The sequence below is a fragment of the Carassius gibelio genome, chromosome A13 (genome assembly GCF_023724105.1).
Source record: "Carassius gibelio isolate Cgi1373 ecotype wild population from Czech Republic chromosome A13, carGib1.2-hapl.c, whole genome shotgun sequence".
NCBI classification, from domain to species: domain Eukaryota; kingdom Metazoa; phylum Chordata; class Actinopteri; order Cypriniformes; family Cyprinidae; genus Carassius; species Carassius gibelio.
In genome coordinates this window covers 2,196,570-2,268,658 of record NC_068383.1, presented here as the reverse complement: position 1 = coordinate 2,268,658, position 72,089 = coordinate 2,196,570, and the positions used below count along the sequence as shown (strand labels likewise).

Sequence of the window (72,089 nt, the reverse complement as noted above, 5' to 3'; positions counted from 1 at the left end):
TCTGCATATTTCCCTGAAACTGTGGAAAAGTCCTGATTTTGTCTAAATCCAGTGCACACAACGGTCAAACGTGAGGCTCTTAGCACTCCAAGCACGTGCACGAAAGATAAAAACATTTCTAATGACGACTTTAAAGTGTGCAAGCATTTAAAGATAGGTGCCTTAACAACAGCATGCGCTTCTAATAACTAGAATGCTAACATAACATTATCGTTCGAGGTGTCCTTTGGAGCATATGTTCTACTAGTGATTTGTTCTCCGTTATATCGTCTGTCTAGCGTGTTGGGTGTACGCCTCATCATGGCCGCCACAGCGCTGTCTTCAGTTCCCCTGATACATTATTTACACGTTCTCTCAGAGAAGCAGGGTACGAGGAAACAGGAGCTCAGCTTGGGCCTCAGTCCCTCCGCTGGGATAAAAATACAGAACGTCTGGGCCGTGACAATGGGATAACGGGGAGTCCCTCCCTCTCCATTAACCCCTCCTGACGTCTCTTGAGGGCAAGGATTTGTTCCAAATCAATGCAGCACCTACAGTGTGCAAAACAACACGACCCGTCTCGGGATTTCAAACGACTGGAAGATGGTTCAAATGAAAACCAGTTTTATTTAACCTGTTGTTCATCTCGAAACGTAACGACAGAAAGGAAGGGAAAAGAAAAGAAGGGTTTCTCTGGGAGTTCCTGCCAAGATGCGTCAGATAAAACTGACAAGTGTTGATAGAGAGCCGAGCTTGAGTTTTATATAATCTTTACGGAGGAGGAAAAACATCTACTCCTTCAGTGTTTTTGCTCAAGGCCTCGTCCCCGTGTGGAGCAGTGGTTTAATCTTTCAGACACAGCTGGGTAATGATCTGTCGGGGGGGATGAGCATCAACAATGCAGCGAGGTGATTTTAGGAGCCCCTACAGTCCGATTTAAAGTGGTGAATGGCATTCCTGTAGCGCCAATCCAGGCAGGAGATGTTGCATGTTTACCTCAGATACTCTTTCAACCAATCAGCATGTCATGAAGGTTTCCGAAACACGACTCTGCGTTTACCCTGACCTTTAAAGCATGTGGCACCAAGCTGACCTGAACCGAGTAGTGCTCTTTAAACCGAAGTCCATGCTTGCTGGATCTTTGGATAACAGTGTCTGCTAAAAACATAAATGTAAAATGCATAAATGAAAAGGAAGGTAAACATAACCACAAGTTAAACATTTGGGTGAACTGTTCCTTTAAATATTTTGAACAAGAATGCAATAACCATTTAACATCTATTATATGGAATTCTGCATATTTCCCTGAAACTGTGGGAAAGTCCTGATTTTGTCTAAATTCACAGCACACAACGGTCAAACGTGAGGTGATTTGATCCTTACATTGAACTGTCGTGTTGGATCAGGGGGCACAGCTCTCAGCACTCCAAGCACGTACACCTCTCTTTATTTTTAGGAAGTGCCAAGGATTTTTCTCCTCCCCCCTCTGTATTTTTCTCAACACATGACACAGGGCTTAAGACTGGTCTGGTAATTAAAATCCCCCAGCGCTGCCCCTGCGACACACCACCATTATTTTCAGCACAACTGCGACACGGTTTACATTTCCTCAGCTCCTGCTGGCATAACAGTGCTCGGCTTTCTCCTCGCTTGCACCACGATCCATTTCAGGCTGAATGTGCTCTCTCTCTCTCTCTCTCTCTCTGGGATGTAGACACAGTTGGCATTGAGGGCTGAACGACAGCATAAAGCAATGCATTTCTGATTGTCTGTGGATATCTGGTGGACTGTTTTGAAATGCATGCATTGCCATCAATGCATATGCATATAGGTATAAGCTATAATGCATGCATGCATGCAAAATAAAATTAATAATAATAATTATTCACATGCAGAAAATAAAATCTTCAATTATTCAATGCATGCTACTGCAATGCACACGCAAAGTACATTTCTCGAGTTGCTTAACAAACTAATAAAATAATGACACAGTCATTTGTCAGAGAGCTCCTTTAATCATGTCAGTCTACGGGTTCTGGTGGTAAACACTAGTCAACACCACGAGGACTAGAGAGCCAAAGAGAGCCTCTATCAAAGAAGCTGGAGCAACAGTGCCCCCTGTTGAAACTATTACACACTCACATTCGTACACGACCAGCTGTTTTTCTTTGGTCTAAAGTCATGCACTCAAACCACAAACTGTCTTATTTAGTTACTTATTAGAAAAATAGGTTTCAAAAATAAACTTGGGTGGTTCAAAATTCATGTTTTTCAGTAAGGGTGTGTGCAGTTAACCACCAGCCTGATCATAAACTGAAAACCAAATAGGCGAATTCGTTTTCTAGGTTCTGATGTCATACATGCACCACTTCATACCAAAAGCAACCAGCAAATGCATTTTAACGATTCTGACATTGCATTATTATCCGGCTTCAGTAGCTTTGTACAAGAACAAAGCCTTCTCCATTGAATGCAAACCAGCTTCACGCTCTTTAATTGACTTATTAACTTACTGTTGAGGTCAATAAAGTTTTTTTTTTTTTTTTTGTCTAAAGAAATTAATACAGTACTTTGTTTACCAAATATATTTAATAAGGAATTGTATAATTTTAATTAATTTATAAAATGCAATTAAATTTGTAATTTGGGAACTAAAAAACAATTATAAAAAATAATAGTAATTTCATAGGGCTGTAAAAATGTTATTTGTTTTGCAATTAAACTTTTCATAAACTGCGGTTAATTGTATAATTTTAATGATTGCAATTAAGACATGCATGTTGATTACTAAAATGTATGTTAACTGAATGGTATCGAGAAATAATTAAGTTGAAAACTAACTAAAACAGAAAATGGGACAAAAATTAATAAGGGAATTAAAAAAAAAATATGAATAAACATTTTACATGACTTTTTAAGTAAACTTCTAATAAACTGTTAAAAAAATAAACTGGCAATTATTTTGTGGAAAAAATTAAATAATTTCAATAGGCCCTATCACAGAAAAAAATAAACTTAAATAGAACAGAAAAAGAAACATTATTTTAAAATGTAAAAAATTAATAATTATGACTGTTTTACTGTATTTCTAATTAAATGCAGCCTTGGTACAGAAGACAACCTTTTTCAAAATTTAAAAATAAAGACAAATAAAAACAACAAATGTTGTAAAACTATACAAATTTCACATCGTAATATTTGTTACACCGCTTTTAATTTATGCTAGCTTTTTAATTTACTGTATATAAAAAACTGAGGGTAAATCAATGACAATTTTTTATTTTGTGTGCACTATCCCTTTAAATCCCAGATGAAACCTCAGCCGCTTCCCTCACGCTTTCCCCATCTTAGAAAAGTTCACAAGAGAGCAGTTTTGGTATGAGTGCATGAGTTCATGGAAAACACACCGTCTGTCATTATGGTTTTATTCGACGGTTCTTGGCTCTGGTTGCACATTCATATTTTATTTTCTCTTTTATAGAGAAGTATTTTCCAGTTCCTCTCTCTTGGCAGCACCGAGTGCCAGACTACACCTTTCAAACACAGAAACACGAAAGAAAGAAACCAGCTGCAAACTTGGATAAAAATAATTAGGTCTGTACTTGATTTCCAGCAGGGAAGCTTCCAAAGCGACTAAAGGCTTTCCTGAGCATCTCTCTGCTGCTTCAGTGCTGTGTGAATGAAGCTTTGAGCAGCTGAACATGTTCCTTCAAAACAACACAACAAATAATAAGAGATCGAGTAAGAATGGATAAAATATTCAGGCCAGACAGACACTCCCAAACTCCTCCCATGCAATAACCGCAGAGTTTTGTGCTTTCTTTCTTCAGATATGAAACAAAGTCTAAGCTTGAATGCTATTATGATGCTTTTAAATGTAACGTGACAGATCACACTTCAAGCAGCACATAAACCGATCATCTCGTCATGTTTAATATTATTTATAGCACGGAATAAACATGAATGACCATCAGAAGCTATGCTGTTTAAACCCGAGTAAAGATGTCAATACACCGTTCAAGTTCACCGATGGTAATCTAGTGTCGATACTCCTGTGTTGTGATTGGTCAGATCACCTGTCAATCAAACTCCCAGCAAGAGTGACATTACCATTTGTGCGTGTGTTTTAAATCACTGTGGGAAAAATACTTTAAGGCTCCAACTTCAAACGCCACTGACGCAATAGTTGACATCAAAGTCATTATTCAAAGTCAAATTCATAACCGTCATTTACATAGAGCGAAAACTTCAGCAATAAAACAATTACACATATGGTCAATTAAACACATTTAATAGAAATAAAGGGAAGAGTTCGTTTCTCTAGACTGGCGGAAAATAGTTTGCATTTGATAAACTATTTACAAATAAAAGCATATAACAAAACTACTGATATTGAAAAAAAAAAAAAAAAAAATTATATATATATATATATATATATATATATATATATATATTAGATGGAAAACAACCTTAACGAATAGAAACTGGAATCCAATATTTTAAAGCAAAATTATAATATTATATATAAAAAAAAATAATAAAAAAAAATACATAAAATGATTAAAACCTAAACTAAATTTAACTGAAAAGTGTTCAATACTACTTAAAAATAAAGCATATAACCTATAGCCTACTGAAATTTAAAATTAAATAAAATATATAGATGGAAAACAAATAGGAACTTTTTTTTTTCGAATTAAAATTACAAAAACTAAAAAACATTTTCCTGAAAGGTAAACTAACAATAACATTTGGCAATTCTATAACTATTAATCAATGACAAAATAATTACTTGCATTTAAAAATTCAAATTTCAGTTTCAGACTTTGCAAGTTTGTGACATTATTAACGAACTACTGTAATGCATTTTTCACTTTAATTAAAACTTTATGAATAACAAAAGTGCATAACAAGAGTAGAAAACTTGAAAAAGAAAAGAGAAAATAGTTTTTGTTGAAATAAAAACTAAGTATTAGATGAAAATTGAAACTAATTATAAATGCTGCAACTAACTTAAAATAAGTTTTAAATGATGTACTAAAATTGCTAAAACTATAAAATCTAAGTATTTTAAAAAATACAACAAAAACATAAAATGAACACAAAAATAAATGCGAATTATATCAATAAATACCATAAAAGTATTAATTGCAACTATTAACAATTTCCTAAATAATTGTTTGCATTAAAAATTATTATTTTCATTTTAAAGAAAATTGTGTTAAAAACTGAATTATTTATGGATTTTTATCTTATTTTAACTTAAAATTAAAATGAAGAAAAATTGTGAATTGAAAAAAAACTGAAATAAAAATAAATATTGGATGGAATTTTAAATGAAAATTAGAAATGTTTAAACAGAAGTTCTAAAATTTCTAAAACTGAAATATAAACACACACACACAGTATACAATAAGCGCATGACAAGATGACCAAACAAATTAAAAGATAAAAATGAAAGCTAATTAAAAATAAGCCCTATAATAGTATTTATTGTAGTTATTAATCATTTTCAAAATAATTGCTTGCATTTTAAAACTAAAACTGAATTTATTGGCTTTGCAACTGTTTCCTCATTTGTGACTCTCGGTAAAACAACAGTCTACTTGTATTGCTTCTGGTTCATTTGTCATTTATACCACTCATTTTGGCTAATGTAGTAGTTTATGTGCAAATGTGCAACCATATGCACGTGATAATGTAGTGAGCTATATTTAGTAATATGACATTATAAACATTTTTGAAAATGCTCTGAATGCCTGTTAGGACCAATGGCTTTGGATATTAAACCCGTGTCTCTTTAACTCAGATGACTGTAAACTCAAGTTTATAGTTTATAATATTCAGTGTTTGCACTGCCTCCTAGTGGAGGAGCACTGCAATCATGAGCTTCAGAAGCACATCTACAAATCTAGAAAGCAAGATGACATTCTTGATTAAAGTATTTAATGATACAAAAAAGGAAATTATTATTCAAAGTTCAGTGCATACAAATTACAAATGTGCCCAAAACACTTTCATACTCATAAACAAAATCATTGGATTACGCTGCAGATAACATGACATAATGATTAACCACCAAACGTGATGAAAATATCCAAAACTGCTTTGTGTTAGTGTCTGTAACCTATGAACCGATGACCTTTATAATCAACTTAATCAATAAAATATTAAACTGTTAAGTTGATGTTTTGGTTTGTATTCAAAGATCTGTGATTGTTACAAGAAATCATGTTTGGAATAAAAAAAACGACTCTTTTTAATGAACTATGACAGAGTGCAGTGATCACTGTGCAACCCAACACAGGAATGAACACGGAGAATAAAAGACCTGAAGATCGGCAGGAGGATCAAACTAACGTCCCGCTTCACTCCACGTCATCTTCCTCCAGACTCTGAGAGCTCACGATCCGCTGTGAACAGAGATAATGATCAGTTAAACGAGCAGTTCACCCAAAAATAAACATTTATCACAATCTGAGCTCCCCCTCAGGTCAACAGAGATCAGGAGGAGTTTGTTTCTTCATCAGATTTGGAGAAATGTAGCATTGCATCACTGTCTCACCAATGAAAGTGAATGGGTGCCGTCAGAATGAGAGTCCAAACAGCTGATTAAAACATCACAATAATTCACAAGTAAAGTCTATAATCCATAATAACACTTCCTTCTGCATTTTCTGTTGTCTCTCATGTTAAAATCCAGCCACGTATTTGTTCAGAGCTGGTGCTTGATCTGTGCAGATTTCTCTCCTGATTCAAACAAATGCACTTTTTCTCCACTGGAGAAAGTGTTATTATGGATTATGGACATGGATTACTCTGATGTTTTAATCAGCTGTTTGGACTCTCATTCTGACGGCACCCATTCACATCCATTGGTGAGCAAGTGATGTAATTCTCCAGATGGACTGGACTGCTGTGGATTATTGTGATGTTTTAATCAGCTGTTTGGCCTCTCATTCTGACGGCACCCATTCACATCCATTGGTGAGCAAGTGATGTAATTCTCCAGATGTTAATTGATGGACTGGAGTGCTGTGGATTATTGTGATGTTTAAATCAGCTGTTTGGACTCTCAGTCTGACGGCACCCATGCACATCCATTGGTGAGACAGTGATGCAATTCTAAATTTCAGTAAATATTTTCAGGTTTGAGTGAACTGCTCCTTTAAGACATGTTCTCTACTAACACCCAGTTGTCAATGACACGCATTTCAATGTTCAAGAGGTGAAATAGCTGAGTGTCACTGTGAAGACATGCAGCTTTGGAAAGTTCTTGGCTTTCTCTTGCATTCCTTCTTGTCCCAGGAGCTAGATAGACGCAGCTCACGGGGGGTTTAAAGGAGTGCGGTGACGGATGTGAGATGTGTGTTGAGCTCACCTGACTGATGGTTGGTAGTTTGGTGAGTAGCATCTGGAAGACGTGAGGAGGAAGAGTCTGCTGGAGTACCTGAAGGAGCTGCTGTGGTTGGCCGCAGACGGCGATGGCATTGGTCAGGTGATCGACACCCTTCTCATAGTCTCCTGAGGAACACATTTGGGCATTTATCACTTCACGGCAGGCAGAGTAGATCTAGAGACCCATGCAGAAAAGACAAACTTCTCACCCTGCGCCAGCAGCTCCTCGCCCAGCTGGATCTCATCCAGGAAAAACTTCTGCACGGCTGCTGCATCTTTAAGATCTGGCAGCTGAAAGATAAAGACTGACAATCTCACTTCATCATCTTTATAAAGAGAAGAGACTGAAATGCAGTTCAAGGGAGTTTGTGGGATAGTTTACAGAAAAACTGAGTAAAAGAAATGTAAATAAATGTAAAAAAAAAATAATAATAATAATTTTTGAACGATTTGATTAAAATAAGAGGGAAAAAATTTTAAAACCAGAAAATGAATGAAAACTGATTAGAACAAGTAAATAAAAAATAAGATCTAGCTAATATATATATAATTTAATTTCATTTAATTTACTTGTTCTAATATATATATATATATATATATATATATATATAAAAATGGATAATTATTGAAATAAAAATTCTTACTATGTGATAAAATTTAATAAAAATTAATGAGAAAATTAATACAATAAAACTGCTTAAATAATAAACATTAAGACCTAAAAATAAATTTGATTCAAATAAATTAAAATTGATTAAAATCTGAAAACGAATTCAAACTGATAAGAATAAATTATTAACAATAATATTTAACCTTATTCTTAAAATAAAATTTAAATGAAAAATTATCGAAACAAAAAAAACTAAATTTGATTAAAATATTTTAGAAAATGTTTAAAGGAAAATGAATACAATAAAACTGACCAAGTTTAATAACACCTAACTAAATTTGATTAAAAATGAAAAAAAAATTTTTATAATGATAAACAAGATCTAACAATCACTTACAGTAAAGTACGAAAAATAAAACTGTAATAAATATTTTCTAAAGAATAGTTCACACACATTATTTTTTTTAGAATGTAAAGTGGGCCTTTATACATGAAAATATATAGCTTTCTTTTTACATTAAATTTATTTTAAAAAATTTGCATCATATTTTGGGTCGGTAGGGTCTAAAAAATTCCTGCTCTAGAGGAACATCTCCTATAATAATGACAAAATTCATAATAATAATAAAAAAGATTCATAAACATCTAAAAGGGGATAAGATGTTTGACCTACTTGAGCAAGTCCAGATTTATTATGAGCAGCTCTCTGTTTCTTCCTCCCTAAGAGAAGAAGAGAAGATAAACAAGACACCAAATTACAGATTTCTGTATTCGTTTCTGTTATATGTATATATTTAATGCACATATACATCCCCAAGTCAGACAATATGATTCTCCATCATCTACAACACTCAAAATCAGGTTATATTTATTTTAAACACTCATACTGACTGATCAGACAGCTTTGTGATCATTAAAGTATGATTATGACGCACAGGTGAATCGTTCAAACGAACCGATTCAGTGAAGCATTCATTCGCGGAAAACATCGGCGGTCAAAATAGAGTTAGAGTTTATTATCTGCACGTGCCTGACCTGCTAGTTATTATCAAGACACGGTGTTATAAACTAAACACCAGCTGACTGTAATAATCTAGTTCTGGTAATACCCAGTGACCTAGTCTCGACGGTCACATGACTCACGTTCACGCAGCCTGGTTTTGAAGTTCGGATCGCTGCGTCGTTTTCTGTCGAAATAGATACAGTACCCGATGAAGAGCGCGCCGCAGACGCCCGCGGCGATCGCGCTCGGTTTGCCGCCCATCATCACGGCGCTGTTAACGGAGACGTGCTGCCGCTCCCGCTCCCGGAGAACACGTGTTTACCAAGCGACGGAAGGACCCCTCTGATGACGTGCGAGAGTGTTCGCAGCAGACGCCTGAAAGAATTACAAATAAATAATACATAACACGGAATATTCTAAATTGGGGTGAATAATTATTTTTTAATTTTTTGTAGCTGCTTTTATTTTCCCTTTTATTTTTTATTTTGCATGCACACTTTTATAATAAATATTTTATATTTCCATTGAACGCAAGTGCACGTGTAATGTTAACTTAGTAAAAAAAATAATTATTTTATCATTTAAAGAACTCGCTTGACTGAAATGGACTTGAACTGCATATGAAAGCATTTTATCACTAAGTTTCACTACAAACACTTCTAATGCTTCATTCACAGTTATTAGTGTTATTATTAATATTAATAATATTAATTTGAACAGTTTGAATTTCCATGAAATTTCCAGTGTTCATGATTGCTTAGTTTTACAGTGATACATGAAAATATTTCTATTTGTTAGAATTCTATTTAGTTTGATAGGAACCAAAGTGGACATTCGAGGTCACAAACTATGGCATTTATTTCAAAGGCTTTTCTGCTTACATTTGTACAATAAATTACACACGGTCCATCTTCTGATGAGCTTAATAAATATTATAGAACTTCCCGTTCAGCTTTAACTCTCTCTCTCTCTCGCTCTCTCGCTCATGTTTACAAACATCTCTGAACATTTGTGTAAAGATCCATAAAACTTTACAGTTCATGGAAAATACCACATTATAAACAATAGAAGAAGTACAAGCACAGTTTAACGGAAATACACAAAGTATGAAAAACTGAATCAAAGCTAACTTCTATGCAAGAACGAAACAAAAGAGCGGATAAGAAAATGACCATGCTTCTACCTTCCGGATGTACACAGAACACTACAGTAAAACTGTACAGAAACGTACATGGTATTAACAGTGCAAGATATTAAATAGCTTTACTCAAAACACACGTCTTAATATACAAATGTATAACAAAGGCATACACAAGTGCCCAACTCTACAGACCTTCAGGTTATGATACAAGAGGGAGTCTGTACAAAGGAAACTCTTTCCCTGGTCAGATCACGCAGGATGAAACCACCGAGGTTTAGAGATGAGAGCGCTGGCGTGTTTAAAGGAAAGGAGGATGTTCTTCATAGCTTCTCTTGGTTTTATGGCAATAATTCACCCCATAATGAACGTGTCATTCCAAACCTAGTGATAGATATGGAAACTTGTTTCTGCCGTTGAGTAAAACTATAAAAAAGGTGACAGAGAAATCTGAGATTAAAGCTCACAACTTACATCTCCTGCCGTTTTGTCTTTTTCCTCAGAATTGAGTTTGCAACTTGCGTTTCTGCCGATTTTCTTAGAATTATGAGTTTAAATTGTGCAGTTCTCACATTTCTTAGAATTCTACATTTACATCTCGCAGTTTTGTGATTCCCCCCCCCCCCCCTCAAAATTGAGTTCAAATCCGGAATTTTGACTTTAATCACACAAATTCTGACATTTTTTCCTCAGAATTCTGAGTTTAAAACTTGCAACTCTTCAATTTTTCCCCCTCAGAATTCTAAATTTACATCTCCTTGGAATTTTGAGTCTACATCTCACATTTTTGACTTTCTTTCCTCAGAATTCTCTCTTTAAATCTTGCAATTTTGACTTTATTTTTGGGAATTGTATGTTTACATATACACACAAAAAAAGTATATATATATATATATATATATATATATATATATATATATATATATATATATATATAGTGCAGACCAAAAGTTTGGAAACATTACTATTTTTTATGTTTTTGAAAGAAGTTTCTTCTGCTCATCAAGCCTGCATTTATTTGATCAAAAATACAGAAAAAAAACTGTAATATTGTGAAATATTATTACAACTTAAAATAATAGTTTTCTATTTGAATATACTTTAAAGTAATAATTTATTCCTGTGATGCAAAGCTGAATTTCCAGCATCATTCCTCCAGCCTTCAGTGTCACATGTAACATCAGTCGATCACATGATCATTTAGAAATCATTCTAATATTCTGATTTATTATGAGTGTTGGAAACAGTTCTGCTGTCTAATATATTTGATCAATAAAAGGTTCAAAAGAACTGCATTTATTCAAAATAAAAAAAAAATTCTAATAATATATTTTCTTTATTTAAAAAAAAAAGAAAGAAAAAAGATTACTGACCCCAAATTACTGACCAGTAGTGTATATTGTTATTACAAAGTATTTATATTTTAAAAACATAGCTTCTTTTTTTCTTTACTTTTTATTCATGAAAGTATCCTAAAAAAGTGTCACATGTTCTGAAAAAATATTAAGCAGCAGAACTGTTTCCATCTTTGATAATGAATCATCATATTAGAATGATTTCTAAAGGATCATGTGATAATGATCCTAAAAATTAAGTTTTGCATCACAGAAATAAATGATCATTTAAAGTATAATACATTTTTTAAAAATTATTTTAAATTGTATTAATATTTCACAATATTAATTTTTTTTCTGTGTTTTTGATCAAATAAATGCAGGCTTGATGAAAGAAACTTCTTTCAAAAACATTAAAAATAGTAATGTTTCCAAACTTTTGGTCTGTACTGTATATAGGAGTTTTTTTTTTTTTAATTGTGAGAGCGAAAAAAAAAAGAGACAATAGCATTTATTTTTATCTTGTGGTGGAAACAAGCTTCCACAGGTAGATTTGTAAAAACATGGTCATGTTTTGTTTGTAGATATTGACAGTTCTGGTCACCATCAAATGTTGTTGTAGGGAAAACAAACATCTGCTTTCGTGTTTGACAGGAAAATATGATCAAATGGTTTTGGAACAACATAAATGCATGTTCATTTTTAGGTGAACTATTGCTTTAACCCACAGTCCACCCGTCACCCGTGGCATCCTACACTTACGGCATTGGAAAAAAGAGGAGGGAAATGGAAATAAGGAAGATATAAACACACAAAGCTAACGTACAGAACAGACCGGCATCTGTCATTGCACTTCAGGAATACTGCCACATTAACCATTAAAACCCCACAGGGTCTGGATAGATTTCAGTAGTAAAATACACTTAGAATCCTGGCTGCCAGAAAAAGTCTTCAATTCTCAAATTGTCAACAATCATAATACATTTCACCTCCAGAGATACTGAACGCAAACGCTCTCCATCTCAATAGCCCTTATCCCGACTCGCTCTCACCTCCGTCGATGAGACAAACTCATGAACAAACGCAGAGGATCGAACGCCGAAGATGACAGACTGATCTTTCATAAGGCTTTCTGAAATCATAGAAAACTGGGGTTTAACATTCACATTAACATGTCCAGGTCAGATTTAACCCTAAAACTAAAACTATCTTGCATAACGAAAGCTATCAGACTTTTTTTTTCCAATAGTGAAATTAATTTAAATGTATAATATACGGTTCTCATAACTCTCAATGATGATTCTCATTACTGTAATACGATTTGTTTATTATATATTTAATAAATGAAACATTTCACAATGAAACCTATTTTTTGGGCCACTGAGATTTTCATTTAGAAATTATTTATACATAATTATCAAAGGCGATTCTTGTTACTGTAACAGTGTTTCTGAAAACTGCATATTTAATAAATGATATATAAAAATGCCAATGTATAGGAACTGCACAATGAAACTCGTTTCAAAAGGCCATTAAGGTTGATTTTCTTTGTGAAATTATTTACATACAATTCTAATTCTTCAAAATGTTTTTGTAAAATTACTCTTATGCAATTTAACAAGTATATATGAAATATTTCATAATTTAAAAAAAAATAAATTTATTTTTAAGATCATTAAGATTTTTTTTTGTTTGTTTCATTGTGAAAGTTATAATTATTTATTAAACGTATAATTATTATAGACAGTGATTTTCATGACTTTAATAAGTATTTTTAAAAATCATATATTTAACAAGTTATATATACAAATTTTACAATAAAAAAAAACAATGAAATCTGTCAAATCATCTCCATTCTCAGTGATGATCATAAATCACATTAATGTAATAGTATATATATATATATATATATATATATATATATATATATATACATATATACATGTGTGTGTGTGTGAAGTACATTCACTGTGAAATTATTTGCATATAATCATCTATTCAATTAATAATTCTCATTCTCATGAGAATACAGTAATTTAAAAAAAATCAATAAATTACAATTATATTTGTAAAAAAAAAAAAAAAAAAAAAAAAAAAAAAAATCACAATTAAAAAATACAGTAATTACTTTAAAAATTACTATAAAATCAATTATTGTTATGGCTTTGTTTTCTTTGAAAAAAAAAATAATTTTTTTAATTAATTAATTTTAGTGTGAAATATGACCTGGACAGACTCTTAATTCCTATAATGATTAAAAAGAAAACCAGACATTCTCTTTTAATGGTATTTTGGGCTTTGAGTTATGAAACACACATCTACCCCTCGATCACAGATTACCCAGCATTCCTCACGAGTGCCCGAAGCGTAAGGCTGACCCTCAGTGAATCCCACGTCTCTAAACTCCCGCGCCTCTGACCTGGGACTGACTCTACACCGGTGGACCTGAAGGTGAATTACAGGGTTCAGACACTGCAGATGAACTCTTATTCAAACACAGGATCAAATATTCATAACACTCAAAAAAAAAAAAAAAAAAAAAGAAGGGGTTGGTTTGGTTTTGGTCTTTGTCCTGTTGTCAAACCCGACCCACCAGAAAAAAAGTGCACTTGAGTGCAATTAGTTTGCGAAGGAAACAGTTGTCGATATAAAATAGTGCTTGTTGCTGTCTGGTGGCTGTGGTTTCGTCAGGTCAGCGCCCCGTGGCTGTGTCTGTCAGTGTCTGTGGGGCAGGCCGAGGCGGGCCGGTGCTGGTTAAGTGCTCTGTGCTGATCTCCGCCGGCGTCCTGCTGCTGTCACCTGCACTCCACCGACAGCCCCGAGGTCTGAGACGCGCTGGACACCGTGGGCTCGGCTAGCGTTAGCATGACCGCCGCCGTCAGAGAGCTGGAGGACGGTGAGGATGAGGACGAGCACGAGGCTGCCGCCGCACCTGCGGGACACAAGAGGATTCTGGGTGAGCTGTTCTCCAGGAACGTAATCATCAGTCGTTAGGAAATGTGTTTAAAGTTCAAACTAGTCTCATACCTGCAGACTACAGAGCAGCGTGATTTTAGTATCTCTGAGACACTTTTATATATATATAATAATATAAATATATAAATATTATAATATATAAATATATAAATAACTTTTTATGTTTCCCATTTCAGGATTTTTCCCCTTATTTTTTAGTTTTTGGAAATTTTAGTTTTTTTTTTTTTACATTATTTAATATTTTAACTCTTTCCCCACCAGCATTTTTTTAAAAAGTTGCCAGCCACTGCCAGCGATTTTGATGATTTTTGATACAATTTATTGGACTCCAGTATATTTTGCTGTATGTATATCTGAATATGCAATACAACAAAACAAAAAAAGATCAAAGCCTCTACTTTTCAAAAAAAAATAAAAAATAAAAATTTAATAACACTTGAATATAGGTAGGTTTAATAACAAATCTATAATTTTGAGCAAAAAGGTGAGAAAATTAACATCTGGATAATATTCAGAACGATTATCAAAGCATAAATCGTGTGAATCAACACCTCCAGAGCTTTCACAGATATACACCACTTCCTGAATCAACATTTCACTCTTTATCATCATGCAGTTTTCATTTATATTGCTGATGAATCACATTATTTATCATGTGCATGTTAACACAGGAGATCACCGTTTCTCCGTTTTTTGTTCAGAAGATGTGTAAATAGAGCCCCCAAGTGTATAACAGTGAAAACATGAAAAGCTTTAAAAACTTATCAATGGCAGGGAAAGAGTTAAGTTTTTTCTATTTATAATATTTGTTGATTAAAAGTGCATTACTTTCCATACAAATACTTTATGTAACAAATAATGCACTATTGTAAAGTGTTATTTCCCTATAAAAGTGTTGTAATGTTTAAATAAGATGATTAAAAATAGTTTTCAGCATCTTAAAGAGTGAAATATAAAAACTAGATGACCATGGCAACTAACTAAAATAAGTTTAAGTAGTAAAATTACTAAAACTGAAATGGAAATAAATGATAATATATCAATTTTTTTTTACATTTCAAAAGCAAAAAAACAAAAACAAAGTAATAATAATTATATATATAAAAAAATGCAACTAACAAATAAGATGAAGTTGGAGTTCTGAAATTAACAATTCCAACAATGAAATGGAAATAAATGAAAGCTAAATAATAATAAATAATAATAATAAAAAAAAAAAACACCAAACCTGAAATAGAAATAAATGCAAGCTAAACAGAAATAATAATTAAAAAAGACACTCAAAATAAATAAATAGTTAATTCAAAACATGAATAAATCGTATATAATAGTAGATAAATAATACTATAATAAGTCTGCGCAGACTCACTCTCTCTCTCTTTCTTCTTCATGCGCTTGCGTCTCCTGTCGATGGAGGCCACCTCAGATTTGAGCAGGAGGTAGTGATTCCTGATGTCCTGCAGTTTCTCCTGAAGGAACGCTATCCGCTCGAGACTGCTCATCTTTTCCAGGTCCGCTGGAGAGACAGGAGAAAAACACAATCAATGCCAAACATTCAGTTCTTATTAAAAGGGTCATACGATGCAGTTTAAATTGTTCCTTTCTCTCTGGAGTGTTACAAGCTCTTCTGTGTTCAAAGGCTGTTTCTATAAAGTGAAACTTTACAAGGACACACAGTCTGTAAGTACGTTTTCATATTTAAAGGATTTGCCATTAATGATTCAAACGTGAGTTTTGAGCAGTGTAGAGTAGCGCTTGTTGTCACAAATGCAGACATTGTTAAACACAGTATAAATCATTATTATCAGTAATTGTGTCGCCACTGGATGCAATAAATGCGTCGTTTATAATGGGTTTTATTGGTTTTGTCTTGTTGTGCCGGGACACACAGCATCACAGTATAGTAAAGGGCATAACATTTCCGTCACACGCTTGAGGTATTCAACCAATCACAATGCACTGGAGAGCTGGCCAATCACAGCACACCTCGCTTTTCAGAAAGATGAGTTTTGTAAAATCGACACGTTTAAGAAAGGCAGGGCATAGAGGATAAACAATAATGGACAGTATGTAGAAAATAATAATAACCTAAACACATTGCATTACTTTAAATAACGTTCTTTTTTGCAGCATCACATGACCCCTTTAAAAAGATAAGCTGCTGAGAATCTGAGGCACTTACACATCTGGAAGCTCCACTTGGTCGGGCCGTGGGAATGATCCGGGTCAGCGTGTTTGTGGTACTTGTGTCCGGAGGGGGGCGTCCGGCCGGAGCACTTGTGCGGGAGGGCTGTCTTCAGCTCGCTGCTGCTCTTAGATGTGGGGGATTTGGCAGTGCTCTCGCTCATACACTGGTCCTCACTGTCACTGCTGTGGGCTGCAGCGCCACCCGGAGGAGAGGAGAGGCAAACACTGATCAACACCAGCACCAAACCTCTTCATGAGGAAACATGTCTGTAAGCTTACATGGTGCATTAAACATCTAACATTTGCCTTTATAATCACATCAATTCTATTAAATGATAAAAAACAATTATGCCCGAGTCTGATGTAAATAAGTCTTCAGTTTTAGTCTGTGTGAAAGCAAGGAACTGATGCTGGGTTTCCCAAACTGGTGTTTGTGCTAATAATAATTAATAATTAAAGTTGAGAAAAAAATAAATAAAATTAAAATGTTTACTTATAATTAATTTTACATTTTATGTTGAGCTTAATTAGTAATAACATTTTAAATAATATATTTAATAATAATTAAATAATAATAATTCACATTTTATAAATAAAACAATATATATATATATATATATATATATATATATATATATATATATATATATATATATTTTTTTTTTTAATTATTCAAATAATACATTAAAACTTTAGGTGCTATTTAAAATAAATATTTTAGGTCAAACTCAAAGGACTTCCTCCAGTTTTCAGAAACCAGACTTTCTACTAATGCAGTAAAGTTGAAAAACTGCAGATTATATTATTATTGTATTTTTTATTTTAATAGAGCACTGTAATAATAATAACAACAATACCAACAATAATAAATAATTGCTACTACTACTGAATAAAAGGTACAAACTAGAAAGTGTTAATTATTATTAAAATTATTACTTATTATTAATATTATCTTAATATTATTAAAATAGTAAATATTATAGTAGAATTCCACTGCATAAATAGGAACTATTTAGAAAAAAAATACATTACAACTGTAAAATTTGGTTTCTCTCAACATTACACTATCAAACTTTTATTTTGACAACAAAAACAACAACAAAAACACAGGGAGGCCTTTAACCTTCTCGGTTGAGGAGCACTTCATTATAACTATGGTAAAATGGTTCGAGCATGCCCTCTCAAATCATGCAACCCTAATTAAAAATAATCTAACCATAAAACAGTGTGAGAGAGAAGTGTGCGGAGTTCACATTCATGTTCAGATACAATGTGAACACAAAGACAACTAGACTCTTACTCCACAAAGTTTATTTCTGGGTCAACTGAACGTGGTTTGAGAGGACTTAAGTGTTAGAAAAAACCTTGAACAATATCTGTTTTTACTGGCAGAATGTGAGCAAACTGTAATTTAATTTGGAGACGAAAGCCATCACTTAAAAGTGAGTTATTGAAGTAACTGAACTCCTCCAGCTTTTCATCACAGCTGATTTACAGGATGATGCTACACTGCTGTAAAACACACCCTCGAAACGCTAAAGAAAAGGATGTGCAGAGACACTTGAACACGCTCGCATCCATGCAGGAATAAAAGACTGGCAATCTGGAAGGACTACAGAAAGACTGAATTACACACGAGCTGTTTTATGTGGAAATAAAACTCTTGGGTAATCACGCTAAAGCTTATCAACACTGTTGACTTCTCTGAAAACATTAAAAGCGCTACACGAGCTCTTTGAGCAGATGCTGATTTCTGTTACCTGGTTTGCGGTTCTTCTTGGGATGTAAGCTCAGGTTTTTATGACTGCGCTTGTGTTTCTTTGATGCTCCGCCGCCTTGAGACTCTTTGTGCCGCTTCTGACTGGATGAGGCTATAAGACAGACGAGAACTCAATTATTATTTTTAGAATAGAAATTATTATTATTATTTAGGCTTGCTTGTTATAGCGCCACCTTGCGACTGGTTTTCACTAAAATTGGTGTATGCATTTGTTTTACCATGATGTACAAATTTATCAAATTTTGTAATGTTAGGCCATTCAGATTCTATGTTATTAAATGCTGAAAATTCATTGGCTGCTGGCAGCCCTGTTTTATAATGTAGCCTAGTCATAACAGAGGATGAGTTAGGACGTCCAATAAAGAAGAGGCACACCAATTTTCAACTTCATGGATCATACGGTTGTGGAATTATAGCAAAAAAATTTGTTGTTGTAGCGCCACCTATTGGCGAAAATTGTTACAAATTGGTGTGCATCCTCAGAATGTCCTGTTGTCTAAGTGTGTCTAGTTTTGTTAAGCTTGGACACTGTGTTCAGCAGCTATGTAAAAATGGGCATCAAGTGGCCAATTAATCAACTAATATCTTCGCTACATTTTGACAAATTAAAATGATTTTTGTCTCGAGTGTCTGTGCTTGATGCATGCTAAAGGTCTGAAAAAGCCAAAAGTCTTTTAGATTGAGTTTACTTAAAAACAGTGATTGTATCCCTCGTCGCTGGGAAATATAATGTAGCGATTCAGTATTTAAACTGAATTTAATAAAAGTCATGGGGCAGCATTGATTATTTTCTCCTGGATGTGTGAGCTGCGCGATTTCCGATATGTGTGTGTGTCAGTAAGAAGCTCATTAATACAGAACGATAATTAAAGGCTCTAATGCACACCAGTATATGTGTGTATTGTAAGAGCGAGACGACGAATGATGACGTTTGATGGCATAGTAGTGGTGTCCCAATCCTTAGGGGAATATTTTCTCCCCTACACCTTGACACTCTGTTTTAGGGGAAGGGGAAGGGGTATAAAATAGAATTGGGATTGGGCCTTATACTGTGTTATGAAAGTAAAGGACACATGCAACGTTGCCTCAGAATTGGACAGAAACAAAACAATCTCTGAAGCGTCAGGAATGTGCATTTAATTTAGACGATACGCACCTTTGGCTTTCTGCTCGCTCTCCTGCTGGCTGCTGTTGCTGAGCGTCAGGCTACAGTTGCTGTTACTGTTGCACGACAGGTTTCCATCGAAGGCCTTTGAAGGGGAACCTGCCCCAACTTCCCGAGGAATCTCCTGGATTTCTCCACCCAGGCTCTCCACCTCCACCGTGCTGCTGTCGGACTCGCCGTGCCCCCCCGCCTGCTCCTCCATCAGAGCTCCAGCCGGTGAAGAGACGGGTGGAGGACTGGCAGGTGGAGCGGCGTGTGGCAATGGCACCCGGATCTCGACGGGTCCTTCGTCCACGGTGGGCGACTCCGGTGAAGTCGGAGGCGTGTTGAGGACCGAGTTGGTGCCACTGCTGGGATGCTCCTGCAGCTTGTCCTCGCCGATCTCCTCGTCCCGGGAGGGTTCGACGCAGGGCTCGTCCGGAGCCGTTACGGCGGGTGGAGGTGAGTTAGCCGCCTCGGTATCCGAGTCTGAAAACAGCTCCTTTAGAGTTTTCTTGGGCCACTGGACTTGGATGCTGGACCACACATCCTTCTGGCCTTTAGTACGACAGCCAGGTGACCTTTCTTCGATCGCTGTGGATATTTTGGCTCTTTTCTCTGGGATCTCCCAGAATCCCGAACGACTGCTTTTATTCTTCTCCTTCACTCCATTATATTTCTTTGAAGGGGAGCCCTTGGTTTTGGGATTTCCTCTTGGTTCTTCCTTGGTTTGTTGTTCTGTTGGAGGATCTGCTTCGTCTTCAGAGCTGCTACACGACTGAGCGCCTCTATCCTCCACCAGACCTCGTTCTTCTAACTTTTTGGGCGAACTACTTGGCAACCAATCGCCTCTGCTGCTGCTTCTAGTTTTGCCTTTCGCTGGGCTTTTCAAAGCACGCTCTGGACCTTCTGCTTTTTTTCTTCTGCCACCAGAACCTTCGACCTCCTCCTCAAATTGTCCTTTTCTCTTGATTGTTTCTGGAGCGTCCTGGATGCTCAGCTCCTCGTCCACGACCGCAGGGGCTTTGAAGGCTTCAGACGGGCCCTCGCTCTCCCAGTGCTGTGGCGTATGCGGGCGCTCTTCGTCGTGATCTGCATCAGCATCTTCTTCTTGCTCACTGTCGTCTGTGGAGCTCTCAGAGCCTGTGGGAAACAGAAGGATGGGCTTCAAACACAAGCTCTGCTGCAGTGTAACAGGTTTCCCCATTGGTGGTGATGTCACGGTACCAATATTTCAGTATTCGGTACAAATACCAGTGCAAATCCACGGTTCTCGGTACCAAAGCAAAACACTTTCATTAATCCAAAATGTGCACACATTTAATTTGAAAGGGCTTTGGAATTTTAAAGCCAAGAATATCAACTAAGTTAGCTAAAAAAAGAAAAATTACGAAATAATGTAAGAAAATCCTAAATACTGATTATCGAGAAGAACTAACCGTTTTTAGAAAAGTTTAGATGGTGTTTTTTTTCCTCTTCATCTCATCTCTGTAGGATGCATTTAAAGTAGCGTTAACAGGTGCTGCTTTATTTACAGTAGTAACCAAGTAAATGCTGTATTATTGCTGTTCCATAAGCGCCACCTGCTGTCAGAGAGTGAATCTGCATCTCATTCAGCCAAGTTTGTTTTGTTCTATGTATTAAACTGTGCTACTGCTTGTAATCTGTTCATTTGCTTTTATTTACTAAATGTTGTCTTGTCTTTAATAATGTTTGAACTTTATATTTGTTATGCTAGTAGTTTTCAGTATTAGAATTGAGAATTATAAGATTTAATTGGTTTCTAAAATTTGTGTCATATAAGCTTATATTTTAGAATAAATAATGATAACTGCAACTATTTTTTTTTTTTGTGGCAAGACCAATGAAAATATTGGCAGGGCACGTAAAAATATGAACCATACTCTTCAGGAAGTCAAAGTACCTGACGTACAGTGACTCGTCATTGAAAAACGGCACACTTCACCTTCCAGTAATGTAGAATATATTGATACCTGGGAGGCCATTGAGAATAGAAGTGATCTCGAAGGGCTTGACGGGCGACTGCTGGCTTCCTTTATCACCACACTCCTCCATCTTGGAGAAAACATCACTGCCAGAGTTCGGTTTGGGCAATCGATTCATGCGATTTTTGGATGAAAGAAGATCGTCTCCGTCTGTCAGTCGCTCTATTCGGTATCTTTCTCGTTCTGCTTTATTCTGTTATTAAACAAAAACTTTAAATTAATGCTGCGGCCCCTCTAAATATGAATATGCATGAGGAATACACAACTGTTTATAAGTTTGGAATCAGTAAGATTTTTGTTTTCACTTTAAAAAAGCAAGGATACATTAAAATTATGAAAATATAAATAAATGCTCTTTTTTAACTTTCTATTCACAGTAAAAAAAAAAATTACAAATTAAATTTTCAACATTGATAATCAGAAATGTTTCTTAGGAAGCAAATCAGCATATTAGAATGATTTCTGAAGATCATGTGACACTGAAGACTGGAGGAATGATGCTGAAAATACAGCTGTGCATCACAGGAATAAATTACACTTTACAGTATATTACAACAGAAAACAGTTATTTGAAATTGCAAACATATTTCAGAATTTTTACTGTATTATTGATTCAATAAATGCAGTCTTGATGAGCAGCATTGACTTTCAAAAGTTACATTTAAAAAGTCTTACAGACCCCCAAACTTTTGAAAAACAAGTAAAAAAGAAAACCTTCTTAAGGAAATCAGACCGTACCTTTATTTTTTTACGGTGTTTTATTTTAGGGACGTTCTTATTGGCTGGTTTCACGATCTTATCGGCTTTGATCCACTCATCATACCTGTTAAGAGACAGATCGGTCAGCATTTACCTAATATACAGCTCAAAAACTCATTAAACACACGGTTTCATTGCAATTGCGAGATGCAATGCAAAAATAACGAGATATTACATTGCACAAGTCACAACTGCAAGATATAAAACACTGCAGGAAAGACAACATGACTACTGTGGTATAAAACATCAAAGCTGCAACAAGGTTTTGAGGAGATCCTGCTTTGCTATTTTTGTCAGCAACGCAGAAATGAGATTCAGGATCAGAAATGTCCACACGACACACTCAAATCCAAGCTTAGTTCATACTAACAGCGATTTGCAGCGGCAAAGCAACCAGGAAAACATTCATTTTCAATGAAAAAAGTACACCCAGAACTGAAATTAAGAAGTTTCATACGGCGGCTGAAGAACTGAAAAACAGCAGCAGCGATGCATTTTTTTAGGCCGACCTGTAAGCAAGCGCCAACCGGGATCCCTCCACAGAAATTGTATTATTACACATTTTGCTCGCGCTAATCTTCACAAATAGACACATTTCTGAAGCCTCTGCGGGAGTAAAAAGCTAAACGTAGGCTATAAACGAACTGCACCGTGGTTGCATCAACATCCCCTCCATTAAGCTTCAATACCGTCTTTATTTAAGCACATGTCCACCGGAAGTCTGCGTTAGAATAGTACGCAAGATTATAAACAGGTGAAGATGAGTTTTCCTAATTGAAAATATCTTACAAACCTAATTACAGACATTGAACCCATTAAAAAAAAAAACACATTTGACTTCAGGACGATGGAAATGGAAGTGCTAGAAAGCTCGATTCTAGTTTTCAATCCACACAAACACGACATCCCTGTAGACTTTCTGACTCCAGTGCCGTAATCTGATTGGGGGCTACCAGGTTTTTCGTAAATGAAACAGATTAGGCGTGAGCTCCCAGGGTCCTGCCTTACCTGACGTTCCAGCCACAGTAGTGCACCAGGTAGAGCACCTCTCCCCCCTCCAGGTCTGACTCTTTCACAGTGGCTTCGTACGTCTTCTGATTGCGGCCTCGCCCATACCTCACCTGCACCTTCATCCCAGGAGGGTAACACTCAAACTCCTCCCCTTCCTCCCACTCCTGACTGCTGACATCCCTGCAAGAAAGACAATTCAGTACTTCCTGTTTCCTGGCCCTACACTTCCCCCCCAGACCTCCCTCCCCCAAAAAACCCTCCCCAAAGTGAGCTCGCTGTCTCAGCCTAGTCTAATTATCCTCATCTTTCCCTGTCGGATAAGTCTAGCAATCCTCCTGTTAGGATGAGATTATCGGAGGAAGACATCATGGGGTCATCAGCCGGCTGTCTGAACCTCAGTCTGGAGTTTAGGAGACCTTCTGCCTGTTTAAAAAGGAATATTTCACCCAAGCATCTTTTACTCACCATCATGCTGTATTTCTTATGTTGAAGATTTCCAAGCTGTTCTTTTCCACATAATGAAAGCATATGGTGACCATTGGCTGGCAAGCTCCAAAAAGTACTGACATAAAGTACTCCATACAATATGTGCATTACATTAATGCATTTTGAAGTTGGAGTAAGGGCTGTTGGAAATAAGCAACCGCCATCTTTGATTATTGGTAATCGACATTTTTATTTATTTGTTTATTGGTAACATTAACTATAAGCGTCATATGTAGAGCTGAAACAACTAATCGATTTAATCGAATAAAATCGATTATTAAAATAGTTGTCAACTAATTTAGTCATCGATTAGTTGCTAAATAACTTACTGCATAGTTTAAATCTGCGATGACCAAAGTGTGGCAGTAATAAGCCAATATTTTTTTTCTGGACAACCTTCTGATGGATTTTACTCTATAATGTGAGTTTCATTCAGGTTTCATGCCTTTGGCACTTTATTCGAAGGATTGTTTACAATTTCACAGCATAAGTTATAAAGCTGTGTCCCAGGTATTAGTTGTGTGTTTACAGGAAACAAAAATAATAATAAAATGCAATGTACTGCAATTTTATTCTGTTTTATTCTTAGTGAAAATATGTTCTGAAAGATTTCTTAATAAGCTTTGTTCGGGATGTTAAACTACTTTAGGAGCTCTAAGGACGGCCATGGTGAAAACATTATTTGAAATCTCCTTGTGAAGTTTGCTAGAGAACGTATGGGTCAGTGTTTTGATTGCAGAAGAGTTCGACATAGGATTACTAGCACATAATAAAACACAACTCCTGGTATATTTTTGATGAGGATATGACAATGCAAAATGGTTAAAATCTCTAAAAAGTCTATGCTGAATGATAAATACCCTTTATTAATAAGTTACTTGGGAATAAAATGGGCCAAACTAAAATATGAGTACATAAACCGATTAATCGATAAATTATCAAAATAATCGTTAGTTGCAGCCCTAGTCATATGACATACAAACATAAATACATACATACAGGGGAAAATCGGATTAAATAAAATATATACTTGGATACTACTGAAACCCATTTATATTCATTATATGTAAGATAAAAAAATTTTTTTATAAAGGATATAAGATAAAAAAAATTTTTTATAAAGGATATATTATAAAATAGGAAATCGTATTAATATTAATTATTATTTATAAAAAATAAACAATTCTTACAAATAAAAATTACTAGTAATATATATATATATATATATATATATATATAAATAAAATAATTTAATTATACATAAAGTTATTTATTAAATAAATGACAAGTGCACTAGTGTAGAATTTTATAAAAATATATAATGTTCACCGATACCTATTTATGTAATCATTTATTTGGACAAATATATATTATTTATTTAAAAATATATATAAAATAAATGAACTGGTGAAACTTCTGCAATAATACAACTGCAAAAAGTGCACAGCCACTTTTAACTGGTTATAAATGGAGAAAGATGCATTTTGCACCATTATAAGCTTTGAGTAAATAAATGACTAACTATTCATACTAACCAGTCAAACCCTGTAGAAATTCCTCATTACTCATAAATTAAAATGACATTTATGGTGTTTTTTAAGTCTTTTTGGAGCTTGATGGCCTGCGGTCAGTGTATGAACATGCAGCATGAACATTCTGCTAAACATCTCTTTTAGAGTCACACAGAAGTCAGTCAGTCACGTGGCTTTGGACCAACATGACGGTGAGTAAATGAGTTTTCTAACCTGAAACGTTTTTCAAATGTGACTTTGAACTTGAGTTCAGGATGCGTGCGTGTGACAGGGAAAGGGTCAGAGTGCAGCGAGAGGCACAGCGAAGCTCAGCAAGGGGCAAATCACGATCACGTTAGAGAGCAGAGAGGAAGCCACATTAGAGAGTTAGCACACCAAACCCTCCAGCTGCGCCGTGTGTAATGACTACAGCGTGGATCCTTCTCCCAAGACACAACCCTGGTTAATTAGCAGCAGACAACTCAACTAGTGATGCAACGACTGAGCTGGTGCTAGGCAGGACCCTGGTTCCACATCGTAATCTGATTCACTCAGAGCAACACAATACAGAGAATGGCGGGGGAAGACCACCATTGGATGGAGACGGAGGAGAAAAGCATCTATCAAGACCAGCTAACTCAAGAAGATTGGATTAGTTAGGCAAGTTTAATCTCAAAAGGCAATCAGAACAGAGTCAATGCAACCAGATTTAATTTATGGACTACAGACCGACAGTAGACGAGGGAATCGTTAGAAATTCAATGACTGTGATTCCATTATTAGTTCTGGTTCCTTAAAGCAGTAGTTCACTCAGAAATTAAAATGTACTGAAAAAGTCCACCCCTTCAGGTCATCCAAGATTAGGACGAGTTGGTTTCTGATTTGGAGAAATGTAGTAGTGTATCACTTGCTCATCATTGGAGTGAATGGGTGCCGTCAGATTGAGAGCAGATAAAAACATCACGATAATCCACAGCACTCCAGTCTATCAGTTAATGTCTGATTTATAAGAAACAAATCAATCAAGACGTTTTAACTTCAAACCATTGCTTCCAGATAAAATATGAGCCCATAATCCATAATAACACTGATGGACCATAATAACATTCTGACGGCACCCATTCACTGCAGAGCAAGTGATGCAATGCTACATTTCTCCAAATCTGATGAAGAAACAAACTCATCCTAATCTTGGATGACCTGAGGGTGAGCACATTTTAAGCACATGTTCATTTTTGGGTGAACTACTCCTTTAATGATGATTGTGTTAGTACTGTTGAGTTAGTTCAAAGTTCAACAGAGAGTAAGCCATTAAACCAAATCCGTTTCTATAGAGTTTCAGATCCATTTATGAAACAATAATGGAACTATAAGTCTAATATAATTCCATTACACTCTTAAAAATAAAAGGTTTTTCATTGACGTCCATTGAATCTTTCCGTTCCACAAAAGGTTGTTTATAGTGTAAAAGTGTTCTTTAGATTAGTAAAATGTACTTCACACACAACAGAAACTTTTAGGAACTGTTCACTGGACGGTTCACAGAAACGTGAAGCTATTGGAACCTTTACTTTTAAGAGTGTTTTTATTTTTTGGAAAACAGCACAGCTTGTTGAATCCCAATCCTAACCAGACACACGTCTCCAGATGATCTCAGCATCAGGGTCTGTTTTCATCCACAGAACATCTCACAACATCACAGCAGAACACTAAAGGCATGATACCAGAGAGCAGGAAGCGTCAGGAAACACTTTAAACAGTGGTAGAGCTCAACATGTCAGTCCATCGCTTCAAAGTCACACCTGAAGAGTTAAAAACAAAACCTAAAACACCCAAATCACAGATTTGACGGTGAACACAAAAAACAAGGCCGGAATGATTCAGAACCAGTTCTGCTGACTTGAGTAGAACCTTTTTTTTTTTTTTTTTTTTTTTTTTTAAGAAATCAAGGATGCATTCAACTAATCAAAGGTGACAGTTCAGACATTTGTTACAAAATAAAATAAATAATAATAATAATAATAATAATAATAATTATATATATATATATATATATATATATATATATATATATATATATATATATATATATATATATATATATTTTTTTTTTTTTTTTTTTTATATATTTAAAAAAAAGCTGTTCTTTTGAACATTCTATTCATCAAAGAATCCTGAAATATAAAATGTATAAGAAATAAATAAATTACTTCTTAAAAATATATTAAATCACAAAACAGTTCTTTTAAGTTAAAATAATATTTCACAATTTTTACTGTATTTTTGATCACATAAATGCAGCCTTGGTGAGCAGAAGAGACTTTTTCAAAAACTTTAAAATGCCAGGTTTTGAATCAAATCGTAAAAAAATAATAATTCAGCTGAAATTTTCTGTCTTTTCCTGTCCCTGTGATTTAACAGCCGTGATGTGTTCTATTCTAGAAAATTCACAGGAATGATTTCAAACGATACTAGTCATTTAAATAAAACGATTTCAAACAGACGAGGGAAAAATAAATTGTCCAGCGCAAATGGAAAATCAGTACTGGGGTTTGTTCAGCTGAAAAAGTGGAAGAGAGAGAGAAAGCAAGCTGAAAAGAGCGATACGTTTATATACGTCTTCTTCAGTTTTGTCTTCTATAGAGCTGCTTATAGCTGAATTGAACTGGTTTCATAATTGATAAACTTCACAGTTACTGAATTGAGCTGAATAATGTTTTTAGAGCTGCTTCACAGCAAAACTTCTCATATTTGAAGAAACTTGCATCACTGATTCCTGTGAAGCTGCTCATAAACACTGTACACACACACACACACACACACACACACACACCTCTCATGCACTGATCTCATTTCTGTCTCCGTTTCTCTCTCTCTCCCATGATGAGATCCACAGAGCCATGCACTGAAGCTCAGACAGGAAGCACTGAAGCTCAGACAGGAAGTGAGGCGGATTCAGGCTGCACCTACCCGGACAGATCTTTCTCGTGGGGTTCCTCACACGCTTCCTCCTTCAGGCTCTCAGTGACGGGACTCTGAGCTGTCGGGACGCTTTCTTTGGCCTCCTCTTTCGTATCGCTCTCCTCTTCATCAGCGTGATCATCCTCCTCCTCATTTACGCTGCTGATGTCCACTTTATCTTCACAAGGTGCTGTGTGTTCTGCGTCCTCCTCCTGAGATCAAATAACATTTCAATTCCACTAATATGCTTTTGAGATGAATATTATTCGAGCTGATTTAGTTACATTTGTAAATGCATCAATGCTTTTGTTTCAGCAGCTTGTTTTTGGGGAAAAAAAGCATGCCTTATGAATATACATGAGGTCAGACGACCCTGCTGAGAGACTGAAGATCATGTGACACTGAGGACTGGAGGAATGATGCTGAAAATACAGCGGAGCATCACAGAAATAAATTACACATTAAAAGATATTTACATGGAAAGCAGTTTTTTAAATAGTAAAAAATATTTAACAATTTTACTGCTTTTGCTGTATTTTAGATCAAATAAATGCAAGCTCGGTGGGCAGAAAACATTTAAAAAAAATCGTATTGTTCAAAAACTTAGGTAGTTAATACACACACACACACATGCAATATTTGAAGTTGATTTGCAATTATGTGAAGTATCACTAAAAATACATTGCACATTTTGCCAAATGTAGTAGTTAATGAGTGTATTGGATGCATGCAGCACAGATGCAGTATGGGTAATATAAGGAGTTTGCCGGATCAGACACACCGTGAGATGATGATGATGATGATGATGATGATGAAGATGCAGTACCTTGAACACATGTGGGCTGTTGGAAATCTCAGGCTCTTTGGGGGCTGTCTGTTCCTCTCCTGCGCTGGATGTGCTTAAAGAGACAGTGTTGAGCGTTTCCTCCGTGTTCGCCTCACTCTTTGAGCTCGTCGTCTCGCTCGTCTTATTCGGCAGATCCATGCGGAACATGACCCCCGTGGAGGCGCAGTAGTCCTCAAAGCCATACAGATACCTGCAGAGGTTCAGCATCACAGATTAACACCCAATAACCGCTTCATGGTATCAGATGATAATCAATAATCGATAATATCTCGAACAGAATGCTCTTCAGATGATCTGATCCAATTAGGTTAAAAATGATAAGCTTAAATGAGCCCGAACTTGTGCTGGTGCTATAGGCTTTGAGAGAGCATTATTTATATTCTAATGCAGTCTTTATTAATATTTTGAAATGGGTTTTACTTTATACAGTTCATTTTAATTTGTTACATTTAATAATTTACTTTTGCATTTTTATTATTAGTAATGTTGACATTTATGTTTAATACATTTTCATATTTTTTAAATTATTTATTTATATTTATAATACTTTTTTGTTAATTGTATTATTTTACTTTTTATTATTTTTATTATTATCAGTTTTAGTTTTTATTTTATGTCCTGTTATTAATTAGTGCCTCAATTTAATCAAAATATAAATTATATAGGTTGCCTTTGCAAATAACAAGTTTTACATCAAAAAGGTTTTTGCTGTTGTAAATTTATACTTTTTAAATTGTATTTTTTAATTTATTTATTTTTTTTAATATATACATACACACACACACACACACACACACACACACACACACACACAGTAATCAGTGCTTTAACTTAAACTAAACAAAAGATTATGTTTTTTTTTCCATCTAATATTTATATATTTTTTATTATAATATTTTTTTTATTATTATTTTTTTTTTTTATCATCATTACCAGGTGTATTTTTTATGTCCAGTTAGGAATAAGTGTTTCTTAAACTAAACAAAAATAATAAATGTCGCCTAGGCAAATAACCATACTGAAGGTTTTCATCTAATATTTACAGTTTGCTTTAAGCATGAATACAACTATTTTAATAGTAGCAGACATAAACAATAACCCTGGATAGAAGATGTGTGCCATATTGTGCAACAGCTCTGTGCTAACAGACAGAACAGATGCATTCAGTGCTCGTTTTTCACAAGACTTTTTTACAATAACCTGAAACGCCAGCAGCTCGCGGTTTACTGTCGCTGTCATTGTCTCTTTATGAAAGGGGCTTCTGAAGGATGTACTTACTTTCTGTAGGCGCATTTGACGTTGTAACCGGCTGCGGAGTTGAGCACGGGGATGCCCAGATCCTGATACACCTGCTTCCAGACAGATCCGCTCTCGATCTGAAACACAGAGGAACACGAGTCAAAGCTACAGCAGACTGTGTCAGCGTTCAGCTCTACCAGGAGGATCAGAAATAAAACTCACATTGTCAAATCCACCGAGCTTATGCACCAGCCGGTAGAGTTTAAACAGATTCAGGTTCCTGTAGCCAAGCACCGGTCGCTTATTGATAGGAGTTCCTGAGCAGAACAGTAAAGAAGCTAGTTAGCTTAAAAGTACAATGTAAACATTAATGCATTTTACAGATGCTTTATCAAAAGCAACTTACATTGCATTCAAGATATGCATATCATCATGCAATCCTCTCACCTCCAATAATTGTTAGTGTTAACTACAACTATTAACAAATTATTTTCGGTAAAAAAAAAAAAGTTAAAAATGTACTTAAATTAAACTAAATAACTGAAAAAATTTGAAGCAGTAAAATTACTAGGAAAAAAATTACAAAAAATAAATAAATAATAATTAAACTAAATAACTGAAATAAATTGAAGCAGTAAAATTTCTAGAAAAAATTACTAAAATTACAAAAAAAGTCATTAAAAATTACACTAAATAACTGAAAAAAAATTGGAGCAGTAAAATTACTAGAAAAAATTACTAAAATTACAAAACAAATATCAAAAATAAACTAAATAACTGAAAAAAGTTGAAGCAGTAAAATTACTAGAAAAAATTACTAAAATTACAAAAAAGTCATTAAAAATTAAACTAAATAACTGAAAGAAATTGAAGCAGTAAAATTACTAGAATAAATTACTAAAATTACAAAACAAATATCAAAAATAAACTAAATAAATGAAAAAAGTTGAAGCAGTAAAATGGCTAGAAATAATTACTAAAATTACAAAAAAAGTCATTAAAAATTAAACTAAATAACTGAAAGAAATTGAAGCAGTAAAATTACTAGAATAAATTACTAAAATTACAAAACAAATATCAAAAATAAACTAAATAAATGAAAAAAGTTGAAGCAGTAAAATGGCTAGAAATAATTACTAAAATTACAAAAAAAGTCATTAAAAATTAAACTAAATAACTGAAAAAATTTAAGCAGTAAAATTACTAGAATTAGAAAAAATAAAAATGACAAAAGCACATAAAATGACTAAAAGAAAAAAAAATTAAAGTAAAAATCTAAAAATAAAAACAAAATTTTAATAAATAACAGAATAGCATAAAAAATACTAAAATAACACTGTTCACCTCTGTCCTCCATAAATTTGTAAAGCTGTTGTAGGAAGTTGTCTTTCTCTTCTGGGAACGGCTCTACTTCCTCCTGCGTACAGGAAATACAAACACACAGAACTGGGTTTCATTCAGAGGCTTTGAAAAACTACACTGAAATCTACTAAATCAAAAACACTGAAGATATTTAAGGAGACAGTCTCTTCTGCTCACTGAGGCTGCATTTATTTGATCACAAATACAGTAAAAATTGTTAAATAATATTACAATTTAAAATAGCTGTTTTATATGTGAATATCTTATTAAATGTAATTTATTTCTGTGATGCTCCGCTGTATTTTCAGCATCATTCCTCCAGTCTTCAGTGTCACATGATCTTCAGAAATCATTCTAATATAATGATTTACTGCTCAAGAAACATTTCAGAATAAAAACTAAAAAGGTAATTATGACTTTTTAATCTCAAAGTGACTGTTTCCCCCCACAACTGCTGTTTAATATCTCACAAAAAGTTTTTATTTTACAATTTTTACTTTAAATTGCGAGTTTATATCTTGCATTTCTGACCTTTTATTCTCAGAATTCATTCTTTTTCTTTGTTTCTGCCACAGAATAATACATAAAAAGGTATTTGCTATTTTTGATCTCAACATTCAGACTTTTTTTCTCAGCATTCAACGCTTATATCTCAGAATTCTGACTAGGTTTAAATATCTCAATTCTCTTTTTTGGTTTGTTTCTGGCATGAAATAAATATAAAATGATAATATCCAGTTTTTATTTCACTAGTTGTACTCACAACTGCTAGTATATATTGTGCAATTCTGAGTTTTCCCCTCTGAATTCATTCAGATTTTAAATTGTTTTTGGTTTCTGACACAATAAAACAAAGGTTTTTGAATCTGCGTATCATTCTTTCATTTGTTAATCGACAATTCCATTTGTTAATTGATTCAGCTAGTATTTGTCATAAACACTTTAAGAATCCATACTTTTATTCTCTGTAAGAAATTATCTTTGGTTGACAAATCAGCAAAGTGAAAGACGTAATTTTTACATTACGTAAAGTACATTTTTCTTTTATCAATATTAAATCAAAAGATTTTTTTTTGCTACTTTTATCTCAAAATTCGAATTCTCTTTGTTCTCAGAATTCTTTGTTTATATCACGCGACTCTGTTTTAGTTTCTGCCACTGAATCTACTTTTTTAGTTTTTACTCTCACATTTCTAGCAAGTTTCTATTTCACCTCTTCCTCTGCGTTGCTGGCCTCTTCCTCTTGCTCCTCCTCCTCTTCCTCGTCATCGTCCTCACTGCTGGAGCTTTCATCCTTCACCTCCGTCCTCCAGGTGTTGGGCACAGTGCGGTTACGCTGGAAATCCCACGCTGCATCTAACGCTGTGAAACACACAAACAAAATGTTTTGCTTTTTCATCACCCCTTCAAACTTTAATCTTAAGCAAAACGATACAAGACATTAGATACAAGCCTGTGTACATGACACTTTGCAAATTTAAATGGATAATTATTTAAATTTATTATTTTTAAATGTTAATTATATATATAAAAACACTTTTATTGCAAAATATCTGTACATCTGTACTATTCTGTACATCAGGTCAAAACTGCACTGTTGATAGTGAAAAAAAAAGGGAATATTTTGCATTAGATTTTATTGTTGTATTTTCTGTTTTCATTTTATTTTTACTTAAAGTTTTCGTCATTTTGTTGTTGTTTTTTTATTAGTTATTTTTTTAAAAATGTGATTTGTAGTTAGAGTTTTTACTTGTAATTATTTTTTTATTTGATGTTTTAGTTGATTTAGTTTGAATAATTTTAATACTTTAAACAACTTTTTTTGTGTTTTCGGTTTTCATTTTATTTTTACTTAAAGTTTTGGTCATTTTGTTGTTTTTTACCAGTTTAAATTTTTTCAAATATGATTTTTAATTATAGTTTTTAATTATAAATATTAATAGTTTTAATAGGGTTAATACTTCAATTTAAACTAAACAAAAGTGTGTGTATATGTATACATACATACATACATACATACATACATACATACATACATACATACGCACACATACATACATTCATTCCACCATTCACACACACACACACACAAATTAAAGTGATGAAGTTTTTTTGCATATCATAGTTTGTAATAATACCCCTGCCCTGAATACACACTGAGTACATCACACTTGTTCTCACCTGGTTTGAGTCCTGCGTCTGTTTTAGGAGCTTTCTCCTCATCCAGCTCTCGAACGTCTTTCCGCAAAACTGTGTAACTATAAGACAAAATACAACACAGTCAGCAGTGATTCATTACACATGAGAGAACACATCATAAATCACCATCATCTCGAGGCAATTACTGCTCTTAATTCAACACACTGCCGTATAAAACAGCCTTCTGACTTTACGAACATTTCGCTGGTCTTTGAGTATCTACTCTGATTATTAGCTAGCAGACATGTCTCTCTGTTGGTGAATATTTATTAATCTACATGGGGCGGTGATGTCATTACCGAGCCAAAGCAGACACTAGAGGGAGCCGTGCAGATGAGCGCTTACACGTTTACAGAAACCCTGTGCAACTCACAAGCCTTTCACTGTCAAATTACTTCTATGAGCTACAGCACAACACATTAATATTATTAGTCAGGACGCATTCAATCGATCAAAGATGACCGTGAAGACATTTATAATGTTACAGCAGATTTCAATCTCAAATAAATGCTGTTCTTTTGAACTTTCTATTCATCTGTGAATCCTGAAAAACAAAACGCATCACAGTTTTTACAGAAATATGAATGTTTTCAACATTGATGATAATCAGAAATGTTTCTTGACTTCTGAAGATCTCGTGAGACCGAAGACTCCTGAAAAAAAATTCAGTTTGAACACAGAAATAAATTACATTTTAATATGAATTCACTTAGAACATGGTTATTTTAAATTGCAATAATATATCACAATTTTGCAGATTTTCCTGAATTTTTTATCAAATATAGGCATCCTTGGTGAGCAAAAGAGACTTTGAAAAAAAAAAAAAAAAAGAAAATTCTTACCAACCCCAAGCTTTTGAGAAGTGAGTAGTGTAACAGTAAACTATATTTACGGTTTTGTGAGATTTTTATACATGAAGCTTGAGATATTATTATCTGTGTTTGTTAAATAATGCACCACTTATACAGCTCCTCATTAAAAAGAGAAATTCTAATATGACATATTAAACGTTTGCATGCAACACAAACAAAAATCCAGCATCCTGGTCATTAAGAGTTGAATCCCATTAGAAATGTTTTGTTTAGTTGCTGAATCATCAGAAGTAGGTTTCTTCTTCCACAAATACGAGCTTCAGCAGAGCTTTCAGGAGGTTCATCTGAGATATTCTCCATCTATCCCTACTTTAACATTCTGCTTTCTGTAAAAACACAGCTATAAAGCACACGTGATGCGATTTTTCTGCACCTCAAGAGCTAAAAGTAGAAGCACAGACAGAAATAACTTTATTTGAAAGTTACTCACAATTTTCCATCTTTGAAGGAGCGAACAAAAACGTTGTCTTTCTTCAAAGTCACATCTTCGTGACAGTCTGGAGAGATGACCTTTAGGAAATTAAGAGAAACAGAGGATGGATGAGCACATCAATGAGAGTTCAGCACAGAAAACATCATTTGATGTCGTAAAGTCACAAAGTCATTCGTCTCCAATTGCAAAGAAAAGTTTCATGCCTCGAGAAATTAATGCTAGACAAACAGGTGCATTTATAACTTAAACCTAATATCATTTCCAGTTGTTTGTACCAATTAAGTTACAGAAATGTTCATATGCTCACCAAGACTGCATTTATTTGATTAAAAATACAGTAAAAATAATTTTAATATTTTTAAAATTGAAAAAACTATTTTCTATGTGAATATATTTTAAAATGTAATTTATTCCTGTTATCAAAATCTGAATTTTCAGCAACATTACCACAATCTTCAGTGTCACATGATCTTCAGAAGTAAACAAAGGCTGCTGAAAATTCAGCTTTGCATCCCAGGAATAAATTACATTTTAAAATATATTCACATGGAAATAAGTAATTTTGGATTATAATAATATTTCACAATTTTTATCAAATAAATATAGCCTTGGTGAGCCAAAGAGACTTGCTCAAAAACATTAAAGGCATTATGATTAATCCAAAATTTTGACCAGTAGTATAAGATAAATCGATAGATAGATAGATAGATAGATATCTTTCATGATGGCAAGAACCCATGACAACAATGAAACAAATGATTTGGTGCACCTTTAGCATCCACTGACATTAGCATTTAGAAATGACTGATACACCCACGCCTCTGAACTAGAGGTCACCTTTGACCTCTGAACAGCAGGAAGGGCGTCACCAAACCCCTGGAGCACATGTCACAGTCATTCATTTGCTTTGTTTTCTTTCTGAAAGCTGTGATTCTGCTCAGAGCCGAGAGGAGGAGCCAGAGAGCGACCAAAACAATAACAACTCACGCAGAGCTAGCAGGGATATTTAAAGGGACAGCGTCTGGTTCGGCGGGACTCTGTGAATCATCAACTACAGCATGTAAACGAGGGAGGAACACATGCTAATTCACGAAGGAACATGACAAGACTCTCCTGCTCATGAGGTTTGAAGCTGACACAGGGTATTATAATAATAGTTTGAGGGGTGTCAGGTTAATCTTCACTGTCGCTGGTAGTTTGATGTCCTAAAAGGGAAATACCATGAGGCTTTTAAAACACTGATCTGCTTCTGCTTTAGTTAATGACGTGAGTTCTGGATGGGACTATATGGATGGCCATTTAAAAATATAATTTAGCAAAAACAGGGATGGAAAATACTACAACGATTACTAATAATAATAAGAAATTTTATTTTCTGTGCAACATGAAGCAAAATTCCATATTATATGCAAGAAAAAAATATATATTTAAATGAATTTCAATAAGTTATATATTTATGCACAAAATAAGCCTTAAATACAGCACCATTTTAATTACATTTTAAAAGTATATTTCAATTTCATTATGTATGTATATATATATATATATATATATATATATATATATAGAAATATATTTTATAAATTGAATTCAAATGGTGCTGCATTTAATATTAATTTAAATATAATTTTACATAATTATACAAATTTATTAATATTACAATTTCATAATTTAATATATTTTTACATTTTAAATAACTTCTATAATCAGGTAAAAATGTAAATTTAAAATGTAATTTTTATTTTAATTTAGTATAAATTTATTTCAATTTACACACACACACACACACACATATATATATATATATATATGTGTGTGTGTGTGTGTGTGTGTGTAAATAGAAATACATTTATATGAATTATGTATTTATGCACAAAAATAAGCCCGAAGAGGTTAAATACTAATGTACGTGTGTGTGTGTGTGTGTGTGTGTGTGTCTATATATATATATATATATATATATATATATATATATATATATATATATATATACATATATAGATTTAAAAAAAAAAAATTCAGTAACTTTAGTGTTTATTTTTTATATTGTAATTATAATTTTTTTTTTTTTTTGTGCATAATACAGAATGTAGCTTCACCTAAAGGCTCGATCTCTGTGACTCACCAGTGCTGGAAACCATGTGGTTCTCTTCTTGTCGCTAGTGACGACTCCATCCACACACACCACTTTGCCGTAAAGCTCTTCGTTTTGTTGCTGATCGCCCTCCTCTTCCTCACTAGACGATGAAGATGACTCCTCTTCTTGACTGTGGAAGCAGATCAGGTTAATGTGAGATAAACCACAGACTGAAAGGTGTTTGAGTTCGAGCCTAGATGACACAACAACAACAACATTTCAAATTCAGAGTGAAACATCGCTGCTGATAAACAAAGCAGAATCTGTGCTTTAAACAGCAGCAATAATACAACTTCAAAAACGTGGTTCATTTACAATTTATATAAGAGTTTCGACTGAAGAACTGCTAACGAAAGAGAACATGCTAATCATTCTCTAACGAAGGGTCAGATAAAGCTAAACATGATTCAACCGATCCACTCACAAAAAGATAAGCATCACCTGTCTCCCAGCGGCTAAAGAGCACAAGAGAAGACACCGCTTTTCTTTTCCTCGCATGTTCTGATGAAGATAATGAGTAATTAGGCTCTGTGAGCTGACGAGCTTCTCACTTGCCAATACTGGATATGGAGCTCACCGCCAAGAGGAGATAATCTTGTTAGCGTTAAATGAGCCAATCAGCAGCCGTCATCACGAATAAACATGAGCTGATGAACCACAGGGACTCCAAACACAAGACACAATTTTTTGTTTTTTTTTACTGTTTTGTTTCAAGCATGATCATAATATTAAAAAAACCAAACTTTAATTTAACTATAAAAACCTTTAAACTATTAATAAAATTAAAATGACTGAAATCATTTACAGTTATTTTCAAAAAGTGGCAATACAATAAAAATATAAATATTGCATGAAAAACAATGGAAATATAAAAATAAATCAAATTGACAAAAGGAAATATTAATATACTAAAGCTTAAACTAAAATGTAAATGAAAATATAAAAACAAAAGCAAATTCAAAATATGAATAAATACTATTATTATATAAATACTAAAATTATTTAAATGGAAAAAATTAAAGCTAATAGGAAATTTTATAAAACGACAAAACCACATAAAATTTTTAAAATGAAAATGTTATTAAATACTACAATTAAAAAACATATTACTAAAATTACCTGAACAACTAAAACTGAAGAAAAAACACAATGGAAATATGAAAAAAAACAATTATAGAAATGACATAAGCATATAACAAAATTACTAAAACTTAAACTAAAATTTAAATGAAAATCTAAAAATAAAAACAAATTCAAAATATGCATAAATACTATATTTAGTATATATTAGTATACATTATTTACTAAAACTGAAAAAGCTTTATGGAAGTATTAAAAAACGTATGAAAACATATGCCGTATAATTTTAAGTATTAAAATTGCTAATTAAGTAGGTAAAATAAGTATGTATAAGTACAAATATTGCATGAAAAACCTGAAAATATTAGAGGTACTACAATTAAATATTAAAACACTGATAAAAACTTGCTAATTAAACAGGAAAAAATAACTATGCAATTTATACATTTTGCTTCAAGCAGTTTCATTAAATTATTAAAACTATTATTAGATTATAAAACTATTAAAATGTAAACTATTAAAAATGATTTATGAAAACTGAAATACAGCTGAAATAAAATATAAATGCTTCATGAAGAGTTTAAACATTTAAAATAATTAAGTTGAAATAATAAAATCACTGAACCTAAAAAGAAAAAAAAGCTATATTGGAAATTTTATAAAAACGACAAAACCACATAAAATTACTAAAATAAAAATACACAAATAAATGCTCATTTAAAAAAAAAAATCTACTATAATCATAAATAAATACTAAATTTACTTAACTAAAACTGTAATAAGAACGCTAAATGGAAATATGAAAAAAATAATACAAATGACAAAAGCATAAAACTTTTATAAATTCAAACAATTAATAAATACTATAATAAAACTCTAAATTAACCTTTATATTTTTACTGCAAAATAGGCAAACATGCTTATTAAAAGATCCACGATTATTTGATGTGCACAACTAATAAAATCCCTCAAAACCACCGAGGCTTGTTAAAGTTCATTGAGGATTCCAGGTTACGCTTTAGGAGCTTTTTAAGGCTTTCTTTTGAGGAAGGCTGAATTAAGACTTCAGAAAACCAGATGCACTGATGAATACATGAACTTAAATGCAGTAAACACAAATAAAAATAAAAGAAGATGTGCACAAAACGAATTACTGAAGTACATTTTATATTACAAATCTTTCCACAATTTTCTTTTTTTAATTTAATTTAAATTCAGTGTGTTACTTGCCAATGCTCTTTAATTATTTGTGACATTTACAAGCAATTTAAGAGTAAAAACAGTTTCAAAGTATATATTTCACTGTAAATCAGTCCCACCAGGATTGATGCATTTTAATAAAGTTAATTTAGTTTTTTTACTATCAAAATGAATTGGTCTTGAGGTGGAAATTTTGTGTTGTTATATACAGTAAATAAAAATTATTACTATTATGCCTTCCGACTATTATTAAAATTAAAAGTAAGTCAACTCAAGCACATTATTATTGTGCTTAATAACTCTTAGAACATTAAGCAAGACCCACACTTGATTTAATTACTCATGCATGTTTCTTTATCAGACTAGCATGTCAATGACTTGAAGCAGTACTGTGTGTTTTGTAACTCAATAGTGAAATATGCACGCTCACAAAAAAGACATTTTGTTGATTTGGACTGAGTTTGGCAAATAAAAGCAAGTAATTTATTTATTGTTTCATGTAAAGACGCTCACATGGGGTTGGAGCGTCGGCCTCTGCGGTGTCCTTTTTTGCCGATGACAGGAGAGCCGAAGTGTTCGGGGTTCGTCAGAGGAAGCCTGTCGAGCGTCTGGAAGAGAAACACACCAGATTCACCGGACAGCGCTACACTAAAAAAATACAATTTTCATTACTTGAAATAAAAAAATGTCAGGGCATAATTCTATTTTTTTATTCTATAATTCTATTTCATTTATTTTAACTTAATGAACTAAAAATAGCTACTAAAATAAATATTGCTCAACTAAAATCTAATTTAATTATATCAAAACAACAACATTAGCAAAATTGCTAAAGCTAACTAAAATAAAAATTGAAAGTATAAAAATTATTTCAAAGTATTAATACAATTATAAAACCATCTCAATGACATGAAAATAACACTGTGCACCAAGCATTATTACAATACTAATATTTCTTATTCTGTCTAATTTTTATGACAAATCAAATCATTACTTTATTTTTTATTGCATTTCTTTTCTTTCAATTTTTACTTTAACTTCTATTATACATTTTTTTATTATTATTATTATCATACATTTGCCAAGGCAATATTTATCATTTTAGTTTGGTTCAACTCTCAGTGCTTTAATAACAAAAACTAAATTAAAATTAAATTATTTATTTCAGCTAAATGCAACATTCTTCAGTTTCATTTATTTAAACTTAATGTACTAAAATAAGTTCAACTGAAGTAAAATTAAACTATCAAAATAACAACATTAGCAAAATTACTTAAACTTTAACTAAAATTGAAATGAAAACAAAGTATAAAAATAATTTTAAAATATTAATAAAATTAGAAAACCAGCTCAATTATATGAAAATAACACTGTGCACCAAGCATTATCACAATACTAATATTTCTTATTTTGTCTAATTTTTATGACAAATAAAATCACACTCGTGCACCAAGAAGATTAATTCAAGATTAATTCAAATATTAACAGATATTTGAATTAATATCCCCCAAATATTAACAGATGCAGTATTTGCCAAGATAATATTTCTAATTTTAGTTTGGTTTAACTTTCTGTACTAAAATAAAAAAAAAAATTAATTAAAAAGAAATAGCTGAAAATATATATATTTTTTATAAACTAGATTAAAATTAAATAAAAATTTTAAACTTAAACACTGATTAAATGAAAACCTAAAATGTTAAAACCACAAAAATTTCAGTGAAAACCGGAAATATTAAAATAAAATCTAAATCTTAACAAAAACTGTAAAAGTATATTAATGACAGTAAATGACATACTTGAGTAGAGTATGTTTCAGGCCTTAAACTACTGACAATCTGTTTTAAATCATTTCCTAGCGCACTGTTTAGCAAACAGAGATGTGACATAGTTTCCAATAATCATCTGGGAATGAAACGCCTCCAATTTTGGGTCATTCCTACCATGCAGAAGAACTAACACATTATCCACAATATATCCTCATATACTGGATTAAATGATTAGAAGCACAACAGTTGATAAATAGTTACCACTTCAGTTTGAACATGAAAAACAAATCTATTAAACAAAACATGTTTTCTTTGAAATATTGATCCTTATGCTCTCAAGATCACCTGAGCGTATGTCTGAAAGTCTGTAAACCTTCAGTAAAATCATCCTAAATTATAAAAGAGGCATGGATGTGATGTGAAAGTGTCGTGATGTGAAAGAGTTTGCGAGCGATCTAAACCACTGAGAAATCAGAAAGCAGACTTGCCTCACTCTCTGCGAAATGTCGCGCTCCTTTCAGGCAGAGAGACGAGCGCCTGAGGGTCTTCTCATCACCGTCATCAAACACTGAGTCCAGGAGAGAGAGAGAGAGAGAGAGAGAGAGAGAGAGAGAGAGAGAGAAGGAGAAGAACACCAGTGTCAAATTCAAACCGTCTGCTAGAGAAACATCTGCTGTGACTCACAGCTCTTCTGTCTGAACTCTATCAAGTACATTTTCTCTCCATGTGCCGACACATACAGTATGTGGACTAAAGTCACATTAAGATATCAAATATGAGGACTGGAATCAGTGTTTTGTGTTGTTGTGAGAGATGGAGACACAAACAAACATGTCGTGTAGCTAGAACCGGTGAACCATAAAGCCAGAATGGAAGTAGTGTTTGGATCTCTGTCTGGAGAGATGTGCAGAGCTGAATTGCCGTCTAGGATAACACGAGATGAACTTACCGACGGTGTACAGACTAGCGTCAGTGAGTTTGTTGATGGTGGCCTCCTGATAGACCCCATCCTGGTTCCTGGCTTCCACCACGGCACCCACCTAAAACACAGACACAAGCTCTCATCGCTGCAGGGTTTCAGTGTGTTTCACCGCAGTGCTCCTGACCGGCTGGGACTGGATTCACGCTCCAGCGGGTGTTAAAACACTAAAGCTGGAGATAAGACGACTGGATTTATGTCTTTTCCCTGTAATCACTGACATTTCTCACAGAGGAACACATGTGAGGGATTCTCAGGAGCTGTGTTACATTCAGGGTAAAGTGAGGCGAGGTCACACGTCACCAAATATCAAAAGAAATCAATTAAAATGCATGATGAAAGTAAGCTTATTTTAGCACCGTTAAGAGTTTTTTTTTTTTTTTTACATATTCTTGACAATTACTCTGATTAATATGCAAAAAAAAAAAACTATGAAATATTATATTGCACAAAGAAATCAAGCTTATTTTAGCACTATTAAAACACAATTTTTATATGCATTTTCAAATCTGATTATTATTACTGCAATGCAAAATAAATGAATAAATATAATATACATTTCTATTGTATTTACATAACATGGTAGCATTTGCTATATTGCCTTTAAATATGATTTAAATGAATTTCAATTAATAACATAAAATAATTTTATTATAGAACTATTTAATAATACAATAAAAACAAAGTATGAATTTATTATGAAACACTTGTTTTATAAGTAAATTATTTAATAAATTATTATTTCATAATTAAAAAAAAAACTTAACAAGAATCAAATAAGAATTAAAATAATAATAAATAAATATATACATCCATTTCTTTATGCTATATATATATATATATATATATATATATATATATATATATATATATATATATATATATATATATATATATATATATATATATATATATATATATATATATAAATATATATATATACACACATATATATATATATATATATATATATATAAACTGAATTTCTTCCTTTTAATTCTGGGAGAAATGTGGACATGTTACGTTAAGTTTCAACATTGACATTAACATATTAGCTTAGTCTTACCATAGTTTGCAAAAAAAAAAAAATTAAAAGTGGCATTTTATTGCTTGTGTGCTCCAAGCGTAACGAATCTGACCTGTGACTAACCAATAACTAGTTTTGTGCATTAGTTTAATCTGAATCCGTCTTGTCCTCTCACAGGCCGTTAAGACTTCAGATGAGTGTATCTGTGATTTCTTCTCTCTGAAATGAATTATAAGTGCTCAAAGCAAACAGTTCTGCCAGACATTAGTGAGATGTTTTCTGATGAGCTGATGGCAGGCAGCGGAGAACAATTACTGTCATATTCAGAGCCACAACTACAGAAGCAGCGGCTGCTTTTCAGGAGATGTTCAAACAAATGACTGAGCTAAAAATAACTAATATAAAACAAACTACATCAATATGAAAGAGAGGATTATCCGGATGACTGGCATCAGCGGCACCATCAAACATCAACTCCAGAGTTTTCAATCAAGAGTGTTGTTTCTGAAGCTCGACAGATGTTATCACTGTCGGCTTTCATTGTACGTAAAAAAAGCAGCGATGACACTTTAACCTACAAAGCCTACAGTATCATATTTGGTATGCAAGGCCTTCGAATGATTTACACTAGGGCTGAAACGAAAACAATGTGGACAGCAAACGACTACTCCACAACAGAAATATTTGTCCACAACTGTTTAATCTCATATGACCTAATGTAAGAGCCTGCAATAACACTGTTTGACCAGTGTGGCGCTGTAGCTTAAGACTGTAATTCAGCCCTATGTGATTCAAGAGAAGAAGACAGCGCTTCAGTTCAGAGCAAACACAGAATATGTAAATATATAACGCTTGCTTTCCTCTCAATAACAAACTAAACATCAAAAACTAACAGGGATGAGAAAGCAGCAGTTAAGAAAGCATCTGATTAGATTACAGCGATGTGGATGTTTGCATGAGCTCTGTAGTTTAATGCTACAGGAAAGTCCACTCACGTTCATTTATATAGTACTTTATGCAATAGCCTTAAACCAAGCAGCTTTACAATGTTTTCCATGAAAAAAAGAGGCAGTGTCGCTTTCAGTTAGAATTACAACTTGATTGCATCAGTGTCTCATCAATGGATGTTCTGCAGTGAATGGGTGCCGTCAGAATGAAAGTCCAAACAGCTGATAAACACATCACAATATCGTGCAGTAGGAGGCAGGTTTGCTCTTACCTTCAGCACTCCTCTGATGTGTTCATCGTGCACCTCTGCAGTGGACGAGCTGGGTTTGAAAGTGACCTGGAAAGAGCCACACACAGTCAGTGAGGATAGTAAACACAGAAGGGCTTTCCTAAAGGCCAAAACACATCGATCGCTCACATCAGTCAGATAAACCCCACCAGAGAGAGCCGAGCGTCCCTGTGCTGACATCAAACCTAACACACTGTGTCACTGAATCACAGAACAGAAGATAATTACACAGAAAGTGGGGTGGACAAAACATGCTGCGCAAGAGGATGGGATAAAAATGGAGGAACAGAATGTCATTTTTCCATAAATATCCACAACACTGCGAGATGCCACACATCAGGGATGCACAAAATTCAGAATTAAGACTTTGCACCTTTTCAGTTCACCAACTGGAATATGAATTCAACTGAAATCATCATGAAGGATGTGGAATTTGAATGACAGGAAGAAGATTTACTGAATTGCAACTTGTAGAAATGCAAAACAACACAGTCCAACACAGGTTTTGTGAATAAACATTACGCTTTCACCAAGGTCACGGGTTTGATTCCCAGGAGATGCATGAAAAACTGAAAAAGTGCATAACCCAAATGTAACATAAGTCACTTTGATTAAAACATAAATGTATTAAAATGCATAAATGTAAAATCAAATTATGCCAAATTATTCCTTAAGTAGAATATATTTTTCTAAATTCACTAATACATTATTATTTAATATATTTTTATAATTATTATTATTATATAATTTTAAAATTATAAAATAAATATTCTATACTAAGTCTATTATATTTACATTTATGCATTAGAAGATACTTTTTTATATTTTTTATTTATTAATTTTTTAATAGTTTTTATAAATGTATTACCTTACATGTACATTTTATGTTACATATTATATTACATATTTATGGATTTATATTACATTTATGAATTGAGTAGACACTTTTATAAATAATCTTTAATGTTTTATTGTTATTATAATTTTTTTGAAATATAATTTTCTAATATATTTTTTCTAATTATATTTTATCTAAAATAAGTTTATTATATTTGTGCATTTAGCAGACACAAAATTATTACTTATGATAATTTTTTTTATATTTTATAAATTCATATTCATAAAACAAAATGTAAACAAACAGCATCATAAAATGGCCAGTATTGTTCTAAAATAATCCCATAAACAGAAATATTGACAACATTTAAATACATTGATTATATACTATACATAAATATACTAATAATATGAGAAAGTCCTGGCAGATGTCTGACACGACACATTTCTTCAGCTCAGCACAGAGACGAGTGCACGCGTGTCTCACTGTTGCAGGAGATAATAAGTCTCACACTTCAGCATGTCACGTCTGATGAAGCTCTGATCGCTCCACAGCGGGTCACACGCGGCCAACGCTTGACCAAAAAAAACCCAATTACAGTCACTGTCAGGACACACGGAGGAGTCATCGCCCGAATAAAAGACTAAATAATGAACTGATGAGATGAGTGGGGCCGAGACCACGCCTCTTTATTTATTAAATAAATACACAAACATATGCATATAATTTATTTTTATAGTTTTTTTATATATATATAATTTTCTGGCAAGTTAAGACAGGATTATTCAACTATTCAGAAAATTATTGATAAATGAATTAACGGTCTAATTAATCATAAAATTATATATTATTGCTGTAAATTATATAATATTATAATAAAGTAACTAAAAAAAAAAAACTAAAAGACAAAACATGTAATCTAGATAGATAGATAGATAGATAGATAGATAGATAGATAAACAAAATAACATTATATTGTAAAACATCACATTTCCATCTCGTTTTGCATTTGGCAGGCACTTAAATCCAAAATGAGATGTATATAAATCAAGGTATATATTTGATCAATTCATGCATTTCCTGGGAATCATGACCTTGATGTTGCTTGTGCTTTACTTCTTTGAGCTTCAGAAACATCAACACACACACACACTTGATCAATGAATAGGAACATTAAACAACAGCACGACGAGCTCCAATGCTCTGCTCTTATTTCTCTGACAAGATAATGTGTAAAAACTCTTCTTTGACTAATGCATGAACACAGCTTCAGAGAGAGAGAGAGAGAGAGAGAGAGAGAGAGAGAGAGAGAGAGAGAGAGAGAGAGGGGGATGCAATGATGTCATTAGTAGTACACCAGCAGGAATATGATTACAACCTTGAACAAGGTCTGGTTTGCGAGCAGGCAGCTAATCACATTTCAGGACTATGAGAGAGGAATTATAAAACATCAGAGAGCCGTCAGGAGAAACACACGAGGAGAGAGAAAGAGGAAAATATTCCATCAGGAATGAGGGCGATTCCTCGGAAGAGACAGCAATGAACACACAATCATTACAGGACTCCATTTACTCTCCACCTTTAAACATTTCTACACTGATGATGATCAGAAATGTTTCTCGTGCAGTAAATCATCACATCAGAATGACACTGAAGACTGGAGGAATGATGCTGGAAATACAGCGGAGCATCACAGAAATAAATTACACTTCAGATTACACTGACATTAGAAAACAGCTATTTTAAACCGTAATATTATTACACATTTTTTACAGTATTTTTGCTCAAATAAATGCAGCCTTGCTGAGCAGAAGAGACGTATATACATATTAAGAAACATTCGACTGGCATGATTTCCTTTCAGAAGTAGGGATGAACAATACATCAACTCTCAAACCAAATAAAGACCTCTCTTTTAGATTTTTATTTACCATATACATTTTTAGATACGTGCATTAAAGTCTTCTCTAACCATTGACCATCCACACATGTCTTCAAATGATCCCAAACAGCAGAAATAACAGGCTCACCTTTGCTTTGACGAGTCTCTTGGCGGTCTTGATCTTGGCCTCACAGAAAGCCCCTCTGTATTTGGCGCTCACATCAGTACCAACGGTCAGATAAGGGGGCTCCTCCAGTGTCTGAGCAACGACAAACACAGAAAAGATGCATGAATTTCACTGGAGATTAATGAGAATATTGCGTGAGGGAGGTAGAAGCTAATTTCATTTGTTTAAAGCATGGAAAGTGCATGGCATAAGTGCTGAGAAATGAGTGTTTGGGACACTAAAGCATAGTTAAAAACCTCTGTAAGACTCCATTCACTTTACATAATACAACAACGTGTGGTGAAACACAATATGATGAAGTACGCACACCGCTGTAAACCTCTTATGGTTATAGGAAATGATTACAACAAGTGAGACAGGTAAGAAAAATGAAGCCACAAGCAAGTACTGAGTGTGTAATGATGAAGCAATCTCTGAATATGGAAACTGTTTGACTTTAAAATGCATCACGAGGAAACTGATAACAGCTATGAAAAGAAGAAAATTCTGAAGAAACGAAAAAAGTTGTTTGCCACATTATGAATTTTAATACAGCAGCAATAAGCGAGTATCCTACTAAACACTCCTGAAGTTCAATAGATGTAATTAGATGTAAAATAATACAATTTTAATTAAAAACAGGGCATTCATTAATATGTTTATTCACACATAATAATACTTTGAATATTGCATTCATAAATAAATAATAAAAAACAAATTGCAAGCAATACAACAAACATAAACAGCAAATTTAAGCAAATTACCCGTTTTTCCATGTATATATCAATTCAGGCAAATTCAGTAAATATTTACAAAATAAAACAAATTTTTTTTTTATTATGCTGAAATGTATGCATTTTGTGAATCTTATTTTTTTTTAAATCACTTATATAGTTTAGTTTTTATTAATAGTTTACTAAAAGTTTGTATTTTTATATTTTACATTTTCATTTTGTGTGTGTTAGTCATTTTAATGATTTTTGTCAATTTTATTTCCATTTTAGTTTATTTAAAAAAAATCAAGGTTAACAAGAATTGTCACCTTAGCAACTAGATGAAAAAAAAAAAAAATTCTATTAATGTTTTCTTTTCAGTTATGAATCACCAAATCAACGTTAAATTTAATTTCCCCGAGTAAATGGAACTGCACCATCTCACAGACGGCACTACACCATGAAGGCCACATATATGAGAAGAATAATCCCAGATCACGTTCATCTCCATGAAAAACGGCGCATTAATGCTCAGGTTATGATGCTATCTTTGGCAATCTGTGATTACAGTATAACTGCACCTTACACATGACAGCTGGCCAGCACATTTCAGCTCTGAACATACATTAGTGTTGGTCTTTATTAATCTTCAGATGAGTGTAAGAGCGGGAGCAGCGTGTGTAGGTGGAGCGGCTCGGTGGAGCTGAACCTTGACGACTCGTCTCTCTTGTTTGAAGAGTCTGCGCTTTACCAGCCAACAGGCCAAAGATAACCGACCTCACCACCCACTCACTAAACATTAGAGACGAGATCTCCCAGCGCTGCTGACTGTGTGTCATCCAGGTGTCTTCATTTGCTGAAGTAGTGATGTCACGGTACCAAAATTTCAGTGTTCGGTACCGATACCAGTGAACCAATTCCGGTACCAAAGCAAAACACAAAAATAAACCACTTTATATCACTAAAAATAAAACCAATGGCATTCTTTACACTTCTTTACAATTGTGTTTAAAGTTTTTCTACAAGTAATATAATTATGAAAAACAGTAAACAAGTTTCACCTAAATTGTATTTGTCTTTTAATTAATTCAATTTAAGCACATTTTATTTTAAAATTAAAACACGGAAGAAATAGTGTGATTTATTTCTTTAAAAAATAAAGTTTTATAATTTTTTTCAACAGTAGTAGCAGTATCACATACATTCTACTAAATAATAGTAATATTTACTTATGTAAAAATGAACTTTTATTTTGACGGGTTGTAGCGAATACCTTTAAATTGACACTGGTTTTACTCAAATGAAACGGTAAAATGCTTGTGAAGTGACTCAGAACAGTTCTAGTGATGTTGTTGATGTATATATATGTCCTCATTGAGACGGCAGATGCTGAAATTACTGCAAGCGTCATGAAATAATGAATCATGAAAACAAGTCGTTTCTAAAATGAATCTTAAGTGGTTTTAAGTGGACGTCAACCCAGTCATTAGCAAAATCAAATACAGCCACAAACAGCATTGACGGGCCCAAGCCTCCAGCGTCACCGCCAACCGAGCATCAGAAAACTAACTAATGTTAACAAAGATGAACAAACTCTGCAGCAAATATATTTTTCATTGCTAGTTAAAACATTTGTGCATGCATAAAGAATTGCTTTGCAATCGCGAGGTGCTTCTGCTTGTTACTAACTGTGAACAAATACTCAGTCTGTTCATGCAACAGTTGCATCAGACTTCAGCAGAGAAAGTGAATAGTTAGAACAGAAATCCCCATCACACTAGCTCTAAAGCCTCAGTAAATTCAAGCCAGCTGCTCCATTTAAATTCCCATCTTAAACAAACCCACGACAAACCACTGACTGCCAGATGACAAGATCCTTACACCACAGAAGAGCTGATGATCACATGACGAACACCATGATAACATGTGCTTTCTGCTGTTTAACCAGATGTAAAGCACGCAGTCAAACACAGCTGCACTAAATGCTTTGGAATGACCACAGAAGATAAGACATTAACATCAAGCATTTCTGCTAACGCCAGTCATTACATCGGCTCAACAAGAGGGTTTCCTCAACATACAATTAATCAAAGAAACACATAACGGACAGATCTGATTCACACAGTCATCGAAAACAAGAGAAACTTCACTGAATGTGGCTGATAGCAGAGCTGTGATTTCATAACCGTTAGCACTGTAAAGAACTTAATACACAAATTAATACAGTGTACAGGACTGTTGTATAATTTCTGCAAAATTCAGTGTAAAACTATTTAAACACGCAGAAATTCCACTGCCTTTCAATTAAATAAATAATTTGAGTATAATTAAAAATATATAAATTAGTAGCAATTAGACAGACAGACAATGTCAGCATAGTTTTTTGTATTTTATTTCAGTTTTAATTATTTTACTGCAATAAGTTTAACTAAATGAAAAGGAGACATGTTGCATAACTGGGAAAAAAATTACAATTCATTTATTATGGTTTTGTTAACCATAATAACCCTTTTTAGACATTAATATTTATGATATTTTCCGATTTTTTAAATTCTCAATTTGTCATTGTATCAACATAATTCCAAAAAACTTACATCGCTGACTCTGCTTATATGCTTATCTGACTAAATGTAATTATTTTTATTTTTAACGTTATGTAAAAATAATTTATTTGTATATAATTGAATTTTTTATTATTATCATCACTACAAACAAAATAATATAATAATGAACCTTTGAACAATTGGTGCAATCTACACAACTACATAAAAATACTAAACCAACCAACGTGACCAACATATTTGATTCATATAATGTGCATCTTTGATTATACATTGGCATATGATCAACCAGTCAGTGAAGAGACTGATGCACAGTTCAATAAGAGAGTCAGATTAATTCTTAATAATTAATCAATAACTGTTCTGATTGATTCAAGTCTTTAGGATTCACACAAAAAAATGGCCGATTATGAAGCACTGAACAGAATGAAAATCTGGTACTGTTGTCAACTTTGAACATTTTAAGTGAATTTTCAGTAAATATGCAGCTGATATTCCGTCAAATGCATGATATACTTCCACACTTCTCCGATGGTTCCTGTGCGATCGCTCGGCGAGCTGCAGATCGTCACAAACTCTTTCTCAGTCTCCAGAAGGAACGGCAGCGCTGCCAAAGAGTGAAGTACCCAGCATGCTCTGCTCCGCTGGCCCATCCTGTGGCTCTCAGCCTGACGGGGCACCAGCAGACACACCACAGATGTTCATTAACATCACACAAACGGCTCTAACAATCTGCCATCAGTCCTCACGCGCTCCAGAGAAACAGAAACAACAGTCAGCTCTCCAGAGCAGCACCAAGACACCCACAAAACACTGAACACGGGGAAGCGTGTCATTTTTATACTGTGCACAGGCGCACGGTTTCATCTACTACACATGCTGAAGCATGCACAACGCTCTTACTACAGTATATGAGGACATAAACACAATCTTCATCTCCAGAGAGCCACTTTATCAGCGTTTGACCTTTTCATTTGACTAAAACTACTGTCATATCATATACACACAGAAACTGAAAGGTCTTTACTGCAGCACTTCAAAATAAAAGTCTGCTTTCACTTATTTATTTCGCTATTTTACAGTTTTTCTAAATGTAATAATGATAATAATAATGACTTAAGGAACAATCGCACAATTTGTCATCTATGTTGTAAATATAACAGTAAACCTCTGTTGTGCAGCACGTTGTTTGCCCCCCAAAAATGAAAGGGTTTAATTTATTTGATTATGAAAAGATAAATTAATGTTTTATGCTTTTGATTAGGAGCATATTTAAAATAAACAAAACAGAATTTCCAAAAAAAAAAAAAAAAAAAATCATAGGGCCCTATTATTGTAAAGAAATTAATCAATTAAATTGTTTTTTATGAATTCAATTAATTAGACATGTTTTTGATTAAAACATTAAAATGGAATAAAAAAAAAAAATAAGAATTTATAAAAAAAAATATATAAAACAGCTTTTAAATTGTATAGGCTTCATGATTTTAATTAATTAGACTTGCTTTTTGATTAAAAAACAAATTAAATTGAATTCAGGAGAGAAAAAAGCAATCTGGAAAAAAATACAAATTAAATAAACATTTTTGTGGGGAAAAAAAGTAACCGATTTCATACGGTCCTACAAAATGTGCAGAATAGAACCAGGGCATCCCATAATGCACTGTGCTCGACATGACTTTCCATTCATAAACAACAATGAACTAGGGCTGAAACGATTCCTCGAGTAACTCGAGTTACTCGATTACAAAAAATGATCGAGGCAAATTCCTCTGCCTCGAAGCCTCTTTTAATGATTTTTTAATGTGACACATTGCGTTTACGTCACCCACAAAGTGGAAGGAGACGCAAGCGCTGCATCCGAGATACTGCAAGGAGTCAGCAGTGTTTTGATTAGAGCGCGCGGGCAAACGTGAAGAGAACGTCGTGGCGTGTGTCCATTGCAAGATAGAGCTGGCATACAACAACTAGGGCCATATGATTTCCGCGATGCAGAAAACGCGGAGGGAATCGCGGAATCCAGTCATAAAAACGGAGTTTAACGGAGTTTAACAGTTTAATGCGGAATGGCACGAAATTTGACAAATTGTGAATGAATTAATCAAAAATAGGTCATTGCACTTACATCAAATCAAATATGGACTAATATCTGTAAATATTAAGCCGGAACAGTCTATTTAAATATGAATCCTGCATGTTCTGTGTGTCTCTGTTAATGAATGGAGCAGAAGCGCGAGTTCCTTTATCACACACACCTAAGCGCGCATGCTGTCTCACTAAATAAGGACGTGAACACATGAACAACATCTCCAGAACTGCACTGACAGTCACTTCATGAGCATTTGACCGTTGTCACATCACAATACAAAGAACTGTAAAGGTACGTCGACCCGTCAAAATAAAAGTCCGTTTTTTTTAAGGTTTAATCACACAACATTTCTTCCATGTTTTATTTTTAATAGTAAATCCCCTTTGTTTACCAAAAAGTTAAGTTTGCTTAATTTTTAATAATTAAAAGATAAATTAAATTAATGTTTTATGTGTTTAATGTTTAATGTGCATCTCAGAAAATGCTTTATTTTAAACCCCAACTGAATGGCACTTAAATGAACTTAATTCATCTGTCAACTTTATTGTCATTGTTCACATTAGGAGTACAGACAGAGAAACAATGGGTAATAATTAAATTTTTATTTTAATGTATGCAATGCATTTTATGCATTTAAAAAGTAAAAAAAAAAATCTAAAAAAGGAAACTTAATTGTTCATTTTAAGAGCCCCAGGAGTCTTATTTTCTCTCGCATAAATAATATTGCACTTTAATTAAGCAAAAACACATTTTATCCGATTACTCGATTAATCGATGGAATTTTTGGTAGAATACTCGATTACTAAAATATTCGATAGCTACAGCCCTACAATGAACTACTGTAACGATACTTAAATGTTTATCTCTGCATAATGCAACTACATACAGCTATAGATTTACATTTACAGAGTTAGCACACTTTTATTAAAAGAGAAACAAAAGCAACTAGATTAGGAAGCAAGACAAAAACTGCTGCTTTTTTAAAATATCACTCTTGCACTGCAAATATAGCTAGTGTATTCAGAAAGTCAGCCTACAAAGGGTTTAGTTACGGTTGTCTGCCATATGACGTAATTTAATAATTTACAACAGGAAAACCTCACTTTAAGTATCAGATCAGGAGCTTTTGATTTAGTAAGCACTTACTAGGGCTTGATCTGTGGTGTCTGATAAATGATGGTAAGAGATGTTCAGCCTCAGAAACCCATTTCGGTGAATTTGGACACAGATAGTGACCACCTGGAGATGTGTGAGATCTGAAGGTCAGGAGGCTTACACTGGAGCTTCTGGCTTCATTCACTCAAAGCTCTTGAGGTGCTTTCAGCTCATGCATGATGAGAGCGAACATCCACTTCAAGAAGAGTTCATTTCAGACGTTTTACTTTCAAAAATCCTTTGAATCCCCTTCAGTGAGGTGAGCAGAAAAGAACGCACTGGCGTCGAGCAACCGAGGATCCAAAACCGGGTTCATGAGCATTACATCATCATCATTTTTCCTCCTTTTTAAAACTTTAAAGATCAGACACTAATCGAACTGGTGATGCATGGAAACAAGAGCTTGAATAGTTTGGGAAAGGGCTAAATTATATTGGAAAAACTGATGATATTTAGATTTTCTGCAATATGAAATACAGTAATTTTCACCAAGCGACTTGAGCCTTATTTGGGAATCATTCTAGAGTCAGTAAGGTGTTTTTGGGGAGAGTGCATTTACACAGAAAATTTAAAATACTAATATAAATATATATGTGTAAATAATAATATACATTTTTTGTGCCTTAAAACAAAAATAATAAAAACAATTTAAGAAAATAAAAAAATTAATTGAATGAGCTTTCAAAATATATGAAAATAATCATTATTAAATAAAGTTCCACTATTCTCTATTCCAATTTTGATTTCAAAGTAAAAACGTTAATAACGGTGCAGAAATTGTATAAACTGCACTTAACCACATCACAATGTCCATTTAATTTTGTTCTATCATGCAGCTCTAGTTAGTTTCCTTCAAGATTTTAAGAGTTTAGCTTTAAAAATTAATTTGCACAGAAAGCATTTATTCACTTAAATTTAAAAAACGCTGGGTAGTGAATAAAAAAAAAGCCGCAATTTATAGTGGTGCATTTTCTTAAAAAATAAATCGTTTATTTCTTTCATGCTTTGTTTTTAGAATGGGATGCACGAAAAAGATGCAATGCTCAAACAATCATTTTGCACAAATATAGGCTATATATTGTTTATATAAAAAACAATGGAAAAGAAGCAACGTTAAATGCAAAAATGCACTGTGTGTTATCCAAACCTTCAACCACTGAAACATATTAAACGCACCTGAGCTATGAGTGAAAGCATATATTTCTCAAAAACAAATATAAAAATAATTTTGTGTAATCCAGTTGTTAGAAGCAATTTTAAGACAGAACATCACATTCAAACCATTATGCATACTAGCTCATTTTTTCCAAAGACGACCAAAATGAACCGCTTGAGTATGTTCACGCATGAGGTCATTTCCCGCCACACCTCACTGGGCCTTGGCTGTCAAACACAAACACTTCAGAAGAGGCTACTGCAAAACGTGTCAACCAGCAGCGACTCTGCTTTACGTGAGCAACACAGAGCAGTTTGAAGAAACGGAGGGAAACAAGTCCCAAACATGATGGGGAAGAACTTGAGTTAAGCAATTTGTTAGACAAATAAAACGTAAAACAAAACGGAGCCGAGTTGTTGAGATGGTGCCACATTAACAGAATTTGTGTGTGCGCATGGAGATGCATTCATCAGTGATTCCAGAACTAATGTTCCAATCAGAATTTCATTGGTTTTTAGCTTTACTTTCACACACGATCACATCTGTGAGCGTCACAGTAGGAGCTCTTTAGGTGATATGAGGCTTTATTCATGGCAATTAGTCAAAACTGGCAAATCAAGTGAGTGGAAGAGGGAGTCGCAGGCACTTGATTCCAACATAAACACCTCATTAGTTGGCAGAGCCGCAGAATGTTTACATGACCATCCCTTGGCAATACGAAGCTGCGCTGGAATCTGTTCAGCTGTGGTTTCCTGAAGCCCTCCCTTGCATTTTCACACTGGGACATGAGGAAAAGTTCGGGTTTGGCAAGATCTTTGAGACCACAGCGGCCCGAATGAATGACGGATCGACTGCGTTCTGCAACAAAAGCACTGGAACAAACCGTAAGAACTCAAAAACCCTCGACTTCCCCTCTGCCTTGATGATTATTTTTGGTGTGTTTTGGTAAGATGTGATTGTAACGTGCCATAACCCTTCAAAAAATAAACTATAACAAAGAGTTACTGACTCATTTCCTTCCATTGAATTCTAAAGAAACCAATACAAAAGCACTTTCAAGCGTCGTTCTGAGACGTGAAACCGCTTCTCTGAATCTTCAAATAAAATAAAATTCGGATTAGGATGTCGGAAATGACAAATGGATATATATACAGCATTTCTGGTCTCTAGACATGACTTTACATTAATTATTAAATTATTGGCTTTTTTCACCTCATTTGAGTCTCTGCAAAGCAAAAACTTGGAAGTCTTGCCACTTGAAGTAGCATTTATACTCAACTTAAACTCAAAAACTGCTAGTGAATTTCACAAATGATGACAAACAAATGGCAAGTAACATTGAATTATTTGTGAGATTCTGAAGTAGAAAGCAAAAAGCATACTCCAGTAGCCGGTTTTATTCTTTTTATACTGTATGGTTTAGCTTTTGTTCAATTTAGTATCTAGTATTATATACTTTTGATGTATTAAAGGGACAGTTAACCAAAAAAATTGTAATTCTGTCATCGTTTACTCAAGTTGTCCCAAACCTGGATGCGTTTTCTTTGGGTGACCAAAACTAAATTGACTTCAAAGAAGATATTTTGGAGAAAACATCTGACAGAAGCCATGGATTTCCACAGTACAGAAAAATATACTCATGACAGTCAATGGCTACCATTATAAGTATAATCAGATTAGTTTGTTCTTCCATGTAACAAGTAAAGTAATGCATTACTTTTTAAATCGTTCTAGACTAAATGTCATCATCTCACTTGAACACAAACAGATGCAGTATTCTACAAACTGAATAAAGACAGATGAAATGCAAACTCGGAATATAAAGCAAACCTACAATAATTAAATGGTAAATATGCAAGCAACAGATGTGAATTTACATTTTACATTAACGTTTTGACATTAAAAACAAACATCAAGCCCAGGCCAGATTTAAAAAGTAACGCAATGGAATACTTTTCATAAAAAGTAACATAATTAGATACTTTTTTAGGGAGTAATGCAATACTGTAATGCATTACTTTAAAAGTAACTTTCCCCAACACAGAGTACACGAACATGCTTCAACATATCGCCGTTTGTTCTCAATGTTTGGAACAACGTGACTGTGAGTAAATTACAGTATTTTGGATGAACTGTCCCTTTAAAGAGTTATCTAACTCTTACCTAATTTGTTTTAGTAATCAGTTTGTTACTAACAAGTTGATAAATGACCCAACAGAGCAAATCTGTAATTCAATTGGCTTTGCTGTAAATGACAACATCAGCGCTGTTGCACTTTCATGAGTCACGCCTTTGCAGAGCGAGTATCCATTACTAACAGCTAACAAAGAACAGCACTCATGTATTTTCTGGGTCGTGCAGCCAGCGGCCTCCAAGGCAGGAGAGCGCCATTCCTCAGTCAGCACTGCGATTTGCATTCAGGAACTTCAGGCCAGCAGTGAAATGACTTCAAAATCCTGCACTGCGCTGCCAGCGTTATTACAAACGCCGCTGAAGTGAAGGTTATATAAGCTGAAACACCAGAAAAGCTATCGCAATATTGGCAACTTCATGCATGGGGAAAACAGTTCCTCGCATTGGCTGTTTCACAGCTTTTCGATTCACCTTCCTCTGCTGGGGTGGAAAAATCTCCCCTGCCGTCCACCGCCTGATTAAACACATGTGTTCGGACGGCCAGAGAAAACATCGAGCTGCTCTGTCCTCTGACTAAGAGCATGTCAACAATGGAAGAGCGAAGAAACACTGATAGCATGGAAGACACTGCACCAACAAATACAAAAATATTCATAAAACAGTTCTGGTCCAACAAAACAGATACTAGCTGGTAATTTTAAAGGGGGGGGGGGTGAAATGCTATTTCATGCATACTGAGTTTTTTACACTGTTAAAGAGTTGGATTCCCATGCTAAACATGGACAAAGTTTCAAAAATTAAGTTGTACGTTTGAAGGAGTATTTTTGTTCCAAAAAAAGCTCTTCCGGTTTGCCACAAGTTTCGGAAAGTTTTTTTCGAGTATGGCTCTGTGTGACGTTAGATGGAGCGGAATTTCCTTATATGGGTCCTGAGGCACTTCTGCCGGAAGAGCGCGCGCTCCAGTATAGCAGAGCACTGAGAGCACAACAGACTTCACTGATCAGAGCGAGAGCGTCGCCAAATGTCACAAAAGTGTGTTTTTGGTTGCCAGGGCAAGACAACCCTGCACAGATTACCAAAAGAGAAACAGCATTAAGGGACCAGTGGATGGAGTTTATTTTTACAGAGCATCAACAGAGTTGTGCAAGTGTTTGTGTTTGTTCCCTGCTTTTCGAAGATGCTTGTTTTACAAAAATGGCCCAGTTTGACGACGGATTTTCGTATCGTTTATTTCTTAAGGATGATGCAATCCCAACGAAAAAGGGTCACGATTGTGTGTTGGAACCGCAGGCGGTGAGTAAAACTGCTTCAAATATCTCTGCCTCCTTGTTAGTGCGTCCCCTCCCCTCCCAGAGACCCGGGTTCGAGCCCCGCTTGGAGCGAGTCGTTGCTGCTGCTGCTCTCGTTCAGTTTCAGCCTCTGGATCTGATTCTGGATCATAAATAAACGGCTGAATCTGACTGTAAGCCATGGTTTGTTTTGGATGATGGTTTTTTCCTCACGGTAATGTCACAGCTTCCTAACGCTCTCAACGCAAAAGCCTACTGGCGCTCGTGATTCTTTAGCTCCGCCCACACGTCACGCCTCCAGCCACTCGTGTTTTTCCGGGAAAAATCGGTACAGACTGTCTTTCTCTTATGAATATAATAAAACTAAAGACTTTTTGGAGTTATGAAGGATGCAGTACTACTCTATAGGTACTCAAGATTAACAGGAGATTGAGTGAAAACGAGCATTTCACCCCCCCCCCCCTTTAAGTAACTACAACAGAATGTTTATTATATATTAAATTATGAAACTGATTATTCAAATTTCGAAATCTGATTAGATGAGCCATTTTTGTTAACTTTTAAAAAACAAGGGGGGTCTGAATTTGAAGTCAAAAATAACTGAAGGTCATTATTATTATTATTATTATTTTGTGGAAAATCATTTGGAAAATTGTGGCAACTGCAAATAAGTAAATGGCACTAATATAAATAAATACATTAATGCATGAATAAATAAATGAAGGAACTTATGCTCAGAGTGATGCAAAAAATAAATACAATTATTTTATTAATAGAATTTTTATTTTATTTTAACATTAGCAGTAACTTAAGGGTGAGGTCCCTAATCGAAAGGTCACAAGAACATTCTGGGAAAAATGTGTATAGATATGACACTTGTGTGTTGAACATTAATGACTGTTCTAATTATCCTTTTTTTGATTAGATATTTTGGTCATGTCATCCTGCCCTACTGCTAAAAACAAAGAAAAAAAAACATACAATTAATATCAAGTAAATGGTTTTATTTATTAACATTAATGTTTATATTTATACTGTATATATCTTTACAGTTCATTAGTTTAACTGAGGGATGTCAACTTGAAAATAGAGTATATTAATGTATTATAAAATGTGCGTTTAAAGACTGAATAGTTCAGACTATTAGTGAACCAAACTTGTCCTTTTCTGAAGTCAGAAGTTCATGTGGCAAATCTTGAAAAGAAAAGCACACTTTGTGGTGAACATGCGGGAACAGTGTTGAGCTGGTTCATTAATCCACAGTTTAGTTCAGTTAAGTCTGTTTCTGGCTTCAACATCAAACACGGTGATTAACAAGAACACAAGGCCAGCCAGCTTCCTCAGAACCACAAAATCTGTCAAACATGCCCCCCACCATCACAACCCGACACAAAAATCTGTTCAGTTTCTATGAATCACGACCTCATCTCACGGAGAACCTCGTCACGTTCATTCATCAGCGACTGAAAAACAACACTGGAGGTTTCTGCAGGGTTAGAAATTAACCAGAGCTCGGGGCAAAAACACCAGCGGGGTGACAAAAATACACTGGATATTCAAAACATGTGGATAAAAATAAAAAATAGGTCCCACTCTAAATGAATACCTGCTTTTTTTTTATCTGTAAGTTTAAGTAATAGTGCACCCAAAAATTTGCTCAAAATCTGCTCACCTTCAGGCCATCCAAGATCTTGGATTTGGAGAAATGTAACATTGCATCAGTGTCTCATCAACGGATGCGCTGCAATGAATGGGTGCCGTCAGAATGAGAGCAGATAAAAACATCACAATAATCCACAGCACTCCAGTCCATCAGTGAACATCTGGAGAAGACAAAAGCTGAAACACATCCAGCATTATAGAGTCTAAGATCCATAATAACACTTCCTCCAGTGAAAAAGTGTTCTGGTCTAAATCAGGAGAGAAATCTGCACAGATCAAGTACTGTTTACAAAACAGCTAAAAAATATGTGTCTGGATTTTAACGACAGGAGATGCACTTTTTCACTGGAGGAAGTGTTATTATGAATTATAGACTATGTATTTGAGTTAAAATCATCTTAATGCTGGATTTGTTTCATCTTTTGTCTTCTCCAGATGTTCTCTGATGGACTGGAGTGCTGTGGATTATTGTGATGTTTTTATCTCCTCTCATTCTGACGGCACCCATTCACTGCAGAGCAACTGATGCAATGCTACATTTCTCCAAATCTGATGATGACACAAACTCTTCCTAATCTTGCATGGAATAAGCATGAGTACATTCATCAAATTTGTATTCTGAATGATGCAATGCTTTAATATTCAAACAATACCATCACTATGGCTCATTTTCAATTTCTCATGCTTTATTAAAACTTCATCGGGGTTTCAATATCTGAGCTTTTACTTGACATGCCAAATCAATAACTCATAAAAAAAACATGCGCAACAAAAAGGCACAAAGTAACGACTCCATGAATGTGCACGGGTGCTTTAAATAGGATGAAATCTGACACGTAAAACAGCATGCTAATGTCAAGGAAAATATTCAATTAGTCAAGACAAACACTGAAACTGGTTGATAGACAGAGATGAGCTCCAGCACTTCAGCAGCTCGATGTGTGTCAGACGTGAAAGCAAACAAGGGTTAGGAGCAGGTCGCCTGCGGAGGGAAACACTAGCGGTCTTCTGTGTCACGCTTTAGAAATAGAAACAGCCAAGAGATGTCCGTCTCTCCACCTACACTAAATCAGCCTCCTCAAAACTAGTCATTTTGAATGAAAAAGAGCCACACGTAAGAGACAAATGCGACACCGAACACAAAGACAAACCTCGCTGCTATTGCAATTTCAGGCATTCTGAAGTGCATTTTGGGAAAACATTCAAAGCAAGAACCAAACAATACTCTTATCTAACCATGACTGGGCTTATTCACCAAGTAAAGGACATGGAGGGGAATGCAAGGAAGACTTACGCTTTAAAGCCTCTCTTTGTTGTGCTGCTCAATACTTTCAACTGGTGAACTAGAACTGTTGCTGACCTATCTGAGCATGCAATAAAAAAGAGGTTTGGGTTTGCATCTTGAGGCAAAGTATTATTAAATAGAAAATGAATGAAATCATTTATTCTAGGAGGTTTGCAGGAAAAACTCAGAGACAATTCAAGAATACCATTGCTTTTAATTTAATTGTATGTACAGTAAAAGCATTTAAAATGTTTAATTAATAATAATAATAATAATAATTCATAATAGGACCTGAGCCATATCTAGTTGTGGTGTTGTTAAATAAAGTTGTTCAATTTTAAGTAACTAAAATGTAAGCAAACTTAAAAGCATTAAAAAAAACCCATTTTCGTTCCTTGAAATAACTGCCACAGTAACATTTCTCAGCTGAATTTAGTTTAACTTGATGTACCAAAATGACTAAAACTAATAAAAAAAATAAAAAAAACCATATAGACAAAGAAAAAAAAGAAAAAAATTAAATGACAAAAAAAAAACCACACAAAACTGTAGATAAAAATAAAATAAACTGAAAACATAAAAATAAAAACTGATACAAAATATTAATAATTTTTTTAAAAATATAAATAAAAACTATTTAAACTAAAGTGAAATTACAAATTTTTTTGTTAACATTTAATATTTAGTTAATTGAAGTTAAGTGTGTTATGTAAATATTTACAATGGAAAAACGTGAAAATTCAAAAATGTTTCCTTGAAACAAAAACTAATAAAAAATCAAAACACACAAAAAAAAAATTGTATAAAAATATAAACAGATTAAAATAAACACAAATATCCAAACAAAAGCCAATTCAAAATATGAATAAATACTAAAACATTATAGCTATAAATAATACTAAATTAATAAAGAGACACCCTAGCAACTCCTTAGCAGTGTCCAAACAACAACACTGATCACCTTAGCAACCACCCAGAACATCCTACAGCTTCACGGCAATACGTCCCAAATCACGTACTTATGCACGATTCTGTGTCACTTCTGTACTCTGGACGCAGCTGATGTGACTTCTACAAACACTTACATTTTCTTTAAAAACCTTTGTTTTGCTGGATGCAGTCCAGTAACCTCTTATCACATTTCTGCTTAACACATGCACATAAACAGCTCCACTTTATAGAGTCCTCAGATGTGTTATTTACATTTTAAGAGCCAAAAACAGCAGATAAATGTCCGTGTGCCATCTTCATTGGTCCACGGTGCTACATTCAGTCGCAGAGTCAGCGTTTCTCAACACAAGGTGAAATGAAACTCTTCTCAGAATTGAGATATGAGCACATCCAGAGCGATGTTACCGTGTTCTGTGGAGTAGGGCGCCTTGTAAGGGCACTGTAAAGTGAGATAAACACCAGTCTTGTTGGCCATTTCTCGTATTATTGTGTCAGGCGGTGGGAAGAACATCTTTTAATTAGCACAGACCCTGGCACTGCCAGTCTCCCTCACAGCGCTCAAATGACTAAGGATGTGATGTAATGTCATATAATTACATGCCAAGACACTACAAGAACCGATGGAGCTCTCTCAGCTGGCTACAGATCTGATCGAGCTCTGGACAGTTTGTTATCTGCTGCATACTGCTAGAAAAAAGGCAAGTGAAGACTGTACCTGCAGCTATACCACTCGCCGGAGTGCAAGGATGCCTGAAAACGACAAGGAACGAGAGGATGATTCAACGACTGAGGAAGAACCAATCGCTGGATTTGCCAAAGTTTGTCAGGATAGTTGCATCACATCTTTAAATGACCCTCCAATGCTGTTTGAGACTCTCAGTAGTTGGGTTGACCGGCTAATCGCGTTTCAAGCACTAACGCAATTTTTTCTCCTCTCGATCGTCACAGATATTTGCTTACGGTTTAATTATCCTGTAAACACTGTTTTCAATTAACATGTGCATTATATTGCATTGCAAACATATTTTCACATTCGATGTTAAATTCACAATTGTTTTATATAGAATTGTTCGATAGTAATCCCTTACTTTTATCAAGGGAAAAGTATTTTAATTAGAGTAATTAATTACTTCGTAATGCATTACACCCAACACTACTATAGCTAGTAAATTAAAAATAAAAACACAAAACATTAAATATTCAGTTTTTCGCTTTAAGTCTGAGAAATAATTTACTAACTGCATTTGAATGCAGATTATGAAGTCTAATTTGGACCAACTTTTATCCCCAACCGGGCTAATTACTGTGATATATCTCATTTAAAGCCACAATGACATGCAAAGACAAAACATTGCGTAACTCACGTTGACTTTGTAGATTCTTTGTATAAAAAGTGATTTAAAGTACTTCTACTAAATGGCTGCAAGTGTCTACAGACAAGAGCTGATGCTGTTAAAGTGTTGATATAGATGTAGAGGGTTAGCACTGAAGCGATTTGAACTTTTACTGCAATGTACCGAGACATCTAGCGTTTGAGAATCTATGCAAGCGAGACTGTTCAAAAATGCAAGTAAATAGCCAATGCTCTCACTAAAAGAGCAATACAACCTCTCAGTCAAATGAGCAGCTTGATGAACAACATGAAGAGCCTCCAAGTCATCATCATCATAAATTACTTTGCAGAACTCCACACTCTTGACCATAAAAATACCTAACTTGAATAAAAACGAAAACAGCAGACACAGAACAACATCCAATAAAATACATGTGTTCACTAAAGCAAACTATAATACTAAGGCTTCAACTTTGAAAACAAGCAATGAGCATCTTATAGAGTCAACAACTGAAGGATGCTGCATTCATCAAAAATCATCATAGCATTAAAGAATGCATTGTCTCTAGGCAGACCAAGATTACTAATGTACTAACAAATCCAAAAATACAACTAGTGCAGTTTAATCAGAACGTCTCTCCACAATTCAAACTGCAATCAAATGACAACAGCAAATATCAAACCAAGGTTTTGTCTCATTGTGACGTAACCCAACGTCTAGAGACATTTCAAGTCTTTAATCATCTGCACTACTTAGGAAATTTTATTATAATATAGAAAATATATTAATTTTTTCCCCAAATTACAGTTAATTTTTTCTGGATTCCATTTTTTCTACTGTTTTTATTTTTCCGGCCTCCTTTTTTAATGGTCAGATTACATTGTATTAATTTAAAAAGCATGTCTAATTAATTAAAATCATTAAACTTTTCAAGATATTAAAAGTTAAACAAAAAATTAAATTTTTAGAGACCTATGAAATATTTTATGTTTTACTCACGTTCTGTTTTATTGTTACCAAATTCTGTGTTTAATCATATCTTATTATATGAATTCAAATCAACTTAATTTATGACATTTATGCCCTATGAATTATTATTATTTTTAATTCTGTGTTGTGTATTTAGATTTTTCTGGTTACCAAATGAAGACATAAAACAGTAATTTAATTTATTTTTTAAACAACTGAAAAATAACTTCATTTTGGGCAATCAAATGGGGTTAACTATTAAAATTAAAACATGGAAGAAATATTGTATGATTATTATATATAAAAAATAAGTTTTATTAATTTATTAGATGATTATAGTTTTAATAAAATGCTCAGGAAGTGACTCTTTTAGAGCATGTTCATGTTATACACCATTCATCAACACATATGCAGAGCATTTAGGATTCTGATTTAAAGTCTTTTTGCGGCTTAATATTTACAAATGCAAGTCCATATCACAATTTGATTTGAGTGTAATGAACTACTTTTGATTTTAATAATTTATCCAAACTACAGTAAAGTCCATTTTTACGACTGGATTCCACAAGTCTGTCCATGTTTTCCACATCACGTAAATCATAAGTCCCAGCTCCATATCATCTCTACACAGCGGCTCTAAAGTTCAAGACCATTACCTTCATCTCCGTCCACGGTGAAGGTGATCCTCTCGAGTGTACTCTGTTTCAGATCTTCAGCTGAAAGAAATGAAAACATATTGATAATGAAAACCGGAGCAAGATGTTGAACAGACGAGGGAAAAGATTGCTTTGCAGAGATGTTTGATCCGACATTAACTAGGACAGTTGTTGAAATCTCAAATGTACACAGAAAAAGTCTATTATATTTATCCATCACACTGGGCTTTTTGATACTAGGAAATGCGAAATACTCCAGATGTACACAGAAACACGTGCCCAACAATATTCCCCAAAACTCTGCTCCAAATAGAAATGGTTCAGATTTTTTAACTTAAAATATTTTTTTAAACAAGCTGAAGATCTGGGTTGGTCATCAAATGGTTGAAAAGGTTAGTTTGCTAACTACAACCATTGTGCAATTCAAGTTTACTTATTCTTAATATCAGGTCACTGTAATAAGAGTGCTTTATACTAGTTTGCTAAAAGATCAAATAAATGACTAATAACTAAAGTTCCCAGTTGATTGCAGCGAGAGAGTGTGCAGTTAACCCAGAGGCAAAGACATCTGCAGCTGGAGATGTACATAATGCTGCAGGAAGAAACCATTAAAACTGTACGTGAGCAGTTTATAAAAACACACTTTCATTCAGCCTCAAGAACCAAATACATGATTAAATTAACATTTACATCTGCAGACGATAAAGACCAACAAGGAACGTACAACCAGTCTATTGTGCAGCGTTATTAGTCAAATTAGTTACAAAACTTGACCAATCATAATTATACAGTAACAATTAGGGGTGGGAGAAAAAAAAAATCGAATCTCTGATGCATCGCAATTGTCTCTTTAAAGATTCTGAGCTTGTTTATGGCACGTGTGCGCGCTAAAGACGCGGTGTACGGAATACGCTGAACCAAGAGAAAACATTACCGTCTACAGCCATGAGAGGGCGCTCTCGCGGCTGGAGACGGTAATGTTTTCTCTTGGTTCATGTCAAATTAATTTAGAAAAAAGTGTGACTTATAGTCCGGAAAATACGGTAGATGCATGCTGCGGTTAAATGCACTTGCATTTTCTTATACTTTTATACGAAATTGATGTACACACAGTCAGTTATGTTTTCAGGGCAGGACGAAACATCTGATATCGAAATACATCTGTGCGTGAATGCAGCCAGTTCATCAGTAATAAACAGCAATGCTGAGGGGGAAAAAAAATCCTCAACTATTGTCTGTAAACTTTCAGACACTTAAAGAACAATTATTTTAAATAAGCAATTGTTTTAAAAAATAGCTTGCTGTGCTTGTATAATAATAGTTAATTTTGCACAAAATAAATTTGATATAAAATGCATATGAAAATGTAGCCATGTGCAATAATATTGAAAACTGAGAATGTGAAGCAAAGTGATATTGAGTTGATAATGGTAATCATAACTAAACTGAATTGTGAAACCAGGGAAGATTCATACCCTATATTTTTAAGATGGCAGTATTGACAAAGAGATTCCAACTATAAAAAAAGCATATACCGTATTTTCCGCACTATTAGGCGCACTTAAAAGCCTTTAATTTTCTCAAAAAACAACATGTATATGAAAACAGTTCTAAAATAGGCCATTCATTGAAGGTACGCCTTATAATCCGGTGCGCCTTAGAGTGCGGAAAATACGGTAACTGTAATTTTGTTGAAGATGTTAAATTGTAAAAATTTATTTGCAAAGCAGAAGAATTAATTGGGGAAAAATGTAGATTAAGAATCGTTTTGGAAATGGATCGTGACTCCCAGAATCGGAATTGGACACACACATTTAGCTTTTGTTTTTGAATTGGGTTGAAATTACATAGAACTGGCCTTAAATTAAAAGATTAAAGGTAACCATGTGAAATTAAAGGCAATAACTGAATAGTTCTACAATCCAAAAAACACAATCAACACACATTCAATAAGATGTTTCTTAATCAGCATTCAGTATTTTCGTTTTAGTTTTTAAATTTGGTGAGACTAAATAAAAGTATGCTGTATAAATACATTATTCCAAAATGTTAAAATCAAATAATGTTGGTGCGAATAAAACAAAGATGCAAAGTGTTTCATTCATCCAATTAAAAAAAAATAATAATTAGGGTAATGATTCGCATCTATATTTTTTTACTTGAGCCAATGAAAACTAAATAACTTATCGTCTCAAGTAAAAAAATATAGATGTGAACCCTAACCTGTGGCCTCGGGAGACAAGACAAATATTTAATATGTATATAAAACATTAGAAATTAGATATTTAATTTTTATTTTGTGTTTGATTGTTAAAACAAAAATATTTGTTGTTTGTCTAAAAAAATTGGGTTAATTTAAAAATAAAGTGCTTAAATTAAAAAAAATATATGTTGTTCTTCGTTTTAAAAAAGGTTATAAATGTCAATAATTATCAATACCGAATGATATGAAACATTATATCATTGATACATTTTTTAGCTAGCCTTTATCGTCCATAGTAATACAATTTATATTTTATTTGATTTATATTTTGGTCATTCCTTGTCTAATCAATTACATTTCAGAGTTTCAGAGAACTTCTCAATCTCATTTTTTTTTTTTTCCAAGACAGACAAGCATAAATAGTGACGGATGCTAAAACACTAAATGTCATGGAAGTTCACTATTTTGTAAAGGAGGGTCAAGATGCCAATTTTCATCTGAGATTTCAAGCAAAATTAAAGGGGGTAAAAATTACTTTAGAAAGATGACACCGACAGCATTGTGTTATTTTTCACAGCAAAGAAATCGGTAGGTCTATTAGCAAAATGTGTTGACTTCAGCAATCTTTGCTGTATTATTTGCCAATGGTGATGGATTAAAAAAATGGGAAATGAGCTAGTGATGTAACGATTCATTCAACTCACGATTCGATTCACGATTTTGATTTTACGATTGGATTTATGATTTTTTTTTTTTTATTACAAAATGACATTTAAGAAACTTAGGAATTAAATGTGTCCTTCTATTCATTATTACTTGGGACAAAATGTTGTACATTTCTTAATGAAACTGAAATACGCCCTCTTTCCCAAACCCCGCCCTCTTTAGACATACCAGCGAAGTCAGCGCAACACGATTGACGGGGAGCGTGTTTCTGATTGGCTAAAACAAGGACAGGCCCCTCCCCCGTTTACAGAGCCTGTGGCTTTCCGTCAAAGAGATTTGTGATTTTTTTGATAACAGTCAGGTAATGGTAACATTATATTTGTGATATTTGAAGAACAAAAATAGCTTACAGCACCTTTAGGCTTTAAGGGTTTATGGCGTTTAAATGTAATGATCACGAACGGTGAGCTCTTCGCGTACACAGTTGCGGAGTCAGCAGATCAAAACAACTAGAGTTAAACTACTAGAGAAAGTTAAGCGTGGCGTTGATAAACTACAATAGTCTGCGTGCGCGTTTGCGTAACGTCGACTGCGCTACAGCATTATGACGACATTTACGTGCCAGACAAGTCGCTTTGACGTCGACATAACATCGCAACGTTCAGCGCTGTTTCGAACGTACAAAGGAACGGAATCCGCCGCCTGCTCTATATTATGTGTTGACTTCACGAAGTGGGACGATAGCGACATTGCTTTTGCGACTAAAGCCAGACACAGTCTGATGGTGAAAAAGCACGCAAACTAGACAGTTAAAATGACAAAGAACTGACGGTGTTTAAATGGAGGCTACGAAATGCTGACGGCTTGCGACACAATGAACGATCCGAACAAGGTCAACCTAAAAGGGTTTGTGTAAGTCGGTGAAATCGGACTGATTTGAGAGAATAGAAAACAAATGCGCCGCTCTGAGCCCTAACGGCAAAGTCACCTGAGACAATAACTGTCGCGTTCAGGCGTCCTAACGTCGAAATAGAGACTTTAATCTTCGTGAACGCAACTGTCTTCGCTGACAGCCATTTCTGTTCAGGCTCACAGATCCGTAGAAATCGACGAAGCTGATTCAAACGATCGCAATCAGAAACGACGTGCGGGAGAAGTTCAAAAGAGCGAGTGAAAGATTTATTGTGCTCACAATCGACGTTCATACATCTGCCCTGTCAAGACTCCCGAGATTTCAACGCTTGTTGTCGAAAAATCGCACAAAGCCTTACGTAAGGGATCCAATCTAACAAGGCAGTGTCCCCCTCATCAACCGCGGAAAGAAAGTAACGTTAGCGGAGTCTTTTTGCGAATTCCAACACAACATCAGATGAAGCCTGAAGTTGGTCAATCTTGCTGCATCGGCTAATAAAGACAATCAGAGACTCCCCCCGCCGTTTAGACGCGCTATTAACGTCGAAAACAAGGTTAGGAAAAAACCTTCAATCCACAGCTTCGCGGTCAAAACGGCGATCTGCGCGATTATTTGTTAAGAAGCGCTGATTTGGAAGCTCGACGCGGCGCGGTTCTCGCTCGCTCGATCTCCGTCTCCATTATCTGACTTGAACATGAAGGTCCTACCTGATATAACCTGCTGTTCCTGCGGTTAAATTAGTAATCCATTGGAGAATAGCGGGGAAACCATCGACAATCAGCGTTGGAAACGTCGTCCGAAAATGTAGGAAAGGATGCGAATCCGACAAAATCGCTCCTCGATCGTTTTCTGTGGTAATCCTGTCTCCGCTTCTGAAACGGACTGAAGGATACACAAACCAGGCTTGCCAGGTTTTCACAACAAAACCCGCCCAGTTGATACTCAAAACTAGCCTAGTCGCGTTTCGGGGGTTTCAACCGAAGCGAATCGCATTCCGTAGCAGATAAAATAGGGGTCTCCTGCTGAAATTCACATTTTAGTTGCTAAATATCACATTATTGCGGTCGTTTCAACCAGCGAACATAAAAAACGAAACGCGGCATCGGGGTAAAATCCGCGGACCTGGCAACACTGACACAGACCGCCCCGTTCGATTTCTATTGGACGTTGAAATCGGAGAAAACCGTTAAATCGCGAAGACACATGGGACTTGTATTTTTTAATGTGAGTTCCGCGATCACTGGGACGATGGCCCTCACAATGACGACGTGAACTACACTTCCCATAGTTCAATAGTATCTTCAGGCTCCGCCCACTTTCAAGCGCCTGCTAATCATCTGATAATGAAACAATCATCGAGTCCTTAATGTTTAGCCATTTTCCCGAGGCAATAAAACGCGGTGTCATTTTTTTGTCCTTAAAATAATTGTGAGACTTTCATAATGTTTATTTTCAGAAATAAACATTAATTAAGGACATTAAACTGTTGTTTTCAAAACTTTGTGAATAAAGTATTTTAAAGTGAGAAGTAAACAATTTACAACGAAGTCTAGACTTTTTTTTTCCTCCAAATTTACTCTAATTTTCACCATGCCCCAAGAAACCGATGGAAAAACAGACTTTCTTTGTTTTTGTTACATACTTCAGTCCAAAATGAATTATCATCATTACAGAATTGACAAATGTTGCAATCCAAATTAAATCTTAATCTCAGAAATTCCTAAACAGGATAAATACCATACATAATTTCAAAATGCACTTATTTCCATTTTTGGTGAAAGAGTACAACTGCTGAAAATTTAAACCGTGTTGAATTTCTTTTTTAATTTTATACATTCTATGTACCGTATTCTACTCTATGTTATATACATATATTTAAAACAATATATAATATTTAATACATATTAAATACTTAGTTAAATATTTTATATTCGTATATATATTAATATAAAGGCATGCTTTTTTTGTGTATAATAAGAACAGTAGAGGATTGCAGTGTTTTCAACTATCATCAATTACATTCATAATAGCACCGAAAGGAACAAACAGAAAAAGAAAAACTACAGGGAATAACTTACAAGAAATATTAATGGGAAAAGGATTTAAAAAAATCTATACATCCTTTTTGTGTTTTTATTTCTTAGATTTTTTAAGGCTTCAATGTAATGCTTAACTTCAGTTTAAATCATGTAATGCCAGGTTTATTATTAATCCATTTTTGTTTGTGTATATGGCATTTCCCATACATAATAACTGAATTTAGCTCCAAACTCTTATTTTTTTCATACCAAAAAAAAAAAAAAAAAAAAAAAAAATCTATATATCTATAGTATATCTATCTATCTATCTATCTATCTATCTATCTATCTATATATATATATATATATATATATATATATGTATATATATATATATATATCAGAGAACCGAGTCTTTTATACATTTAAATATCATATATTTCCAGACCAAACAGAAATCTACTAGATTTAAATGCGGTGTTCTTTAGGCTCCGCCCACCTCCCGCGCCTGCGCACTGTGGTCTCCATGGCGATAGCAAATTTAAGCGAGAGCAGCAGGGATGAGTGAGCTTCCTGTCAAACCCGGACGTGACAGATCGTCTAAAGGCTCTTTGGCGCGTCTTAAAATCTATTTGACATTCATTTAATGAGATATTACAGGAATAAGGATGATAATTCGCCGTTTGGATCGCGTATTTAATGAGCTGTGAATCGAAGTGGACTCAAATTGTCGTGTTTGGCTAAGTGGCTAATGCTAGCGAGGTATGGGAAAATCTGGGAAAAAAT

At 34.2% G+C, this 72,089-nt stretch overlaps 2 protein-coding genes and 1 non-coding gene across 4 annotated transcripts; all 3 read right to left on the bottom strand.

Annotated features, from left to right (window-relative positions):
- Positions 1 to 5,908: 5,908 nt before the first annotated feature.
- LOC128025865 (mitochondrial import receptor subunit TOM20 homolog) lies at positions 5,909 to 9,338 on the bottom strand. The gene is made up of 5 exons (XM_052612435.1): positions 9,131 to 9,338; positions 8,661 to 8,707; positions 7,587 to 7,668; positions 7,361 to 7,503; positions 5,909 to 6,392 (listed from the first exon to the last, which is right to left on the bottom strand). The coding sequence occupies exons 1-5, from the start codon at positions 9,252 to 9,254 to the stop codon at positions 6,348 to 6,350; spliced, it is 441 nt and encodes a 146-aa protein (XP_052468395.1). The 5' UTR covers positions 9,255 to 9,338; the 3' UTR covers positions 5,909 to 6,347.
- On the bottom strand, positions 7,195 to 7,330 carry LOC128026804 (small nucleolar RNA SNORA14). Its single transcript, XR_008186532.1, has one exon. It is a non-coding gene; the product is annotated as a small nucleolar RNA SNORA14 (small nucleolar RNA).
- A 2,531-nt stretch (positions 9,339 to 11,869) lies between the features above and the next one.
- On the bottom strand, positions 11,870 to 70,301 carry LOC128025863 (AT-rich interactive domain-containing protein 4B). 2 transcript variants are annotated; one of them, XR_008186275.1, is made up of 25 exons: positions 69,993 to 70,301; positions 65,504 to 65,563; positions 47,533 to 47,643; positions 44,647 to 44,712; positions 42,371 to 42,461; positions 41,910 to 41,989; positions 40,166 to 40,260; positions 37,361 to 37,502; positions 35,233 to 35,312; positions 33,913 to 33,989; positions 32,945 to 33,093; positions 31,714 to 31,786; positions 30,592 to 30,686; positions 30,409 to 30,506; positions 29,110 to 29,320; positions 28,293 to 28,495; positions 23,323 to 23,505; positions 22,294 to 22,378; positions 21,544 to 21,748; positions 19,562 to 20,692; positions 18,386 to 18,496; positions 16,621 to 16,815; positions 15,808 to 15,954; positions 13,803 to 14,394; positions 11,870 to 12,594 (listed from the first exon to the last, which is right to left on the bottom strand). XR_008186275.1 is itself a non-coding variant. In XM_052612433.1 (24 exons), exons 2-24 carry the CDS (start codon positions 65,507 to 65,509, stop codon positions 14,258 to 14,260), a joined length of 3,771 nt encoding a protein of 1,256 aa, XP_052468393.1. In that variant the 5' UTR covers positions 65,510 to 65,563; positions 69,993 to 70,301; the 3' UTR covers positions 13,556 to 14,257. The 2 variants fall into 2 exon arrangements, 1 of the variants encoding a protein (XP_052468393.1); XM_052612433.1 differs by lacking the exon at positions 11,870 to 12,594 and having other exon boundaries at positions 13,556 to 14,394.
- Positions 70,302 to 72,089: the final 1,788 nt, after the last annotated feature.

Coding starts and splice junctions, on each gene's coding strand:
- LOC128025865 (XM_052612435.1), bottom strand. CDS start 9,254: ATGATGGGCGGCAAACCGAGCGCGATCGCCGCGGGCGTCTGCGGCGCG. Junction 7,669..8,660: donor ATAAATCTGGACTTGCTCAA/GTAGGTCAAACA, acceptor TTTATCTTTCAG/CTGCCAGATCTTAAAGATGC. Junction 6,393..7,360: donor AACTACCAACCATCAGTCAG/GTGAGCTCAACA, acceptor CTCTGTTCACAG/CGGATCGTGAGCTCTCAGAG.
- LOC128025863 (XM_052612433.1), bottom strand. Junction 41,990..42,370: donor CGCTAGTCTGTACACCGTCG/GTAAGTTCATCT, acceptor TCCTGGACTCAG/TGTTTGATGACGGTGATGAG. Junction 21,749..22,293: donor AACACCGTAAAAAAATAAAG/GTACGGTCTGAT, acceptor GTTTAATAACAG/AATAAAGCAGAACGAGAAAG.